The sequence below is a fragment of the Pyrus communis genome, chromosome 13, assembly GCF_041283825.1.
Source record: "Pyrus communis isolate YQ-2024b chromosome 13, ASM4128382v1, whole genome shotgun sequence".
Taxonomy (NCBI): Eukaryota; Viridiplantae; Streptophyta; class Magnoliopsida; order Rosales; family Rosaceae; genus Pyrus; species Pyrus communis.
Genome location: NC_142577.1, coordinates 11,278,070 through 11,339,017, shown reverse-complemented (window position 1 = coordinate 11,339,017; position 60,948 = coordinate 11,278,070). Strand labels below are relative to the sequence as shown.

The following is a 60,948-nucleotide window of genomic DNA, read 5'->3' as shown; positions in this document are numbered from 1 at the left end:
ACGAAATGAAAAACTACCAGAAGTCCACGCCATGGCTAGAATGATAATCCAAAAGGCGTCAAGATATATCGTTGTTGGAACCAAATTCATTCACATCTGCAAACGGAGGCAAACACCCAGTCGTACTAGCTCATGATCACTAATGAGGGGAATACGGTTGATTTGGAGGGTGTGGTTGAATTCGGGAAGGACTGCCTATATATCTCCAGGAAAGAGAATCAAATCAAGGGTGTAGTTCTATGAATAAATGGTGTGAACCATCCTTGATGAATAGCCTATGGTGGGGTGTAGGGAGATGAGTTTTCCATGGACATGTCTACACATAGACGGCAGTGTAAGGGCCTCTTCTAGGCGTCGAGAGAATATGTGTGTTTAAGCATGAGAGAGATAAGTTGATGGAAAGATGTATATGGTAGTCTTGTAGAGAATAGAGTGGTCATTTATGAGAGAGATCGATGTCCTGCTTAGAGAGAATTAGATGTCCTTCTGATAAATACCCATGCTGGTGTATTTATAGGGATCTTAAGAGTTCTTGTAGGGAAAGTAATCTTCATCAAATCGGGAGACTATCTAAGAGGAAATCTAGGATAAGATACCCAATCTTGCTAGATTATGATTATATTGCCTAATCCCTAAGATATCCTATTTTGACTTTAACTAGGGTTTCCTTTACTTGGGAGACAAGTAATATCTTTAATAGGCCAAATCTTATCCTATCATACTACAATCTATAGGCTTCGGGGATTCTGATCATTCTCTCCATATGTCATGAACCCAGAAAATCATGGTCCCACAATTACTCCTAACTATGCTCCTAAGAATGTGCTTTGCTTCGAAGATGGATAGTTACCAACAGACCATGAGTGAATAATCCTAAAATAACTTCTTAAGAATGGCTTTCAATGTTCTTGTTGATTTGAGGCCAGCTAAGACTAGCTAATCTTGCTTGCTTGTCTTTTTAAAGGCTTGATTTTTCAGACTTCTGAACCATATTGTAAACCCCTAGTCGAAGTTTCAGATGCATAGCTAGAAAGGTGAATGCGAGGCGGATTGCGCCTATATATTCCTGGAAGGACTTAGATGCCTTAGGAATATTCTTCTAAGTTTATTTTACTTAAGTCATTAAGCCTGGTAAAGTAAAATACTTGGACTTTTTATTTCTTTGCTTCCTAATCGTGGAATATAGTTTAATCCGTCAATCTTTCCAAAGTAAGCTAACTTCAAAGTATAGAGTACTAAGGTGAAACATAAGTAAGCTTATGGGCTCGGTATAGAGTTCATCAAAACCCCCTTGGTGACGTTGATTTGGAAAAACGTCACCTCCCAAACTTAGTGTTTATAAAGATTCCCATCGCGATATTCGAAGTACCATCTTACTCTGGTACCAGTAATTAAATATTAAACCCATGGAAAACATTTTGCCCTAGACTTGCGAGAATGCATTAATCGAATTAAGGATGAAAAAGTGTCAAAACATACCCGGAATGGCCTATAAAGTCTGAAATGTTGGAGTTGTCTTGTTTGTTGATTTCGTTTGTTCTTTCACCTTGGCCCCATTCAAGGCCAAATGATTTTAATAGTACAATGTGTAACCAAGAAGGGATTTTCTCCTTAGTCTGAATTGTTGATTCATCCCTAGTGAATCTTAGACAAAAGTTTGTTGGGGACTTGTTCGTCTACATGTGGGTCGGAAACACTGTTTGAATCTTTTTTTTAGACCCTATGCGTTGGACTTGAGCTTTTCTGATCGGACTACACTTAGCTAGCTTAGCTAAGGCACTTTCGTGTATCAAAGCTCTGTTAGAATAAAATTCCTCTTGAGGATTTCCTAGTCTGGATGCCTCATTCAAACTTGCTGACATACGATGTCGCATAACATAGTTGGCTTAGTACAGTGGTTTGGGATAGATGTAGTCGTACTCGGATCGAAGTTTAGAGCCACCCTTGGATGATTTTTGGACCGCCTTTTAAACTATTCCCTTGAATGGCATAGAGCCCAAGTTTGAATGTTATAACCCACAACCTTACTGGTTGCATAAACTTTCCGAATGTCATATGGTGCATTGGACTTCCAGGTCAGGGCGTCATATGCCCATGCCTAAAGCCTGCCAATTGTAACCGTGCTTATTACGGCTTAAGCCTCTCAAGCTGCTAACCGTTCTAGACGAGATAGGCTTAACAGATATTTTTTTTACCACTTTGAATTTTTATAGTTGCCTTCGTGCGAAGTTTCAAAGTTCTTTGTAGTTCTGGAATTTAGGGTATTCTATGTACCATAATGAATGGTGTAAGAAAGAACGAACAATAGCTTACGAGGATCTGAAAAGATCATTCCGAGCTTTGGGTCTTCTATCCTGGACATGCATTTATTCGTGTATATAATAAAAAAAAGTACTTATCTTTTGGAATGATACCATGGTTTAGGCCAAGGCTGTTCATTGGTTGGATGGGCCTTCAAGTTGTACTGCTCATTTGTCTTTGATGATGTCTTTGAGAATTCTAGAGGATATCTAGGGATAGATAGTGTCCTTTTGGAAATGTGATTACTTGCGCCGCACGCCAATTCCTAGATTGTAGAAACTCCAAGGCTTATAGGATTTGATTGAGTCTGTATCTAGATCAAAGTGCGTATCTTGCAGAACAAGCATGGTCATTCAGTAGAGTCACAAGGACTCTAACTATTACTCAAAGCTAGTGAGTCCATGACTGGACTATGAAGGTGTTTTTTACTTCGACCCGCTTTACTCTGAGTGGTTTCAGAGTGAGGCAGAGTCGTTTGCCGTTCAGAATTCTTTAAGTGTGGGAATTTGGATGAATCCTGCCATGTAGTGTAGGAGTCATTCGTATTCATGAAATTTTTCTTCTTACTTCGTATGGTATGCCCCTTGTCCTTTTCCATTACAAGCTAGTAGTGGAGGAGGACAAATGTGGAGTTGTCATGCAATGCTTTGTGGGTGACCTTCAGTTTTTGCTTGTTAAAGCAGACATGAATTGATTGGAACCTTTAGGTTAACTGCTGACTTGATCATGACTATGTGCATCCTGAACTCGTAGGGCATGCAGCACATTGTAAGTCATTTGATATGAATTTTGGAGGAAGAACTTGGGGAATCCCACATAAAATTCCAGCATGCGCTATGACTGGTAAAATGACAATAACGTCTTCTATGTAACTCGGAATTGAGTTCCGAAATTTTTTACAGAAAGCTGTCTTTCCTATCTTTGCAATGACATGTGGTAGGAGGCCCATTTTTCTTCTAGTAGGTACAGTTTAATTGGGAAGTTGTCTGTGCTGCTGCAACGTCCTTCTTGTGCTGGCTTGTTGTTCAGCTGATTTGTGTGCTAGATTTGAGATCATTTTTCTTCTAGAAAATTTTGGAAAAATAAGAATATTGTAGCTCAGCCTCTTATCTTTCTAGAATATGTGGCATGTCGAGGGAAAAATTGGGAAGGCCTTGAAATCTTCATTCTCCCATAGCTGCGCAATTTTAACTGGAATGCAACTTTGACTGCCTTCGTACGTAAAACTAGAAAGGTTGGCTTTGTAGACAATTCTAAAACTTTGACATAACAATATTGGGCGTCTTGGTTTTTGTTTCCAACTCACTTTATGTCGAGATTCATTTGGGAAGTCGGCTTTTCATTGAAAATCATTCAAGTGCATAAAATGGGTTTTAGGCACGATTACATTGCCCCTAGAGCTTTGCGCTAACACTTTCCCCCTGTCAGAGCATTGATGGACTCAAACTAAGTCTCATGTAGATGAGAGGTCCATAAGTCAAACCTACAATGATGTATTGGTCCACACGGAGCCAATTCTACCTTCGCTTCCTGGCTTGAAATCTCTTCTTTCTAAGTCTTTTTGTAATTCTTTGTGTTGTAGCAGGATCGCTATGTTGTGTTTTCGAACCATCATGATTCATATTCAAGTTTGGAACTCTGACGAAACTCGAGATCTAGTTCCAGAGTTGAACTTTTACGCCATTTCTAAGGGTGACTTGCCCCCAATTTACTTTTCCTCATCTTGAGACTTTACCATGTTCGTCAGAGAGCTTGTGTTGTTGTCGGAGTTACTGGCTCAACCAGAATAGAGTAAGACTAAGTTTGTCAAACACCATAAGATGTGACAGGAAGAAGGGATAGGTAATTAGCACATACCCCATTTGAAAAAATGGTAAAAAATAGTTAGGTTGAGCTTTTTGTTTCATGGTAAAGTGATTTAAACTTTTTGAAGTAATAGGATATTAGAACAAAATAAATAAAGGTATTAGAAACCCTCATTTTTTGTGTTTTTTTCTCAGAAAAGCCAGGCCTTGTGACAAACTCTTCTTCACATCATATGGAGTTGGCGCTCGTGATTATTCAATCAATCATGAAGTAATTGTGATTGTCATCCTTGTTTCTGTTGTCGTTCGTGGATAGGAACTTTACCATCAAATCAGTATCCATGCGATCCCCACGGGTCTCCTTTTAAAGCTTAAGATGTTCTTAACATATCTTCAGAATGAGCCTTCCCCTAAATATGCCATCTTGACCTTCAAAATACCCAAAACGTCTAGAAATGTCAACCTCGGAAAGTTGCACACTAGGCGTTCTTTTCTTTGCCCTAGTTAAATGGCTTGGAATTAAATTCTAAAATTTTGGCACAATTATCTTGAAAGACTTCCGAATCTACTTTAATTGAAATTACTCCAAAATTCCTTTGTTTGATCCTTCTTTTCCCAAAGTAGATTTGCAAGTTGATAGAGTGATTTGGAAGAGGGAATATAAGTTTTCTCTCAATGAAAGCACCAATTATTGGAACCAAATTCACTCACACATCTATTGACGAAGGCAAGAACACAGTTGCACTAACCCATGATCACCGATGAGGCAAGAATAGGAATGATTTTTGTTTGGGGGAGGGGGTGGGGTGTGGTTGAATCCGAGAAATATTGCCTACATATCTCTGGGAAAGAGAATCAAACCACAAGTGTAGTTCTACAAAAGAATGATGTGAACCATCCTTCACGAATAGCCTATGGTGGGGCATTAGGAGATGAGTTCTCCATGACGTGTCTACGCATAGACGACGGGTAAGGGCCTCTTCTATGCATCAAGAAAATATGTGTGTTTAAGTCTGAGAGAGAGATAGGTTGATGGAGAGATGTATATAGTAGTCTTGTAGAGAATAAAGTGGTCGTTTTTTAGAGAGATTGGTGTCATACCTAGAAAGAATTAGATGTCTTCTAGATAAATACCCAAGCTAGTGTAGTTATTGGGATCTTAAGAGTTCTTGTAGGGCAAATAATCTTCATCAAATTGGGAGACTATCTAGGAGAAAATCTAGGATAAGATACCCAATCTTGCTCGGCTTATGATTATATTGCCTAATCCTTAAGATATCTTATTTTGACTTTAACTAGGGTTTTCTTTACTTAGGAGACAAGTAATATCTTTAATAAGCCTAAGCCTATGGGCTTTGGGGATTCCGATCATTCTCTCAACATGTCACGGGCTTAGAAAATCATGGTCTCATAACTGTCATCTGCGAAAAGCTCTATAAACGTTCCTACTCTGGACCTCATACCTTGTGTGTCCCACTGGAGATTGGCTTGCAAATTCTAAGTGACATCTATTCCAGGGTCTGCAACAATCATGCCGGATGAAGATCATTGACCCAAAAAGCAACAACTGCAGGTTACTATTGGCCCACCATACGACAAGATGCAATTAGTTGCGCCCAAAGTTGCGACAAATATCAAAGGTATGCTCATATGAACCATCAACATGTGAAAGAACTCAATACTCTGACAAATTTATGGCCTTTCATGCAATGGGGGATCGATTTAGTAGAACCCCTTTAAGAACGCCCGAAGAAACAGACAATACCTGATAGTGGCAACAGACAATTTTTCAAAAAGGATAAAAGCAGAGCCCTTAGCAAGAATCACAGCTGTGGTCGTCAAGTCTTTCATTTGGAAGAACATCATCTGCCGATTCTAAATTTCCCACACCATACTAACCGATAATGGGTTATAGTTCATCAGCTTCAAAGTCACAGATTGGTACAAAGAACTTGGGATCTGTCACCTTACCTTTACTCTAAGATATCTACAAGGTAATGGACAGGCAGAAGCTTCAAATAAAAATGTTTGAAGAAAAGACTAGAAGAAAAGAAAAACAAGTGGTCAAAAGAGCTGTTTGGAGTCCAATAAGATACTGCACGACAATCTGAAAAGCCATGGGAGAAATACCACTTTCTATGGCTTACAGAACAAGGGTCATCATCCCAGTTCAAGTCACAGCTATGCCAAATTTGCATACCAAAAGGCGAACCATCCTGGAAAAAATATTGGGATTTTGAAAAGTGATCTCGACTTCACGGATGAGCATCAAGAATGCACTCAAGTCTGACTAGCAACCTACCAGCAATAAATCTGGTCGTATTACAACAAAAGCGTCAAATCCAGGATATTGCAAGCCGGGGAATTGGTCCTAAGAGAAGTTTTTGAGAATACTAATATCCCAGGGGAAGGCAAACTTGGAGCGAACTAGGAAGGACCATACAAGATCGCCAGAGTAGGGGCACCAGAATCTATCACCTAGAGCATATGGACGGAACCCCGATCACCAAGAAATGGGACATCGTCAAGCTCAGAAAATATTTCCGTAAGCGCACCACATGAACTGTGGTTTGATTCCCTCCAAGGGATATGTCTACAGTCATCTCCAGACTTAATCGCAACGCCACCATCTGTGTGAAGACAAGTCTATGGAGAACTCATCTCCTCACACCACACCATAGGCTTATTGTCTAAATTGATCCCTGGTGTAATTTTTACATCATATAATCTTTTTCTTAAAACTACACCAGTGATTTGATTCACCATCCCGAAGATATATACGCAATACTTTTCAAATTCAATCACACCTTTTTATCAATCTAATTCTACTTTGAATCATGAATAAAGAAAAGTTATTCGTCATAAATATTTGTTCTTTCTTTTCCTTGTGATGCAGGAGAGTACCCTACTCATTCAAACAGGGCACCAACTTTGAAAAACTTCTCATGAATGCAAATCTAAAAAGTTCAAAGTAAAACTATCAAAGCAGTTTTCCTTAGCCCAATCCATCTTGAATGGTTAGTAGCTTAGGTGACTCAAACCATAATAAGCGTGGTAACGATTGGCAGGCTACAGGCACGGGCACATGACGCCCTGACCTGGAAGTCCAATGCACCATCCAGCCTCTGGAAAGTTTATGTAACCAGCAAGGTTGTCTGTTATAATATTCAAACCCAGGCTTTACGCCATTCAAGGGAATAGTCGAAAGGGCGATCTAGAAATCATCTAAGGGTGGCTCTGAACTCTGACCCCGAGTACGACTACTTCTTTCTTGGACCAACATACTAAGTCAAATATGCTCTACACAAGGTTCTAAAAGACGCTAGGTACTAGGCGAGCGACGAGCTGGGGCCTAGCGCCTAGGCAGCTAGGCATGGGGCCTAGGTGGGTTCAAGTAAATTTATTATATATTGTATAAATAAGTGTTCATTTATACTTAAAAAAAACATAATTTTATAGATAAATTACAAAATAAAATGACATATAGATTATAAAGTATTAAAACATATTAAAAACACGAGAACATGCATATAATAAGTATTCATCCAAGTATTCAACAAGTCTCTTACATTTTATTGAAAAAATAAAATGCAAAATGATAGTTATCGATTTTCTATCTAAGTGAGAGTCGCTACCTAGGCGGGCTAGGCAGATTCCTAAACAGGTTTGGCGCACAATCTTAATTTTCAAACATCTAAGGACAAATCGGGGCAGTGGCCAGCCACCTAGTGCCTAGGTAGGGCCTAGGTGGTGCTAGACAGGGATTTTTAGAACAATGGCTCAGCAGCACCATGTGTTGGTAGGTTTGACGAGGATATCCAAACTAGACAATCCCCAAGAGGAATTTATTCCAACGGAGCTTTAATACGTAGAATGCTTTGGGTTAGTTAATCCGAGTAGTCTAATTGGAAACACTCAAGTCCGACGCATAGGGTTTGACAAAAAGATTCAAAAAGTATTTCCGACGAACATGCCGACGACCATGTTTCCAAAGAACTTTCATATAAGATTCACTAGAAACGAACGTGCAATCCAGTCTAGGAAGAAAAATCCCTTACTACATTGCCATTGTCGAAACCCTTAGCCTAAAAACATGGGAATGATATAAAAGGTTTTGCTAACTTATCTCCGGCAATTACCAAGGGGGTTTAGGAGGGAATGTTTTTTCGAGCCTACATTACCAAGGGGGTTTCTTAAAACTTTGTCCCAGGCCCACAAATTTATTTACATTTTGCTCTGTTACTTATTTTATTTCTTGAAGTTCGTTTTCTTTGGAAACATTTATCGAATTGGAAATTCATTATGCTGAGCTGAAAGATACACAAGACAGGAAGATTCTCACACAAAGGATTGATTATTTTCAAAGTTATAAAGAAGATCATACTAGTACAATAGTTTGGGGAGAAGAGCTATCACCCTTAGCAAAAAAGAAATTTTAAAGGTAGAACAACATATCGGATTGGAATCATTGGTCTTAGAGAGAATACCACCATCATCACGCTGCGCCAACATTGAGGACGAGTATTCAGATAGAGATCTGCCACCGTCATCGTCTTAGAATGCCAAAGCATCCCATCATCCTCGAGTGAATCGAACACCGGTGTAAATTCTGCATAAGGTGTCCAATGAAGGAGAAGGTTATAGGGAACTCTAGTGCAATTCCAAACACTCAAGCCACATGATGCCACATGGGTGAGTGTTTGAACGAAGGGTTGTCACTATCACCGTCAGCAAACATCAAATGTGGAAGAAAGCGGTGACAAAGACCCTTTAGTGGATCTTCACACTTCGTGCAGATCCTACCCTTCCACGAAGCCCATATGGAGAGCCTTACGAAGGGATAAATGTCATAGAACGAGTTGTAAGAAGTGTGGAATATAATAGGGCGAGTTACAGGAAATAGGTAAACATTTTTAAGAACACGTAGGGGTTTATTGTGTGCAGCATAATTTTCTGGGATTGAAGTTTTCTTCATCAAAGAACCAAGAAGAAGACTATGGTTAAGAAAGAAAAAAAAAAAGAGAAGTCATGGCACAAAAGAGGAAGAAATAAAGAAAACTATGATTTGAGAGGGCTATATAAAGGAAAACCAGGAAAAGATCTCACCATTGAAGATAAAGAGATGTCATCCTACACCCACGTGGACAAGAATCAAGACCGATCAATGAGATGCAAAACGGAGGCGTGCATTATCATGATGGTTAATTTTAGATGAATGCATGAAGGAAATCAAGAACAATTCAACTGGCTCGATTTAATGAGCCAGACAAAATTTCAAGAATTTGAAAACCAAACGGTACGTATTCCAGCTTACTTCGAAAGGCATGGTCTTTGGATAACAATCCATCCTCAAAGGGAACAAGTTGCCTCTTAGACGAATAGTTAGGAATAATTATGAGGCCATGATTTTTCAAGGCCGAAGTAAGGCTAATCCGAATATAGTTAGCTCAGAAGGTCGGTCATTGACTCACCAGCTCTGGGCGAAGCTATATCAGACAGAGTATCAGTGACACCATAACTCTACTCTGGGCTTGTTCCATAAGACATGCGATCTGATTTGGATATGCACACAACCAGATCCTATAAGTCTTGGAGTTCCCACAATCTAGGAATTGACATGTTGCGCAAGTAATCACAACTCCGAAGAGTAAGCAATATCTACTTCTAGATATCCTCCTGGATTCTCCTAGCATAGAATGAAGATTTTATCCTAAAAAGGCCTTTCTACCCCACGGTATAATTAAATATACCCATCTAGGGTTCATTTATGGTAACACAATCTAAACGCTTGTATTTTCTTACCCACTGCTTGAGTCTAAAATTATTCACTAACTTGACCGTCAGAGAGCCTTTGGCTGACACCAACCCCCCTAAGCTTGATCACGATTGTTTCACTATTTTGCAAATTACTTGAATTTGTGCTCAACCACCATTCACGGAGGTGCGCAAATTTGGTTCCAACAGGGAGCTTTCTGAATCTTTTGAGTGTTCGAGAGTACGGGAGTTTGAGCGTATGGGTGTGAGGATGTGTCACTCTTGATTACTTGTCCAATTTTGATGAGTCACTTTTCATGTGTACGATTTGTTAGACACACAATGCATGCCATATAAGCCCTTGCATATCGAGATTTTAACATGTTGGTAAACATTTACTTCACCGAAAATTTGATGTCCACTAACCAATTTGTCTTTGGTCAAGCGGTATTTGTCTTTAGTTGATTGGGGAATTCTCAACTCCAACTCACATGAATGATAATAACGATAAATATTTCATGAAGTTAAAACCTAGTTATGAACTTATGGTTAGCTCGGTTGCAGTGACGTAGCTTTGTTATTACTGACCCATACTTGTAATCCATTTGTACATCAAATATATAAGGATTAATCACTCGTGTTACTTGTTAAACTTCAAAGTATGTTACTAATAGCTTAGTCGAGTTAAAGCAAATTATAGCCAAAGACCGAGAGATGATTTGGATCCTTAATGCAACTCCCCATAATATCTAATGGGTAATTAATGTTTACATGCCAAGAGCTAGTGTTCTAAAACGCAGCCTAGGCAACCGCCTAGGCGCTGGGCTTTGGTTCACCGCCATGATTAAACCAAAATCGTTGAAGAAATCGGAAAGGGTATTAGGCGGTGCCTAGACGAGAGCTAGGCAGGCGAGGCGGCCTCGGCAACCGCCTAGACGGCTTTGATGGTAAGTCAATTATAGCGTTGTTCTTCCGCTGTGGTAATGAGGTTGGACGACTGAGCGACCATCCCAACATTTCGATCTGCAATTGCAGAGAAAACGAAGTGAGACAATTTTGCTGGGATGAGAGCGATAAACATCGATCTGCAATTAAAGAGTAAAGATGTAAGACGAGATAGTGGATTTGCAATTGCAAGGTAAAGAAGAGGGACGACTTGGTTGGGAAGAGAGAGAGAGAGAGAAAGGTATCTGAAATTGCAAAGAACCAAATGGGGCGGCTGAGCTTGGATAATTAGAGTTAGGTTTTTTTTTTTTTTTTTTTTTTTTTCTTTTTTAAAGGGAGAGGAAGGTGAAGGAGCGACCCCAAGGTTGGGAGCCCAAAGTAAGCTGAAGGTCCAGCAGCACCTCATTGGCTCCAGCAGCCCATATCCTATCCCCCTTAGGGCTTAGCTACTAAGGGGTTTGCGGTTTGGCCCTCCCCACTGAGTTTCTTTAAAAACTAGGGAATAAAATTTATTTTTTATTAATAAGAAAACAAGGCCCAATTCATTTTTAATGAAAAACAAAAGCCCAACAATGATTAAAATAAATGAGCTGACTAAATGTTACAAAATCAACATAAAAAATTCTAAAATTTTACACATATACTTAAATCTGCCTTAGCCGCCTAGACACCCGTTTAGGCCCTGCCTAACCGCCTAGGCACTAGGCCCCAGCCGGCCGTCCAACTAACGCCTAGCGTTTTATAGAACCTTGCCTAGAGCTATAAAACCCCACAAGTTATAGGGTTTAAGGATATCAATGGAGTAAATATTAAAAACCGGTCCTCTGATTTGACTCCTTTCCCCCTTCCCCATGATTGATTGCCATGAAGATAACAACTATACCTAAAACGACAGGCCCTGCATTGCATGCGTATACCAAGAACTGGAAAAAGCAGTTAAGACTCGCACCCTCCCATGTCCATAGGTACAAATAATTTTGGGGACCAGCGATCCATATTGGAGCTGTTGCTATTCACCAGCTCCAAATGTACATAGCCGTATACAGTCAAATTTTTTTTTTGACATTTCAAAGATTCTACTGCTCCCCAACAGTCTCGTTTCAGATTTTCTATCTCCTTTCAAAACTCGGTTAATTTGATTAAAGAAATGATCTTATTTTAACCCCACACACACGCACTATTTGCTTACTGCAACTTGTGAACAGTAAAGCATGCATCACTTTATTTGTTTATTAAAAAACTGCACATGCAGAGATAATTTGGTGGAAAAGGTACAAGCATTTTTATAGTTCTTGGTTGGCGGGAAAACATCCCTTTCTGAAGATAATCCTTTATTTTAAAAAAGTTTTTTCCTGCTGGGCCCAAAACTGTTGGGGAACTGCCTCTTTGATGATTTTTTTTTTTTTTTTTTTTAACTTAAAAATATATGGATATTGAGCATCCAGTCAAAATATAGGCTGACCAAACAAATATTAGCGTAACCCGGTGGCCTTACTCCACCTTTGATTATTCCCTTTGGGCTTTGGCTAGTAAAAGCTAGGGTTTCCCAACAAATCTTGACCAAACAATTTGTCATGATTTTATGAGCAGGATAAGATGAACTTTTCACTAAACCAAGTAATTTTTTTTTTCTTTTTAAAAAGGAATCAACTAGTGGATTCATCATGGTAGTCCACTCTTTCAGGGATAGAAAAGACTAACAGAGGTATTTCAGCCTCTCTTGGCCCACCATTGTGTGATTATCAGCACTAATAATCAAACTCAGGACGTGCCGTATGAAATACGGGCCTGAAATTTATTCCCAACGCTAGGCCACCCCCTGTTGGTTACTAAACCAAGTAATTCATACGCACAACTATAATGAAAATGAACCTAGTGTAAATAAGATATTATTGTTTGAAGGACTACAATGTAATTGTATAAATATATTTATTTATTTGTTCAATATGAAGCACCAAAGGATCGATATATACGACTATAATCCACCAAGCTTATGTAACCAACATCTTGTCTGCTAACTATACAAGTGACAGTAGCTTATGAACATGATTTATTTCTCTCTTTACAAACCGATATTAAGAAAGGACCACAAGTTTACATATACATATAAATATATATGCATGCTAAAATATTCTATATTTTCAATGTGGAAACATGTGGGATGTGACACAATTTGTGATCCTAATATTCATGTATAGACATTTCAACATGCGTTAGTTCAACTGATATACTATAACCGATGTATAACTTGCACTTATTTTCTATTACTTCTTGCTAGGGCAAATCCTTTTCTTTATTAACAAGCGTGAGCAATTTGATTCATTCATATGGTGATTTCATAAGGCCTCCGGCCGATTGACGCTAAAAACATATAAATATAAATCCATAGTTATTCAAGATTGACTCCTAATTAGTGTGTGACTGGGTTCCATATATATCCTATTCGGCTAAACCTAAGATGACATTATCTAATAAGTAAAGTCTTAATTATTCAATAATCTCTAAGCAATATGATAAAAGGCTACCTAATACTAATGGCCGCCTAATCATCAATATGCTACTAAACAATTTGTCCATTTCTAACTGCTTGTTATGTTGGATCTAACTGCTTGTTATGTTGGATCATCAATATGCTACTAAACGATTTGTCCATTTCTAAAGCTTTTGTAAATCAACTCATATGTACTAACAGTATCATGCCTTCTGCTCCAAATTCACTCGTGTCCAGTTACTTATGCTCATTGATTATTGTTTGATACAAGAATATGAATTATGAGAAGTAATTAAACAGTTTCATGTTAATTGTTTCCCGGAACATGTTTAAAACATGTAATTTATATCGATTAAACTTCGTGTATATATGCAATCATAGAACCAAATAATAAAACAGTAGCAGCAGATCGATTGTAGGTTTCAACTCTCATTTTTCAGAAGTGTAATTACCTACGGTAGTCACTTATAAGTATCAAATTATCAACTAATTAAATAACTACTACGTTTACTTGTGTTTCCCCATAGGTTTCCCACTTATCATTAATGTATGTTCACTGTACAAATATCATAATAAGAACCGTACATTTTTTATTTATTATTATCTAAAGATCACCTCTGTGAAAAATTTAAAAAAAAATAAAAATCATTTAATTTCAAGTTCGTTTAACTATCATATGGGAAAACAATAAGTATTATCTTTTTCATTTTACTTTGGGAGGCATATGCTGAAGAATAACATGTAATTCATTATTTAATGATTTTCCCTTTAATTCATTTGGATTTATTTATATATAAAGGAGTTTCCAATTTATTTTTATCGATTGATTTTGGCGTGTACTAAATAACACAAATGATGATCTATTTATTATCAATTGAATAATTATTTTTGAAACTTAATCAAAGCATGTCTATATCCTTCATCTTGACTAATATTGTATGGTTTATTGTTGTCACAAGGCCTAACATTTTACTTTACAATATTACGCATGCAATATTGTCTCTATTAAATGCTGCAAGTCTTGAAAACAACATTATATTGCAGAAGATGTCATCCGGTTTCTATATTTAATATATTCAAAATTGAGACACTTATTACAGGTCAAGCATCAACATATTTAATAACTTCTTTTGAGCAATGCCCAACATTTAGGTTGCCATAACTTACAAAGTTCCAATTGAGTCCACACTTAAAACCAAAGTTAATTTTATTTTACAGATGCCAAAATTGCTACATAAACATATAACAGTAAAAAATTGGTAATAAATTCTTTCCAACTGAGCCTTCAATTTCTTATGTGGAGTAGAGACAATTGAAGGTAAAGCCATCTGGCGTCAAAGTTGACAAGTGTTGTCCAATTAATTTCATAATTTTTTAATAGGTGTAATGCATTTAATCATAATAAATGTTTGTTGTGTGTTTCAAGTATTTGATTGGTTGCCTCAATAATTAGACATCACAAAGAGATGAAAAAAAAAAAAAAAAAAAATTCTAGAATGACATTATTATTTAATGACACACCCCGACCCGAATTGTCCACTAGGACTTCGAATCAAGTTGTGCTGGCCGACACCTGGAAGGTGATGAAGCCATAAAGTATAGTGATGTGGAATATGTGAATAAATTTAAACCTAAAAGCCTAAATACGAGAGTGCGTTGTGAGCGGAAATGAACCCATTTCACACGTAATGTCAGAGTATAAGTAAAGTACAATAGAGTGGATTGAAAATCATACCTTCGAAGGTAATCTCCAATACCAAGATTTGCCATGAATCCTCGTTGATACGAAAACTCTGCTACTGGAACTTGGAGAGATAAAAAACAAGAGTGAGTGGGCCTGAAAATAACGCTTTAATAAAGACCTTCTAAACATTATAATCCCTCATTGTAATACCTGTATAGTTTTCAGGAAATCATACTTCGTATAAGTATGAAATCAAATGTAAATCAACAGTAAATCCAGGAATATTCTAAATCACTACATATCAGCAGCAGTATATAAAAATCAGGTGCTCATCAATCTATGATAACACACGAGTCGAAGTTGCCTAACGCAACATGTATGACTCATAAATCAATTTATGATAACACATGAGTCGGAGATGTCTAATGCAACCTGTACGACAGTGTCGGAGTTGCCTATCGCAACTTGTACAACAATTTCGGAGTTGTCTATTATTGCAACATGTACGACAGTGTCGGAGTTGCCTATTATTGCAACCTGTACGACAGTGTCGGAGTTGCCTATTATTGCATAAAGCATAAATATAGTCAAGCCATAACTCAATCATTTCAAATAACACCATAAACTCCCCTGAACTTACCTACGCATCTCGTGTTCACCTTAACACCTCTAAGCATTCATAACAATTATATGCAGGTAATATGCATATGGATATGTCATGATGCAATCTAAAACTCAACCATATCATAGTATTTTAAAATATATATTAACATGGCATAAAACGCATAAATCAATTTTAAAAGCATTTGTGGAACTATCAATCATATATATACATATATATACTATAAAAAGGAAAAAACCCACTCACCTGAGGTATACGCCACGACTACCTAGCATGAATATCAAGATGTCACGAACGATCATCATCGGCCACGAAGTCCAAAAGTGGACGGAAGATGGTCAATTTTGCCCATAAAACCGGTAGGTGCCTAAAGCTTCTCGGCGTCGATTCGTCGTCTACGGTGGTCCAACGCGGTCAAGGTTGGTTTGGATTTTCTCCTAGGATGATGAACTACAAAGCCCAAGTGGTGGCATCGCCCATCGCCTTGCTGATTCACCGAGAAATTGAAAAGAGTGGCCGAAGCACTGTTGATTTTCGTCAACTTTCGTGGCCTCAAACTGCCACATACTGTGGTTAATCAAGGTGATTCTTGAGTGGGTTTTGTAGAGGGGAATGAGAACTTCAAGATAGTGGTGGTGCCATTGAAAAACTCTACCGGAGTTGGCCGGAATCGGCCAATGGGAGGTCGAACTGGGTTGTGTGGTGTGCACGGGTTGAAAGGGAAGGGGATGAGGTTCTTCTCTCTCCTTCCTGATTGGCTGATCCCTCTCTCTCTAATTTCTGATTGGTCCTCCTTCTAACATATCTAATTGGTCACTTAAACAAAACAGCTGATTGGTCCCCTTATTCTTGCTTAAAATCTGATTGGTTTCTTTCCCACAAGGTGGGAGTTCAATTTATTTATAGCTAAACTTTAAATAACCAATTTCAAACGTCCGTAACTATACCATTATAATCCGGACTCACAAACAGTTTTCGCCTATGCATTCGTGACAATGATTACTACGCAAATACTCCAAAAGAATGACTTGTACATCTCTCTAAAAAAATGGCCAATGGAAGTCAAAATCCTTGCCTCTAGGGCATTTTCGTCAATTCACGCTTTTAAAATTTATAAAATGTAAAATTAGGCACTGGTTGTCACATTTAAGATATCGGGTGGAGCATAAAATTGTAGAAAATGACAAATTGCCACATACATCAAATATCAGTATGATGTTTACATTTGACGTCTCTTTTAGAGATGCTCTTAAATTTTTCAAGGAGAAGTCCCTTTGTAACAAAAAGAAAATAAATTGACCTTTTTAATATGTAAAATGCTTTAGGATTGGTACCAAATTATTTTCCAAACTGTTTTCCAAAAAAAAAAAAAAAAATTATTTTCCTAACTGTTCCTATAGAGTAAGAAAGCTTTGTTTGAATTAGAATATAAACTTGAAATTTGTATGACAGTCATAATTTTAAACTGAATTTGGTGGCTATGTATTCTCTGGTTTAGATTTACAAACATAAAAATTGGAAATTTTTTGTAAAAAAAAACATAAAATCATAAATTCAACCTCAAACAGAGTCAGCTTAGAAGGCAAAAGAGGCATGTATTTTAGGCCTCACTTTAAACGAGGTCCAATAATTTTTCATATCCATACCGATAATTTTTCATATTTGGTTTCTCGATTGGAAAACATTATTACCTTCTTTTCTTACCATTATTGTTGATTTGGACATTTTGACATCTCATTTATAGATGCTCTTATTCTACATGCAACTTAAAACTTTCCTCATTTATTGTATTCTCGACAAAAGAGAAGGAAAAATAAAAATTTTCTCTTGTTCTCCTAAATCTAATTTGGTGTGCCTGAGTTTCATATATATTGTTATGGAGATGATTGGTACATTGGATTAGAATGTTTTTTAATTTCACTAGTTAATTTAAATAAAATTACATTGAAGCACTAAATTAGAAATGCTTGATTGCATTCTTAGGCCTCAGTTTGTATATATTGGGACAACTCTACTTCAAATTTCATCTAAGCAATTTTTATTTTTCAATCCCATATAAGTAGGAGTTTAAAACAACCACCATATTTGCCACCACCATCAACACCACCACCACCACCACTACCACTCTTGCCCCTCCCCCCCCCCCAACCCCCCAGCATCGCCACACCACCACCTTGCCATCACCGCAACCATCCCCCACCACCATCGTCGTTGCTGGCAACACCACCACCATCGTCATTGCTAGCACCACCACCATCTTGACATGACCTTGACCATGACCACCACCATTGTTAAATATTAGTTTTACTGTTTGGCTTCCCTTATCAAATCTTGTATCTGGTAGTACACATGCTCATAGTTTAGAATTAGGGTGCAATGATAATTTGGAATTACTACTGGGGATTGAACTTGTCAAAGCACTAGCCATCTTCACTACAAAATGTTTGAATCATACGCCTGCATATGTATGCCAGGCTTATTTTTCGAGAATTTCTTTTGTCTAGTGTAGGTGTCTAGTCAGAAGTTTCGTCTGTTTTCCAGCTGTCTAGGCACGCAAAATGAGACAGCCCAAATGGGCCATCTAACACCTTTTTCCGTGCGTGGAACTTTCACCCTTGATCTGGGAAGGTTTCTTTGGCTTGTGACACATGTCTCCTTGTTCCCATTGTCTGAAACATTCATCTCTTCCATTATAAAGGTTTTCAAGGTTTCATTTGTTCCTTGGTTAGGATTTTCAGATTTTCACAAAAAGAGTGCATTTTGCTTAGAGCTACCTTTTAAGCTTCTAAATCGAAACCCTAGCCATAAAACCAACTCATGCATAAACACCCAATCACTGCATATTAGGGTTACATTGTTTTAATGGTTTTGCATTAACATTTTGGTCTAAACCTAAGTTTTCATATCCTTCATAGACCAATCTCTTGGATTCATGTTAGGTTCTTCTTCAACTGTTTGACTGAAAAACCTGACTGGTCAGTTGAATCCAAATCCCTTGTACAAATCATAAAATCATATCACATCATTGATCATGTTGATCTCGGTGCCACAAGGTAATGAACTCAGGAGGAGTTGCCACTTCGTGAAGACCGACGAAGTTCATCTCGTGTAAAGCAAGGTTGTACAAAGGTAAAGCTGCTCCATAGACAGGGATCTAGAAATTGAGCTTGTGTTGTATGAACCTTTGTTTACACTAGTGAGTTGGACTCAGTGAAGAGTCCCTGGTTTTTTAACCTAAAGATGGGTTTTTCCAGCCAAAAACTTCCTTGTGTTCAATAATTTACAAAGCCTTATTTATAACCTTGTTGGAACTAAACATTGTAGGGTTTCCTAGTATTGATACTTTATTAATCAAGTGAACTTAACTAAGACTAAAACTTAATCGAAGTTTTTGTTAAGTTTTAACCTTCTAAGTTTGTTTGATTTATATGCTTGTGGGATTCTAACAATTTGTCCTCAGTTGACTAGTACATTGGCTAGTCAATATAGTGGTTCCCCACAAGAGTGCAACCAAATGATCTGTTGCCGCTCCAAATTGTCTTTAATCTCATGCCTCTTACCAAAAGCTAAAGGCCAAAACTCTAATCAAGTTTTTTTTACTCATGTCCGTTGTTTTCGTTTAATTTATTTAATAATTTGAAAAATAAAAATAAAAATGAATGTGTGAAAGTCACCTCCATTTGTACAAAATATTTCAAGCAACCAAACGAAAATGCTTCTTGAATATTTACATCTAAATAAAAATATATAATAAAGTAACCCATGTAAGGACATAAAAGTAGAAAAATTAACGCTTTCAGGATAAAATTTGATAACTTTTTGAGCCCGGCATGGTTAACTACCCACATCACACATACTATTTTAACTTAACCATTTATTATTAGGTGTTGAGTTTTATCACAAAAGTTATCACTGATAATTAGTAATGAAACTTCCACGTATAAGGTATGTATTATTTTGTTATATTTTCAATATGGGACTCTATTCTCCAATAGAACTTTACTTGCTGCTACTGTATTAGCCTCGTTTTATGATTCTCTCGGGGAAGCTTATATGAGGGGTTTTAATTCGTAAGGTGTTGTACCCTTTTGTTTTCCCTTTCCTTTTTATGATATCCACAAAAAAAAAAAGAGACTTACCCAATTGTTATTGTATGTAAATTACAGTTTGATACGTGCACACTAAAAAACTTCTTTTTTAATATCAACAACGTTTTACTAGATATGTGTTGTATTATAATTCGTAAGTAAGAAAGAATAACTTCTTAACCACTGTTCTAAAACTAAACACATGTGAATCGATCATTTATTTAATAGAACTAATGAATCGTTACACGAAGGAGGCAAAATTATTTTTCCAAAAGACCCTTATCAACCTTCTATAAAAGCAAATTATCCCATGCATGGATAACCATCATTTCTACCGAGTCCCACAACACCCGCGCCCACACCCACACCCACACCCGCAAAAACTGGACAACACTTCCTTGAAGTTTGAACCAACCCATAAGAAACAGACATCCCTTGGCTCTGCCCCTCCTCTTCCTCTTTCTCCTTAAATTGAGAGAGGACTTCGGTCCCCTTTGTTTCTGCTTCTCACTTGAGAGCAGGCTCTGGCTGGAGATTTGTTGCTCAATTGCTCATTTGCTCTGCATATGAAAAAGTGCTTTTCACAGTTCAGAAATTTGCAGCAATGAAATACATTAGAACAAACAGTCTGAAAAGGCTGTTCTCCCTCAAATGGAGAAGTCTAGAGGAACCCACAAGCCCCAATGTCTCCAAAGGCGAAGAAAACAATGAAATCCTGAAGAATGTTGAAGCAAAAGAGCCTTCTCCAAGACCCACTTGGAAATGCTTCTCCTATGAAGAGATTTCTGATGCCACAAATGCTTTCAGCTCAGGTAGGTTTTTGCTTGTTTTCCTTCAAAAACTGTTTGATCCTCTCTGGGTTTTGTCTGGGTGATTGAAATTTGATATTTTTTCACATTTTGTGATGTGGGTTTTGGCAGACAATCTGGTTGGGAAAGGAGGGTATGCACAAGTGTACAGAGGAATTCTAGAAAATGGTGCGGAGATTGCAGTGAAGAGGCTCACAAAAGCTGTGACAGATGAGAGGAAAGAGAAGGAGTTCTTGAATGAGATTGGGACCATTGGACATGTCTGCCACCCAAATGTTCTGTCTCTTGTGGGTTGTTGTATTGACAATGGCCTTTATCTCATCTTCCATTTCTCCTCCAAAGGCTCTGTTGCTTCTCTTCTCCATGGTAAACATTCCACAATAATTTGTTTAGGGGAGCGATTTCTGCACACCCGCTTTCTTCTGGCCCTTGATTATTCTTTAAAAAGGCGTGCAGAAATCGTTTTCCGCCAAAGTAACAATCTAGCAATCTTGTTTTGCTTATTGGGTTTTAATTTCTGGGTTATTTTCTTGAAACCTTGTTGTAGATGAGGATTTGCCGCCTATGGATTGGAAAACAAGGTACAAGATAGCTATTGGGACAGCAAGAGGCCTCCATTACTTGCACAAGGGCTGCCAGAGAAGGATAATTCACAGGGACATTAAGTCTACAAATATTCTATTGACTCTGGATTTGGAACCACAGGTACACATAGAACCATAGTCTCTTGCTCCTTTTCTTAATCAAGATTTGAGAATAATTTATTGAATTTGATGTTTTTATTGTTTGAAATTTTACAGATATCAGATTTTGGTCTGGCAAAATGGCTTCCATCTCAGTGGACTCATCATTCAATTGCTCCAATTGAAGGGACATTTGGGTACTCAATCTTAATAATTACAAGCTTTTATCCATCAAATCCAATGACTTATTAACAACTTTAATCCAGATTTCAAAATGGTTAATTGTTTTTCTTTTTTTGCCAGAACAAATGATTAATTGTTGATATTCTATATATTTTGCAGGCATTTAGCACCAGAGTACTACATGCATGGGATTGTGGATGAGAAAACCGATGTGTTTGCTTTTGGAGTAATTTTGTTAGAGCTCATCTCAGGGAGGAAACCAGTGGATGGGTCTCACCAAAGCTTACATAGCTGGGTAAGTAAATGGAAACCCTTTCAAATCTTATTATATGATTTAGTCTATTAATTACAAGTTAACATATTCCGCGGCTGGGAAGGACTTACATATACTCCTCGACATTTTAAGCTAACAATATATTATCATTTGTTTTAACATTACCGCGACCACATATAATTATACTGGTCTTAGACGCTGTCTCGAGAAATGCATGCAAGTCTTTGTCCTATTATTTCTTAACGACTAATTGAAAATATATGTATTATATTTTGCAAATTGTTGTGGTTCGACTGGAATTTTAAATGTGTTTTCAACAGGCAAAACCAATTTTGAATATTGGGGAGATTGAAAGGCTAGTAGATCCAAGGCTGAGAGGGGCCTATGATGTTACACAGTTGAAAAGACTTGCCTTTGCGGGATCTATGTGCATTAGAGCATCTCCAACATGGCGCCCTTCTATGACCGAGGTACCTATTTATTTTACTTAAAATAAGCTCATGCGGTGCCTTAATATAACAACGTATTACATATTAATAAACTTATCATATATGAGTCTGACGTTTTCAACAAATGACAATGTCACACGATGGTAATTATATTAAAAATTGAAATGTGGGGTTTGTTGAAAGCACTTGTGTTACATTCACAAAAAGATGCTTATAATTTAAAAGCACTTTTAATAATCAAAAGTTTACACAAGTGCTTTGGTTATCTACATGAGCTAGCTACTTGGTTACAGTAGCCATACTTAATGGTTTAAAAATGGTATGTGGTTGTTTGTCTGTAATGACTTTCTGCATCATTTTTCACCAGTTATAACCAGAAACAAGAAACTAATTGTATTTAGCTCTCTCTTTGGGAGTTGGTATATGGCAGGCCATTTGGTTTTTTTTTTTTTGTTTTTTTTGTTTTTTCACGCAATGGCTATTGTCCAACAAATGGTTCCTTCCCACCTAACCTTAATATTTATGCTAAAATAAAGATGTGATCACTCAATCATGCACCATGTTTAGGAAAAAAGATTAAGAACTGATCACCAAAATGATTGTGAGAGTGGGTCCTAATTTGTCTGTTTTTTTTTAACCCATGTCAGCTTCGGTGATCCTTTTCATATAGCTATTGAATACATAGGCAAAAATGCACAATGTAAATCACAAATTCTTCATCTCATATCATTTCCCCTTGCATAAGTTCATGAGTTTAACATAGAACTATATTAAAATAATTGTACCATAATATACTCTTTCGGGTCTGTACACCCTTGTCTTTCTTCTGCACACGTCTTTTAATTCAGGGCATTTAAAATGAATAAATCAAAGGAGACATAATATACGGAAGTTAAAAAAGATAGACATAGAAAAAAGAGTGCAGAAATTATTTTCCAATCTAATTAGCGAGCTTTGTGAGTTTAGTATACTTGTTATGGCTTGCATATGTAAAATATATCATGTAGTAACTTAATGTGCCACTATATTTGCAGGTATTGGAGGTGATGGAATCAGAAGGGGAAATAGACGAAGAGAGGTGGAAGATGGCAGAAGAAGAAGAAGTAGATGAGTTTTGGGGTTTTGAGGATTTAGAAAATGAATGCAACACTTCCTTCTCAATTTCACCACACGATTCCCTTTCAACAGGAAGTTTTAATTACATGTAATAATTATGGTTTAAGAGCTAAAAAGAAAAGGGGTTGGGGACGAACTTTATGCCAATTATTATTATTATATGTGACTTCCTAACCTCAATTTTTATCAACGTGTACATATAAATAGGTTTACACATGTTTGGTACATATAGACCACTTTCCATATATACCTTGTGAGAAACAATAAAATCTCATTGTCATAATTAACATGGTAAATGGTTTCAGATTGAATTGAATTTTTGAAAGGATGATCTATGAATTAGGACTTACAAAATAAACGATTCAGAATTGTTGAAGTACAATATGAAGTAAATCTTACAACTAAACCCTATTTAAAAAAAAAAAAAAATAGGAATCCTTTTGTATGAAGGACAGTGTGCCTATATTTATTTATAAAGCAAAGGTTGTTGCAAATTTGCAGTGCCACTTCACGTGAAGTGTTAATAGTGATTTGACTGCTGAGCGCTGGACATCTATTACTTTTGTAAGATTGTGAAATTGAGACCATAAAAGGAGGCTGAAATGGTGGAATACGTTTAATTGCATACTATCAATTCACTCAGCCACCACTACATTTTGGAAAAATTTGTATAAAAACCCCTGAAAAACTAAAAACAATTAAGAAAGAACCATACAAATGCTTCTTTTTTATACATTTATTTTAGGCCCTAAATAGTTATTTATTTATTACAAGCTATATTCTACACTAAGAGAAGCATAAAGGATTTGAACTTGGAAAAGAGTTTAAACTTTAAAGTTTATGTTTTTGTGACGAAAAATCGGTGAGATAATAAGTGAGAAATTCAAAATTCAATTTACTCTGATATAACAAAATTAAAGAACCTTAATTTTTTTAGGTTTAGTAGTCACCGTTGATTGTTCAAAAAAATAGTCACCGTTGATTTGATTTTGATAGTTTTATATAAATTAAAGTTGCAGACTTAGGAGACTAGCACGCATGCATGCAATACAGAGATGGCATCTGGCATGCAGAAAAGCAATAAAAAAGAAAAAAAGAGCTAAAAAAATATGTAAAAGAAAACGAAAGACTAACTAATGGCATATAACCATATCATAAGAATATATCATGCATGAAAGCATGACAGTTCAAAAAGATTTATAATAACAATAGACAATTAACAAGTATTTAAAAGCTTATAAAAATTAAAAAAATAAAAAAAATAACTCGTTAAACAAGATGAAGTACTTAATAATTTTGCAGGATAAGATGTGCTTGTATCATAATATGTAGTCTCAAATATTAGTAGTGGACTATTGACCATATAAGAAATGGCTCCAAGATTCTTACGTCATCCCACATGTAACACTATTTTTATTTCTATCAATAACATGTTGTGCTTCTAGTGGATAAGATTGATAGAGTTGTAACAATTGTAGGGGTGGTCATGAGGTTGTGTTATTTTTATTTGAGGAATGCTTAACTTACTATTTAGTTGTATCATCATCTGTGTCATCTTTCTAATAGAGATAAGGTCTGCCAACTCATATGGGTCACGTCTCTATTAGAAAAATAGTACAAATGATGATACAACTAGATAATGCTAAATTTGTTATGGATTTCTTGATTGTTTGTGGGGATTTTATCTGTTTTAGTTTAGCCTTTCCGTGTTGCTTCTTGTGCAATCCTTTCGAAGTTTGTTTGTCTTGTACACATTCTTAATTAATATGTTTTTTTTTTATATAAATAAATACCAGTAAATTTATAAAAAAAAAAAAATTATGATGATATTTATATTAAATTAGTTGGTTAACACTTGAAAGTCAAACTTCAGAGTTGTCGAGCCTATTGCGTAACTTTCATATTGCAAAAGATGGTTTCATATCTCAATTACACACTTTTTTAAATTTTCAATAATCAGATCAAATAAAATGAAGAAAATTAAAGAATATAAATTATCAGATGTATGTGAAATTTAAAAAGGAACATATAGATAGCACGACTCAATACAATATCAAAGTATTAGTAACACGTATAATACAAGATGAGACAATGACACGTTTCATGAAAGCAAATGGAAACGAGTTTTTTTACAGGAAGACTTTGGATGTGGTCCCTCGATATCAATATTTTTTTATTGAAGCCTTATTGGTTTTCAATTTTTTATCGAAGTCCCTGAAATTAATATGATAATTTATTTCTATGTACGTTATTATATTTTTTAAATTAAAAATTGAAATTTATAGTTGTTTATATTAATAAGATTTTAAATAAAAACCCATAATTTGTGGGATTAAAAATATTAAAATCTCTACTAATTAATGAAACCCTCTTTGTCAACCAAAAGAGGGTGAAAAGAAAAATTAGTCTTCTATCACAAAAAGAAAATGATGGGCAATAATGTAATTTCACAGGTCCAAATTTTACTATTTTTTACGCCTCACCTACATGTGATGACACACCCTGACCAAAATCAGGGCATGCTGGCCGTCACGTGAGGGTGACGTAGCCATGTGCACAGTGTGGAAGCAAAAGATAGTAATAAAAGTACGAAAAAAAATAAAAACCAAACTACAAAACAATGTAGTAAACGTACAAGTGTAAGTGTAAGTGTGATAAACAATATTCAGAGCATAGAAAGCCTATTGTAGTCCAGAGGAACAAACATTAATTACACAACACCCAAAGATGATCCTACATTTGTGATGTTCTGTCAGAACTACTAACAAGTCCTCGTGAACCACCAAAGCTGCTTTTAACTAGAACCTGAAAGGACGCAAAACAGAAAGTGTGAATGGGCAAAAACAAACCTTTTCAAAATCATTTCATTATCAAAAGTTGTAACCCCTCACCGTAAAACCTGTATAGTTTCCCAAAAAATAGAATATACACATATATCGAAAACATGTTCAGAAATATGCCATGTCAAATGCCTTCACATAAAATCTAAGTAACCCAAGTAATGTCAATCAATGCAAATGACATGTCAACCGGAGTCACCTAACGTGACCTGTACGGCTGAATCTAGAGCTCAAATCCCCAACTCACTAACTATACCTGCACACGAGTTGGAACCACCTAAAGTGGTCTGTACGACAGGACTGGGTGTAAATAAATACGCTCAAGTGCTACGATCACGTGAAGATTGGGTGAATAATCGTGGGTTACTTACGAGTCGGAACCACCTATAGCGGTTTGTACGATAGGACTGTGCACTTAACTTGGATCCAAGATGAACGTGTGGTGCGGGAGGTGAACATCACGTGAAGGGCTGTGCCCTACTCTGGGCGGGAGCACTAACACCGGGGGTGCAGGTTATGAGCTCTCTATGCATCTCACATAACCACTAATTCACAATCATAATCTATAAACTTACCTGACACTTACCTGTGCGTTCACAGTACTAATCATAAATATATGTAACTACTAATGCATAAATAAATAGGCAAACGCAATGCATGGCATTTAAAACATAATAAACATTCCATTTCATTTTCTGAGAAAAACCACAAATATATAGGTATATACGGAAAACCAAAAACCCACTCACTAGTATGTGGAAGGGTCGTAACTCCCGAGCCTTGAGTGACTGCGCTCGTCCTCAGGATAGGTCTCACCTATATGCGAAACAACTATAAAAACGTCAATTTAAAGCACATAACCAAAACTAGGTAATAACTTCTCATACAATGCTCAAATGGGGTGTTTAAATACACCAACGTGATCTACTCAACCTCACGAACATCACCATATTTTTAAAATAATTTTTCAAGGCTACACGCGCCACCATGGGCCGGCGAGGGCACGGCCCTATGGGCCCCCACACGCGGCCACGTGCCAGGCACACTGACGGCGTCGGTTAACGTCGTCAGGAATATTTCGTTAAACCTTAACAGATTTCGTTAAAACTGACTAACAACGTCAACATATTCTGTCCAAAACTGACGGAATATACTGTCGTCTTCTCCGGCGAAACGCCGATCGCCGGAAATTTGGGAAAACTTTAAACCTTTCGTTCTCACTCGTTTCTTCACCAATTTCTATGAAATTTGCACCAATGGAAAGCTGAAGATGAGTAGACCAACGTTATACCTGTTTGAAACCTCAAAGATCACGAGATGTCACCGGAGAAATTCAAGACAAATCGGCCAAACTTGCAACTCATGATCCCGACGTCCAATTCCACTCAACGAACCACCTTAAACTTCTTAAGGACCTCACTAAGCTTCCTATAAGCTTCAAATTCCTTGAAAAACAACATTTCACGTGTGCATGAACAGTGACCAAATCGGAGATTCTTGGTTCGACGTGAAATCGAAGGATTCCTTACCTGAAATTGGTATGGTTGGACTCGTATGGTCCTCACGAACACAAAGGTATTAATTTCCACTTCGATCTGCAACGTTTGCAAGGGGTTTAGGTCTCGTCCGTACAAAGGGAGTTGAAGAGAAAGAGAGAGAATGTTCGAGATAGAGAGGGATAGGAGGACGGAGATGATGAGGATGAAGGTGTGCGGTCCAAATGCAACCAACGACACCATAAAACAATCACCCAAAATGACAAATAACCACTAGGGGCAAAATCGTCATTTCACACCTACGGTACAATTAATTCCGGACGGGCTGTCACAACCAACCCACCTTATGAAATTTCGTCTCAAAATTCAAAACAACTCAACTACCCACTAGTAACCATAGAACAACCGAGGATACAAATCTCTCATCCGATCTTCTGTCTCCCAAGTAACCTTCTCCACTGAGTGATTCCTCCACAAAACTTTCATTAAACTCACAGTCTTGTTTCTCAGAACCTTTTCCTTCCAATCCAGAATCGCTACTGGTTCCTCGTCATATGTCAAATCCGGGTTAATTTCCAATGGTTGAGGAGGTATCACATGTGATGGATCCACAACATAATGACGAATCATGGACACATGAAAAACATTATGTACTTTAGCCAGCTCAGAAGGCAACTGAAGCCTGTAAGCCACTTCACCAACTCGCTCGGTGATCATATATGGTTTGATATACTTGGGACTTAACTTACCTTTCTTTCCAAACCGTACTACATCTCTCCACAGTGACAACTTCAGAAACACCCAATCACCAACTTTATACACCCTGTCAGTGGCATGCCTGTCCGCTAAGCTCTTTTGTCAATCCTGGGCCACTTTCAGGTTAGACTTAATTACCTGAACATTCTGAGTAGTCTCATCTACAAACTCGGGGCCCACCAAAACTCTTTCTCCGACCTCTGACCAACACAAGGGTGTTTGACAAGATTTACCATACAGTGCCTCAAATGGTGACATGCCGATACTCGAATGAAAGCTGTTGTTGTAGGCAAATTCCATTAAATCCAACCGTTTATGCCAAGCATCGCCAAACTGCAACACCGAAGATCTCAACATATCCTCCAACGTCTGAATGGTCCTCTCTGATTGTTTGTCTGTCTGAGGATGATATGTCGTACTATAAAGTAATCTCATACCCAAAACTTCCTGAAAAGCCACCCAAAATTTAAAAGTGAATCTTGGGTCACGATCCAAAACAATACTCACTGGAACACCATGGTGCTTCACAATCTTCAATATGAATAACTTAGCTAATCGGCCCAAATAATACTTTTCCCTCATTGGAATAAAATGCGCTGACTTAATAAGCCGATCAACTATCACCCAAATGTCATCAAAACCATTATGTGTATGCGGAAGCTTGTACACAAAATCCATAGTAATATCTTCCCATTTCCACTCTGGAACGGGAAGTGGCTGTAACAACCCAAACGGCTTCTTCCTTTCAGCTTTAACTTGTTGGCAAATGGCACACCTACTCACATACTCAGCTATGTCTCTTTTCATAACTGGCCAATAATAAAATGGTCGAATTTAGTACATCCAGGATGCATCACATAAGCTGAGATATGCCTTCATCAAGAATTGCTTTCGTTAATTCCAAATTATTTGGCACAAACATTCTACTCTCCTCCATAAGCATGCCATCCAATTCTCAAACTCTGAAGTCTTTCCTTTTCCCCCAATTCCTTGCTTGCATTATTTCTTGGGTCTCTTCATCAACCATCTGGGCTTCAAGTACACGATCAATTAAAATCGGCCTAACTTGAAAATTAGCAAGTAAGGCTACCTCCTGATCTTCTACCTCTAACCGTACTCCAGTTGATCTCAAGTCTACTAGAAGAGATTGACTAGCATACAACGCATTACTACGGCCTTGAGATTTTCTGCTAAGTGCATCAACTACCACATTTGCACGACTAGGGTGATAATCAATCGTGCAATCATAATCACTAAGCAGTTCCAACCATCTCCGCTGACGAAGATTAAGATCTCTCTGAGTGAAAGGATATTGAAGACTCTTATGATCCGTAAAGAGCTTACATTTTGTCCATAAAGATAATGTCTCTACATCTTGAAAGTAAATAACATGTCCGCCTGAGTCACCTAACGTGACCTGTACGGCTGAATCTAGAGCTCAAATCCCCAACTCACTAACTATACCTGCACACGAGTCGGAACCACCTAAAGTGGTCTGTACGACAGGACTTGGTGTAAATAAATACGCTCAAGTGCTACGATCACGTGAAGATTGGGTGAATAATCGCGAGTCACCTACGAGTCGGAACCACCTATAATAGTCTGTGCGACAAAACTGTGCATTTAACTTGGATCCAAGAGGAGCATGTGGTGCGGGAGGTGAACATCACCTAAAGGACTGTGCCCTACTCTGGGCAGGAGCACTTACACCGGGAGTGCAGGTTATAAGCTCTATATGCATCTCACATAACCACTAATTCACAATCATAATCTATAAACTTACCTGGCACTTATCTATGCGTCCGCAGCACCAATCATAAATATATGTAACTACTAATGCATAAATAAATAGGCAAACACAATGCATGACATTTAAAACATATAAACATTCTATTTCATTTTTTGGGAAAAACCACAAATATATAGGTATATATGGAAAACCAAAAGCCCACTCACTGGTATGTGGAAGGGTCGTAACCCCCGAGCCTTGAGTGACTATGCTCGTCCTCAGGATAGGTCTGACCTATATGCGAAATAACTATAAAAACATCAATTTAAAGCACATAACCAAAACTAGGTAATAACTTCTCATACAATGCTCAAATGGGGTGTTTGGATACACCAACGTGATCTACTAAATCTCACGAACATCCCCGTATTTTTAAAATAATTTTCCGAGGCTCCATGCTAGCGAGGGCACGGCCCTAAGCGCCCACACACGCGGCCACGTGCCAGGTACACTGACGGTGTCAGTTAACGCCGTCAGGAATATTTCGTTAAACCCTAACAGATTCCGTTAAAACTGACTGACGGCATCAGCATATTCCGTCCAAAACTGACGGAATATACTGTCATCTTCTTCGGCGAAACGCCGGTCGCCGGAAATCTAGAAAAACTTTAAACCTTTTGTTCTCACTCGTTTCTTTACCAATTTCTATGAAATTTGCACCAATGGAAACCTGGAGATGAGTATAGCAATGTTATACCTGTTTGAAACCTCAAAGATCACGAGATGTCGCCGGAGAAATTCAAGAAAAATCAGCCAAACTTGCAACTCACGATCCCGACGTCCAATTCCACTCAACGAACCACCCTAAGCTTCCTAAGGACCTCATTAAGCTTCCTATAAGCTTCAAATTCCCTGAAAAACAACATTTCACGTGTGCATGAACAGTGACCAAATCGAAGATTCCTGGTTCGACGTGAAATCGAAGAATTCCTTAACTGAAATTAGTATGGTTGGACTCGTATGTTCCTCACAAACACAAAGGTATTAATTTCCACTTCGATTTGCAACGTTTACAAGGGATTTAGGTCTCGTTCGTACAAAGGGAGAAGAAGAGAGAGAGAGAGAGAGTGTTCGAGATAGAGAAGGATGCGAGGAAGGAGATGATGAAGATGAAGGTGTGTGGTCCAGATGCAACCAACAAAACCACAAAACAATCACCCAAAATGACAAATAACCACTAGCAGAAAAATCGTCATTTCACACCTACAGTACAATTAATTCAGGACGGGCTGTCACAGGTGATGTTAAAATACCTCTAATATAAAAAATAAAAAAAATAAAAAAACAAACCAAAAACAAAAACCTCGCACTCCCCACGCTCTCTCTCTCTCTCTCTCTCTCTCTCTCCATCTCATTTTCTAAAAAAATGTGTTCAAACACACAAAGTATGTAGGCAAAAATGCTAGTATAAATTATACTATTGTGTGTGCGTGTATATGTATATATTTGTGTGTGTGTGTGTGTGTGTGTGTGTAAACATGGGTACATTCATCAAAATTAACAAAAAAATTATTGTACCAAGTACATTCTTCAAAATCACACAAAAAAAAGTAATAGATATTAGGCTTAATAACATTAGTAAATATCTTCGGTTAAACTTGACATGGATACATTCTCAAATTAAAAGAAAAGAATGTACCCATATAAGTTTAAAAATGGATTAGAAACAAAATTGAATAGATTTTATATATAAAAAAAATGGTACATTTTATATATAACAAAGTGGTATATTTAAGTATGGGTACACATTTTAAGATTAAAAATTTTAACAAAAAAATTACATGCGTGAATGGGTGCATATAAGATTAAAAGAATGAAAACATTTTATAAAAAGCTAATGGGTACAAACTTATTCTAATTTTTTATTTATTTTGGAAATGTTTTGAATTGAAAATTAGTTAGGAGTTTAATAAAGGTGTGAGTATTAAAATTCTAAGTCAATTATTAACTTTTATTTTAAAAAAGTATGTAACTGACATTTAAATTCATGATTACATTAATACTTGGGTTTTGAATCAAAATCTGAAAACTAATAAGATTTTTCAATCAACGAACATTAGTAACTAGGGACCGGATATTAATTTTTCCTTCTTTATAATTGTCATATAAAATATAGATATCCGTCATGACTTGATAATTAAAAAAACAATTGTAATTTTTATTAACACCGATAGCACTTTTTACTTAGGAACTGTTTTGTAATGTCCAAAAGTATATAGCGGAAGGAATTAGTTTATCGTAAGCAGTGGATTTCCATAGCCTCTATAATATACTATGTCTTGTTTCATTCTTCTAAATGTAAGTTAATACAGTAATATTTGAAGGGGTGTGCTATCCACACAACCGTTTTTACTTGTCATACACTTTTTGTTAATTTCTGTCATTTGATTTTATTCAATTCATTCAAACCGAGAGTAAAAAATTATTAAAAATGTGTGTGAGAAGTAAAAATGGATGTGTCATGTCAATATCACACTCTTATATAAAAACACTTAACATACTTTTTGTTTTTTGTTTTTCCGGTTTTGTGATTATTGAGTAATGATTTATATTGGATATATCCTACTACCTCATCAGTTAATCTGCTTGCTGTCATGACAGTAGGCGAGCCCTACCCGAAGGGCAGCAAAGCTGTCATCGATGGAACCCGAGGAACTATGTTTTGTACTTAGGTATATATGTGCCACCAGCTGATCATCTGTTAAATAATTCTGTTGCTACATTATTTCATGCAGCTCCATTGCCCACGTCAATCATTCAATCACATTTTCAAAATTAAATTAATTAATTGATGCTTCAATTCTAATTTTGGTCAACTTAATTTGCCCCTAAAATGTAACATCCCACATCGTTCAGGAGAGTAGATCATGTAAGCCTTATATGCATATTCCCATCCCTACCTAGCACGAAGTCTTTTGAGAGCTCATTGGCTTCGGGTTCCATCGGAACTCCGAAGTGCGGAACCCGAAGTTAAGTGAGTTTGCACGAGAGCAACCCCAAGATTGGTGACCCACTGGAAAGTTCTCATGTGAGTTCCTAGAAACAAAATCATAAGGGCATGGTTGGGGCCCAAAGCGGACAATATCGTGCTACGGTGGAGTCAAGCCCGGGATGTGGTGGGGGCCCGGGCCGGGATGTGACAATTTGGTATCAGAGCCAATCCCTAGCCGGAAGTGTGTCGACGAGGACGTCGAGACCCTAAGGGGGGGTGGATTGTAACATCCCACATCGCCCAGGGAAGTGGATCCTATAAGCTTTATATGTATATTTTCATCTCTACCTAACACGAGGCCTTTTGGGAGCTCATTGGCTTCGGGTTCCGTAGGAACTCCGAAGTTAAGCGAGTTCGCTCGAGAGCAATCCCAGGATGGATGATCCATTAGGAAGTTTTCATCTGAGTTCCCAGAAATAAAACCGTGAGGACGTGGTCAGAGCCCAAAGCGGACAATATTGTGCTACGGTGGAGTCGAGCCTAGGATGTAGTGGGGGCCCAGACAGGGATGTGACATAAAAACCCTAAATTGTTTGAAATAACAATGTAGTTTAATAGAAGGGAATTATTATTGGCACTCAAAAAATCTCATTCCAAACTCTAAACTTTCTATATTTAAAAAGAAAAATACAATTGTGAGGAATTTAGAACGAGATTTTTAGAGTACCAATAACACTTCCCTAATAGAATCCTCGTTATTAACTAATAGTAATATGATTGAACGATCTTTATTTGGTGTAATATATACATGTCAACTGCTTTCAACTATTATTTTCCTTTTCAAGGTAAGCAGGCTATGAATTCATGCTAATTTAGGGGATGTATGTGTCAATGTAATCAAATCCCTGCGAACCAGGTGGCAAAGTATATTTACCAAAATAGAATTAAGAGCTAATATATAAAACAAGTAGCCTAGGAACTACTTGTATATGTTCTGGACCACATATATTATTAGAATACATCGCTGAGTCACAAGAGACGCAGATTTTATATATACTAGATTTATACATGACCATCCACTGCATACATAAATATCTTCATATGTTTGGTACCACAATAACAATGTTTGTATGTATGTATGTATGTATGTATGTATACATTTAATATATATATATATATATATATATATTCCAGGAAACTTTTTTGATACACAAATTGACACACATTTCCATGGGATTCATTCTGTAATATTTTTTAATAATCTGAACCAATCCTTTAAATTTTCCCTTAAAGATCATGTCTACCAAAAATAACCTAGATTTGAAATCATATGACCCTTTGATTAAAGTTAGTGTTTCTTTATAGAACCTATTCTTTATTTTCTTGAATACAAACAAATGTGTTCATGATTTTGAATTTGTATAATTTTTTGTTTGGATGATATATGAATGGCGTACTAAACTATATGTTCATATCATTGTTACAAAATGGAACCTATAAAATTAGTGTAAAAAACGTGTGTCCCCAGTACCAACCCCCACACACACACACACGCATATATACGCGTTGGAATTAACGACGTATGCCTCTTTGCATGCAAACACATGTAAGTGGGCAGTTGAGACTTTTTATTCTTCTCTTTCTTTTTTTTGGACGGCACATATATACAAATTGTAATGCTCGAAATATACCAATATTTTTCTGATGCCACTTATTATGGTAGTGTTTTAGTTGAACGAGAACGCGAGAGAGAGAGAGAGAGAGAGAGAGAGAGAGAGAGAGAGAGAGAGAGAGAGAAAAGGGGGGGGGGTGTGGGGAAGGGTGGGGAGGTGTTGAAGGTAGGTTAACTTAAAAGAGACTTGGGATTCCATCTGGGAATAATAGCTAGGTGGTGCAACGACAATAACGATAATTGCACTAAACATTGGTGCCCTGGAGCTTTTGGCATTTTTTAACTTTCAGGGGAAAAACAATATGAATTAGAGTTGTTGGTCAGTGCTAATTTAATTAAACTATTATAATGGTATTTCTCTTTATTAATATGTGAAAGATATTAAATTCGTTCTCAATAAAAGCAAATTTGAATCATATTATTGATTGCTCATTGTGAGGCTTGGTCCACTCTCTCACCCCTTAGTATATATAATATCGTTTGTTAAAAAAAAAAAAAAAAACTATTACAACGACAATAGTTTCAGTGGTTAGGTTTTTTTCTCAACTCACAGGGTTTAAATCTTCTCTATGTAGTATAAATTAATGTAAAATATCGCTTGTATGAAATAAAAGCTATTATATATGAGAGAGACGAGAATTTTGGTGGCTTAACAAAAATATGCTATAATAATGCTAATGACGTTTAATTAATTGTATTATATGATTAATTATATCCTCTGCCATTAGCTTAATTAGTTTAAACAACTTAAATGGTTTCACTTAACTAACCAGCTATTAGGGTTTGCTAGTCAATGCTGTTCATTACCAACTTCTATGTTCATTGCATTTTGGCTGGAAACATAGATGCATGGTAGTAAATATATATAGGAAAGTGTTAGGGAGATAATTTATTTGAATTATATTTTGTAGACCAAATAATGTGATGGTTGATGATTTGATAGTTTTTTTAATGATTTAAATAAGGAATTCAATTATCAACAATCACAACATCATGTAATCTACAAAATAAGATTCAGGTAGATGGTCTCTCTAGCATCATCCATATATATGTGAAAAATACTACGAAAATCATCTTTTTAGGCCAGATTTTGTAGACCACGTAATATGTCAATTAACTTTGGTTTCCCCTTCAATGATTTGAAGAAAAAAAAAACAACCATCAACCACCACATTATGTGGTTTATAGTATATGGTGTGTGTGTGTGTGTGTAGTGTAAGGATCTAGGGACACACTTTTAACACACGTTTTTGTGGGGCCCTCTGCGTAATGTATTGTAACGATCTAATCGTCTATCTATTATGTCTTACCTTAAATATCATGCCTACCAAAAATCATCCGAATTCGAAACCATATGATCGCTGTTTAAATTTAATGTTTCTTTATAGAACCATTCGTCCATTTTCTTCACCGCAAATGGATGTTTTAATGGTTTTGAATTTATCTAATTTTTTTGCAAGGAACTATGAATCATGCACTACAACATAGGGTTCAAATCGTTGAAGTACATTATGAAATGGGCCTTACAAAATAGGTGTGAAAACGTGTAGTATACTAGATATGAATATAGGAAAAATGCTAAGGACATTTGTGTTGATTAGAGTTTTCTTTCTGTAGGGCTTATATGAAATACCCTTGTATTTAAGAATATTCAACCTAGTTAGTGAGTCCGGTTCTTAAGTATATAAGGGTGCATTTGTTGCATTGGACTACTTCGGTTTGGACGCAAAGGACTAAATTGGATTGGCTTAGCATGAACCAAGCAGGATAAGAATAGTGAAACATTTGGTGCAATGTCGAACTAAGTTACATACTAAATTATTTTTAGATTCTAAATATTTTTTTACTACTTTTTAATTATTTTATTACTTTTGATTCAAATATTTTCACTGACTCAATCTAGAGAATTCCATAAACTGCATGATCTCTAGATTTCCCAAAAAAAAATCCCCAGACCACCGATTTCCCAAAAAAAAAAAAAAATCCAAAATTTTTTTGTCCGTCAATGGCCTACAACAAATTCAAGCCTTTTCGTTTTGTTTCTTCTTCCTCTGCAATTCTACCAAAAATTGCCAAGGATGCTTTCTTTCCTTGGATCTCGATAGAAACCAATTTCTCAGCTTTCCTACCAACCAAACAAAATTAACAACCCCCTCCCCCCCCCAAAAAAAAAAAAAAACAGAAACTGGGAGGAATTGAATCAAGGAGTGCTAGAGCGAGATATTCCTCAGAGGTGAATCGGAGGACTGCTAGAGCAGGACAAACGACGGAGAAAACGGGATTTTCCTCATTCGAAATTCTGGGTTCAAGGCGAGAGGGAAAGAATGGTGTTGGGCTAGCGGCGTCTCTCGCTGAAGTTGGGAGTGGTGGTGTGATGGTGGTTGTTGATGCTCAAGAAAACAGAGAGCAAATAGTGGATAAAAGGAGATGAGGACAGACCAGACGAAGGGCTTAGCAGTCCCATGCTCTTGGGGGGTTCTCGCTAAGACCTCCTAGTGAGGAAGATAGTTGGAGCGAATCCCCTTTAGTCTCAGTAACTTTAGTTTGCGCACGCAACAAACATGGGATTTCACTAATAACTAATCCAATCTAGTCTAGTAAAAGTTAGTAAGGGCAAACAAACACACCCTGAAATTAGTAGAAATTATTAGTAATAAGATTCTGAATGTAATATAAAAAATAGATAGTGGGTTACTAATTAGAATACTGTGGATTAATGCACTTAAGCATAGCAGTCTACTAATTTAAAATTACTCAGTAAGACAAACCACTATTAATACTTGGACTATTTTTTGAGACGATTAATACTTTGACTGTTGGTCTCTAGTACTGTCACATCTCGACCTAGGGGGACCACTTCCCAGGCCCACTCCACCACCGTAGCACGATATTGTCCGCTTTGGGCCCCGACCACGCCCTCACGGTTTTGTTTATAGGAACTCACACAAGAACTTCCCAATGGATCACCCATCCTGGGAATGCTCTCGCGCGCTACTCGCTTAACTTCGGAGTTCCAACGGAACCCGAAGCCAGTGAGCTCCCAAAAGGCCTCGTCCTACGTAGGGATGGGAATATACATATAAAGATCACTCCCCTGGGTGATGTGGGATGTCACAATCCACCCCCTTAGGGGCCCGACGTCCTCGTCAGCACACCATGACTAAGGTTAGGCTCTGATACCAAATTGTCACATCCCAACCTGAGGGGGACCACTTCCTGGGTCCGCTCCACTATCGTAGCACGATATTGTCCGCTTTGGGCCCCGACCACACCCTCACGGTTTTGTTTCTGGGAACTCACACGAGAACTTCCCGATGGATCACCCATCCTGTGAATGCTCTCGCGCGCTATTCGCTTAACTTCGAAGTTCCAATGGAACCCAAAGCCAGTGAGCTCCCAAAAGGCCTCGTGCTAGGTAGGGATGGGAATATACATATAAGGATCACTCCCCTAGGTGATGTAGGACGTCACAAGTACAACAAAAAAAATCACAAGAACCATCAATGAGTGCTTAGCTACTTAATCAACTAATTAAGGTGAATCTACAAATGTTAAACATGAATTAATGCTAGAGATACCAAATTTTTTAAATCAAATTTGCAAGTGTAATACTAGGGAGATTAAATTTGTAGACAGAATTTGCAAACTAAATAATGTGTCACCAATACACATGAGCACGTTTATCGACACTTAAGAGATAATCCAATCATCAACTTCTATGTCATTTAATTTAGTATATTTCATCTACAAATTTAGGGCTAGTTTGGTATTACTGTGTTTAAAAAAAAAAAATTGTTTTTGCTATCCTGTGAGAATAAACAGTTATAAAATAAAGTTGTTTAGTGTTTGGTAAACTTTTTTTTTTTTTTTTTTTTTTTGAAAAAGTGCTTTTAATAAAAAAGCAGTGTTTGAGTGTTTTGTCAACTTTCATATAAATTGCTATGAATATGTTAAATGACTAAAAATGATATAGTATTTAATGTGATGTAATAATTGTCAAAGACAATAATATAGGAGCTAAGATTGTAATTTTGTAAAATATGTTGGGGTATACTTTGTCATTTGAAAATTTTATTAAATGAGCATTGATTACTATTAGGTCTGGCAATTCCTGACACGACCCGATAACCCGACACGACACGACACGAAATTAACAGGTATTCGGGTCGACACAACAACGAATCAGATCGTTATCGGGTAACCCGATAAGCACATGTTAAGATAATAGGTTGGTTCGGATATACACATGGGTAACACGATACGCAATAAGCAAAATATTAATTTTATAATTTTATAACCCTAAAAAATATTATAATATATATATATTAATTTGACAATTTTATACCCCTAAAAATAATAATTATATATATTAAATTAAATATTAAAAATTGGTAACCATTGGATCGGCTTAAATATACATACCATTCAATTTCTTAAGTGTTATAGGTACAAAATAAATAAATAAATTTAAATCTACTTAATATATATATATATATACCATTGAACTTGATGGGATACGAATTCTACAAAACTAATTTCAACGATCCAACCGTCAAAGTTGTTTGTATATGCTTCAAGATCGCTTCAGCAAAAAATCTCAAAGAGAAAAAAAACATTCAGAGATCAAGTAACGGGACAAAATTTTTCGATGGTTATCAACCAAAAATCACGATTTAACGGTTATTTTAACTTTGATTTTGATGATTTTTTACAGCTACACTCATTGACCCTATAGGAATACAATGAATGAACTCGATCTTCAATTTAAAATATATACACTAGTGGATACCACAAAATCCTATGTTATACTTAATGAAAGTATGAATAAACTCACCAGTGTTAGTGAATCTATTGTTTTGATAGGATACGCATTCTACAAAACTAATTTCAACGATCAAACCGTCAAACTTGTTTGTATATGCTTCGAGATCGCATACGCTAAAAATCTCAAAAAAAAAAAAAAAAACATTTCGAGATCAAGTAATGGGACAAAACTTTTCGACGGTTATCAACCAAAAATTACGATTTAACGGTTATTGTAACTCCGATTTTGATGATTTTTTACGGGTACACTCCTGGACCCTATATGAATATAATGAATGAACTCGAATCTTCAATTTAAAATATTTACACTAGTGGATACCACAAAATCTTATGTTATACTTAATGAAAGTATGAATAAACTCTTAAGTGTTAGTGAATCTATCATTTTGATGGGATACGCATTCTACGAAACTAATTTCAATGATCCAACCGTCAAACGTGTTTGTATATTCTTCAAGATCATATACGCTAAAAATCGCAAAAAACAAACATTCAGAGATCAAGTGAAGGGACAAAACTTTTCGACGGTTATCAACGAAAAATCACAATTTAACTGTTATGCAGATAAGAGTTCCTAAAACTGATTCTATATAATGAAACCCAAGTTAGGAAGCAACACCTCAAAGTTTGAGTTCCAAGCTATGCAGTGTTCACATTTCCAACCTTAATAGCTTTAATCAAAAGTAATTAAGAAGATACACGAAATAGCATTTCTGTTAACAAAATACAGTAAAAATATTTTTGATTTTACACTAAGTCAACCACGTATGATGAGTGCATATTCTCATATATTTTTATAATATACTCTCATTTAACTTTGTTTTTTTATCTTGAATTTAAACTAACCTAAAACATTTATCTCTGAATTATTGGAGAAAGGCTCTCTAGGTTTTCACATAAACCCTAGGAGAGCAATGTGAGGAACATTAGGGTTCAGTTTCAAGCTGCCGTTTCGACGTGGAGGCAGGCGGAAAGATAAGAGATGGTTTGCATATCTGATGGTGTGGGAAAGTATTCGATAATTTTTAACAACGTGCATTCAAGTCTGTACATGGGGTTGGGATTGGTTTACAAGCGGTATGATGGCTATGGAGGAAATTGTTTCCAAGTTTTCAGGGAAAATCGCAATCATTGAGGTGAGGATGAGCAGCGGGTTATAGTGGTAAATAAGCATGAAGATGAGTCCTTCAAATCCTCGAAGGTTTTTCTGGTGGGCAAAGTTCTTTCCTATAAACCAGTTAATAAGGAGATTTTCGAAAGACAGATGAGAAACCTATGGCGCCCTAAGGCGAATGTGTTGATTTTTGACCTAGAAGATGACCTTTTTGTGTTTGGCTTCAATAATCTGTATGAGTGAACATCTATTCTGCGGGGAGGGCCATGGTTGTTCAATAAACAATATTTATTAATCCTTGCGGAAGCAGAATGTATGGCTTAACCAACTAGGGTTCCTTTGTATCATCAAGAATTATGGGTTCGAGTGAAAGGGCTGCCATTTAATTACATGACAAGGCAGATGGGTGAACTGTTGGGTAACCATTTAGGGGAATACGTACTTACTGATCGAAGTCGAAAGGAGGAACAATTTGGTAGTATTCTTAGAATTAGGGTTCGGCTGGATGTTCATAACCCATTAAGGCATTTGGTGGCTTTGGATTTAGAAGGTTGAACTTTGAATGTTGATATCCGGTACGAGAAACTACCCCTAACTTGTTTCCTTCATGGCATGATGGATCATGTGGAGGATCAATGCGCCAGGTTCAAAGGAAGACAGGATGATGACTATGCCAAACCTTATGAGAGATGGTTTCAAGACGATGTATTGAGAAAGACTACATGAAACCTGTTTGCAAAAGGTTTGGTCTACAACTAGAGACTGGATGTGTTATGAGGGTATCGACGGAGGAGGATTTGGATGAGGTCATGGCTGAAAATATGGAGGCGGAAGAAGAAGTAGGAAGAGGTGTCAATTCCCAAGAGTCGGATACAGATAGGCAAGCGACTGAAGTGGGGAAGAATGTGCAAGACTATATATGAACTCATGGGAGACCTTTGCATGTGGGTATTCCTAACCTTAATGAAGTTGTTGTGCATGAAGCAGTTATGCATGATCACTGGGCTGTTAGTTCAAAATTAATCATCCCATCTGATGAACCGGTGGCGGAAGGATCCCCAACGGGTGTCGAGTTTCAACATCAGCCTCTAACGTTGTTTGGTTCTGAGATCCTACCACACTGTAATCTGCAGATAGGGGAATTTCATAATTTAAACAAGCAAACTGTAGCAAGTGGGATAGGTGAACGTTCATGTGTTCATGATAATCTAGTCTCGAGGAAAACAATCTCCTGGGTTTCGGGTTGTTCATATGAAACCAACTTTGTCGGATCATATACCGATTTTGTTAGAATAGGAAGTCAAGAAAAGAGCAAAATTCAAGAAGAGCTTTCGTTATGAAGATGGGTGGTCCATGAAAGAAGGTTGTGAGGCTGCGGTCCAAGTAGGTTAGTCTTCTATGTGTACTAGCTCACCGATGTATCAAGTCACGGAAAAAATTAAGGCGACGAGAGTGCAATTGTTGAAATGGGTAAGGAGTTCGGAGCAGATTGTACCAGGTGAAATAATGGAAACGGAAGATAAGTTACAAGCTTTGTTTGGAAGACTTTTTACTGAAACCACTATTGCACAAAGACATGAATTGTATACTAGATTACAATCACTACTTCCATAGGAGGAGGCGTTCTGGCATCAACGATCTAAAGAAAATTGGTTGCGTCTTGGGGATCAAAACACAAGATACTTCCATCAAAAGGCAACTCGACGGCAAAGACGGAATGAGCTTGGTTATTGTCGGGACAATGGCAGGAGAGCAAAGTTGGTATGGAGTTGGTTATTGTCTCCTATTTCATGAAACTGTTTGACTCCACCGGGGTGCTTCAGGGATTTTAAGTAAGATGGTACCGAAGGTCACAGATGAGATGAATCAAAGGCTTCTGTTGCCTTTTTCTGACGAAGAGTTTAAGAATGCGTTGTTCCAAATGCACCCTACCAAGGCGCTAGGACCTGATAGAATGACACATGGGTTTTATCAGAAGCATTGGGCAATTGTTGGTAAAGATGTCTGTGAAGGGGTTCGACACCTTCTTGAGTCCGGGGAATTATTGGGAAAAGTTAACAACACACATGTAACTCTAATACCCAAGAAATTTGATCCTACATCTATGACCGAATTAAGGCCAATCAGTTTATGCAATGTGATATACAAGATATGCTCAAAGGTGCTTACGAATAGATTTAAGAGTATCTTACCAGATATAATTTTCCCTTCACAAAGTGCGTTTATTTCTGGTAGATTAATTTCTGATAATTGTCTGGTGGCATCGAAAGTTGCTCATTTTATGAGGAGGAAAACTAGTGGCTAGAATGGTGTGATGGCACTGAAGTTAGATATCAATAAAGCTTACGGCCGTATTGAATGGTCTTTTTTAGAACAAATAATGCAAAGATTGGGTTTTGCGGAAAAATGGATTACTTGGATATGAGATGTGTCACTTCTGTCTCTTACTCATTTAAGCTTAATGGGAAACCAGTGGGATTAGTACAGCCTAAGAAGGGTATCAGGTAAGGTGATCCGTTGTCTCCTTTCTTATTTTTGCTTTGTGCCGAAGGCTTATCGGCATTATTGGATGCATGGGAGGCCCAAGGCACAATACAAGGGGTAAAGGTTTGTAATGATGCAGCTAGCATAAATCATCTACTCTTTGCAGATGATAGTTTTATCTTTGCTAGGAGTACTTTACAAAAGTGTTGCGAGTTGAAGACCTTGCTGCAGACTTATGAAGAAGCATCGAGGCAATCAGTTAATCTATCGAAAAGTAGGGTGGCATTTAATGCTAATGTAAATGAGGTGGACGCTCAGCTGCTTGCGGATTATTTAGGTATGACTCATGTGCATTACCACGAGAGGTATATTGGCTTGTCGGTATACATGGGTAAGTCAAAGAAACAAACATTTGCATATATAAAAGATAGGTTATGGAAAAAACTTAATGGTTGGTGTGGGAGTCTCCTAAGTAGTGCGGGGAAGGAGATCTTAATTAAAACTGTGGCCTAGGATATTCCATTATATACCATGCAAACTTTTTTGCTCCCAAAAACGTTCTGTGAAGAATTGAATCAGATGGTTGCTCGATTTTGGTGGGCAGGGAAGTCGACAAAGGAAGCATTCATTGGGTGAGTTGGAAATGTATGTGCAAGCCAAAAAGTGAGGGTGGTTTAGGCTTCAAAGATTTGTATGCTTTTAATCTTGCTTTGCTTGATAAGCAAGGTTGGCGCATTCTAAAACAACCGCAGTCTCTGGTGGCCCAAGTTTTTACGGCTCGATATTTCCAGCAATCGAACTTTCTCAATGCCCTAGTGAAATCCAAATCCTCTTATTGTTGGAAGAGTATTGCAACAGCTAGGGTTTTGATTCACAAAGGTGCTAGATGGCGTGTAGGTTGCAAATAAAAATCTGGGGGGGATTCTTGGTTGCCGAGAGAGACTTATGCCAAGGTGTTGAGTCTGGTACCCCTCGGAGTTCACCCTAATCTTACTGTCTGTCCCTTGATGTTGGAGGCGGATCGTATGAGATGGAATATATAGGTGGTTTCTCGAATGTTTTTTTCCCGAGGAGGTCAATCTTATTCTAAGTATTCCTTTGAGTTTCTTTAATCCGCCTGATGAGTTGATTTGGACCAAGGAGCCTAAAGGAGTATTCACGACTAAGAGTGCATATTTTGTAGCTCAGTCTTGTGGTGACATATATGGGGATATTCCTGTGGGTTCTGAGACGCCGGCAGAGATCAAATTCCTATGGAAGGCACTTTGGCGTGCTAACATTCCGAGGAATGTTAAAATTTGCATCTGGCGAGGTTGTTTAAATGCTCTGCCAACTAGAGTTAATTTGAAGGTAAAGAAGGTTGTAATGGATGACTGTTACGTTATCTGTGGGACGGTACCTGAAACGATCGAGCATATTATGTTGCAGTGCCCCCATGCTAGTGCAACATGGTTTGCTAGTCCGTTTGGTTTACATCCTATGCAACAAGAAGATGTGGGATTGCAAAATTGGGTGGCAAGAATGGCTTCGATGTTGTCCACAAAAAGCTTTGAGTTATTCTTTATATTGATGTGGAATATTTGGAAAGCTCGTAATGAATTATTATGGCGAGGTTCTTTTTTTACCACACAAGAACTCCAAATTCAAGCACATACTTGGTTGTTGGAGTTTAAGAAATGGAATGTGGTACAGTCGAAATCTCATGTTGTAGAAGTTCATAAATGGAAGAAGCCAAAGGAAGGGTGGATAAAGTGCAATTTTGATGGGGCATTAGATGAGCCAAATAGCAGAGAATGAGCTGGACTGATTATCTGAGACACTGTTAGGGAGTTTATCGCTGCTCTGGCGATGCAAATGGAGGGGATTATGTCAGCTCTTATGGTGGAAGTTGCAGTAGCTCGGGTGGCTGCTCTATTTCTTAATAGATGGCATCACCAGAAATTAGTGTTGAAGGAAGACACCCTGTCGGTAATAGCTGCTATACACAATAACATGGAGGTTAATTATGGTCCCCTTGGCCATATATTAGCTGACACACGGCAGCTACTATAACCTGCTTAACAATGGAAGGCTATTTTCGTGCGTCGTGGTGCCAATGAAGTGGCACATAGATTGGCTCGCCGTGGCCTTAATCTGCCACAATTGCTTTCGTGGTTTGAAGAACTGCCCGATGTAATTTATGATCTTATTTTGGAGGATATTTCTAATGCTTAAGTTTGTTTGGTGCAGGACACTCTTTTTCCCTTTATTCGGGTTTACCCGGGAAGGTTTTTATCGAGGCCCATTGTTAGCACCTTTTCCATTGATTGTACGTTGTTCCCCTATGAAATGAATATCTTACTTGTTTTCAAAAAAAAAAAAGCACTAATTTATATTGTTTTAATTTATAGGCATTCAATACTGGAGTTATGCAAAATGAAGTAAAAAAATAAGCTTTTCGGGTGTGTAGAGTAATTTCAGTGGAGCAAGAGGCTAATTAACTATACCAAGGCATATGCGTTACAACAAGAAGATGAGATTGCAACGGTTTTGGAAATCAAATGAAGATGGGAGTGCTATTCAATGAATTTAAGGAGAGAAATAATTATTTGTTTTTATTATTTCAGTTTATTTTCTTTTTATTTAATAAGAACTTAAAGTGTATTAGTTAGGATTTTAGTGGGGTTTAATTAGTTTTTTTTTCTTGTCTTTGCCGTGGGTCTTTATATGGAGATTGATTCTCCATTATGAGTTACTAAGCCACCAATCCACCAAATAACATCATTTTTCATAGGGGGCTGTGGCAAGGAAGAGAAGAGGGGAGAACTTTTCTAGTTTCTTTTCTTTGCTAGGGCTACTATGTAGCCAGATCATGAATACTTAATTGCCTTGTGGCATTGTTAGAGCAACTCCACCCCTATCCACTTTGCGCCAGCACCCAGCCCATTTATCCACTTAATTGAACAGTAACAGACTCAATGAACAGTAATAGGCCAAAGCATCTCCACCCCAAAAAAAAATGTGCTGGCACCTAGTCTAAAAATGCGCTGGCACAAACGATCTCCACCCCTACAAAATGCGCTGGCGCCTAGTCCATTTAAAATATTAAATAATTTTTTTATAAAATAATAAAAAAAAAATAGTTTTAATTTCGGATAGGATTTTTAACCAATCTCGTCACGCCACGTGTCATTATCGGAACGTACTATTTTTTGAATAGATTTCCGCTAAGATTTTCAACCAATCCCGACAACCCACGTGTCACTTCCTGTTTACAATAATTTAGAAAGTGTAGAAAATATTGAAATGTGGTGTAAGGTGGAAGATGAGGGTTAGGTATTTATAGAAAAAAAAAATGTATTTTTTAAAATTTTTCTGTATTTTTTAAAAAATTTTTGACATTTTTTAATTAATTTTTAATAAATTTTAATGTTGTAATTAATCGGGACCGTTGGATTTGAAAAATAATCAAATCCAACAGCACTCATTACGCCACGTGGCCAACGGTCAAATTTCTGACCGTTGGGCCTTTTTTTTTTTTTTTTTTTAAATTTTTGGTGAAATAAACGTGGACCGTTGATCTGTGATCGGACGGTCCAATTTAAAATTTAAATTTAAATTTTTTTTACCGTTGGAAATCCAACGGCCTAAAAAACTAGCCGTTGGAAATCCAACGGCTCTGAGGAGGCCACGTTTCCTTCACCCGGGCGACTGCAAGTGGGTCTGCACGCGGGCCCCAGCGCCTGGTCTTCTTGTCGGCTACTCGCCTGGGCAGCCGCGTGTGTTGCACGCGCCATCAAACAGGCCGGCTTCTGGGTCTGTCCATTTTGGGCTGGGCAACAGACTGGCACGGGCTGGGTGCCAGTCAAATGTGCGGGCTGGAGCAGAAAAATGTGGTGCCAGTCCATTTTCTTCACTTGGTGCCAGTCCATTTAGCATGGGCTGGAGTTGCTCTTATTATTAAGTTTTTCATCTTTATTATATTTTCCTATTTGTAATGCGCTTGATTTTTATTTAGATGCTTGATCACCATCTAAGTTTTAGTTAAGTTGATTTGATGCAAGTTAGAGTAGATGCCATACTTAACTTAGGTTTAGTTTCTTGCAATTGATACCATAAACACCTATTTGTAGATGCCATGCAATTAGGATTTATGTGATTTGTCCAACTATTTCCATAGAGCTTAATGGGTTCTTACTTGTTTAAATCCATCTAGATGCCATGGAGGGTTAACATGTAAGGATACTTTTGATGCAACCAGATGCCATGGCCGTTGAATAATTTAGGGAAAATCAATCATCAATATTGGGGAACTACTTGAGCATAACATATTAAGGGAATTAAGTAGAATTGGTTACGGTGAATTCGGATGCCCTAGGTTTTATTTTCTCATGTTTTTAATTTTATTATTTCATTCATTTTATTTTAAAGTCATATTTCATCTTTATTTTAATTCAAATCTTCTATGTTATCCGTTAAAGCTTCTCAATTATAATTTGTTTCAATTTAGTTAGTAAGACTTTTAGAATCAATTCGATCTCTGTGGGACGATATCTGTGCTTATATGATATAAAATCATCTGATTCGTATTCTTGCAAGCACTAAAATTTGACTTAATGAGTTTAATTTTTGTTATCTAATTTACACAACAACGTACAAAAGCCGCTTGTCCCTGAAGGGACGATAAGAACATATTCTAGCTACACCAAATACTCATTTTTGGTTAGTACATAAAAAATGAGTATTTAAGTCATGCAATTTAGGGATGAGAATGCATGCCAACCATTTAGCATTGCAAAACATTTAATGGCTTTGTACTCAAAAGCTACATGGCTTGCTCCCCACATGAGAATGCAGGCGATGTTGTTGAGTACGAACCGGCCCATAACTTAGGACAAAAAACCATGGCAGTTAGGTCATTAGTCACTGGATTCTGGGGCAGTGGATGCCGGTCCATTCCTTTCAGAAAATGCAGCATAGTAAGATGGAAAAGTTCTTTCAGAACACACAATAATAAAACCTCTCTATGGTACTATTCTATTATTCTATATAGGAATAACCCACTTGTGGTCGCAATTTGGCTAGTTATGTACAAAAATAAACTACACATTGTAATTATTGTTGGTCTCGTATGGAGAAAACTTGCCTCTAGGTAGTAATAATTGTTGATAAGTATAAAAATATTCGATGTCACAAAAAAAAATTATAATGAACTAAAATATTTCGCTATAATTATTTGGAACAATGTTTTATTTTCAAAGTTAATACCAAGCCTTTGAGCTTGCGAGTACGTAATATCTCGTCAACATTGTTGACCTATATTGAATTAGAAATGCCACATAATCTGCCATGTCATCAATAATGCAGTTGGAATTAGTTAGGGTGGTTATATGTAGCTTACAAGGAAAGGAAGTTAGTTAGGCTACAAGATGCATAAAAGGCTTATTGTAGTTTATTGTGTGTATGAAGAATCCCTTCAATTAATACAATCTTTCTACCTTCTCTCTGCTTTCTCTGTCTAGTTTTTCAATAGCATTCTTACTGTGTTTTTTTCTTCATTTCTGCAATTCAATTTCTTCTGTTAAGATGGTATCAATCGCCCGAACGATCCTTGGTGTTATCTCTTTCGCTGACGAGTTCGTTGAAGTTCTTGGATGTTTGCTGCAGTTCTAATCGGTTTTCTTTGGTTCTTGGATTGCTGAATTGAGTATCAGGTCGATTAATTTCCTCCTTTTATCTTTTGCACACCAAGTGTTTGTGTTTTTGCATCAGTGAAGAATTATGGCGATTTTGGGTGTTTTCTCTGGTTGTTTGTCTCTGGGTTCTTTGATGTATATTATTAAGGCAGATGCCAAGAATTGTTGATGGTAAAAGAAATATATGTGTGTTGTCAAAAATTATGTCAATTGTTGAAGTTTATGAGTTTTATGAATTGAAAATTGTTGAGGCCGATGCCAAGAATGTTTGACAATAGTGAAGTTTGTGAATTGTGAAAAAGGCCAATGCCAAGAATGTTCGTGTATATGAATTTCATTGAAGTTGATAATTGAAGGAGGTCGAAACCACAAAGATGGTGAATTTGTGAAGTATATTGAGTTGGATTCGTTGATTTCTTGAATTTGTGAAGTATATTGTTCTTTCTTGAAAGTGTTTAGCTATCAATATGTCTGATAAATCAGTGAGAATTGAGAACCTGCTAGGAATGCTAACAGTTAAATTGCAAGATGGTAACTTTGTGAAGTGGGATTATCAGTTTCGGTCAGTTTTAAGGGGGTATGATTTCTTGGATTTCTTTACTGGTGAGTCACCTTGTCCACCAAAATTTGTGATTGATACTGACGCTGGGGTAACTAACGAGATTACTGAGGCTTATAAATCTTGGTTCAGAAAGATATGGCGCTGTTGAGTTTGGTAATTGACACTCTTTCAGATGATGCAATGGAGTATGTCATTGCTTGCAAAACTTCTTATGAAGCCTAGACAAACTTACAAGAAAGATATGCTTTTGTATCCTGGGCTAGAATAAATCAACTTAAGACTAAGTTTTGTACGATTCAAAAGGATGGTGATTCTATAAACATATATTTGGTTAAGTTGAAAGCAATTCGAGATCAGCTTATTGTTGTAGGGGAGAGAGTGACAGATAATGATTTGGTGATTGTTGCATTGTCTAGTTTGCCACCTAAGTTTGATGTTGTCAAAACAGTGATTTTAGCAAGGGAAACATCGATTCCGTTGAAGGATTCCAGGGCTCAGTTGATTGGTGTTGAACTAACTATAGAAGCAAGAGTCAACACGTTGACAAGTGGAATGGCTGCAATGTATGTTCAAGGGAATTAGTCTAAAAATGGGAATCAAACTTATGGTTACTCACAAGGAGAGAGTTCAAGTTCAAGCGCTGTTTCCAGAGTAGCTGATGGTCAAGGGTATCAAGGAAATAACATGTCCTACAATAACAGAAATGGTTATAGCTCTTCACAGAATTATAACAGGAATAGTTATTGGGGATATGGTTCATTCAATAACTCAAGGCCTTATCAAGGTAATCGACAAAGAGGGGAAAACAATTATAATGGTTCAAGGAACTCCTGGAATGGAAATTCTTGGAATGGCAATACTAGTTTCAGATCTGATGTTGTGGTTGAATGTCAAATAGGTTCTCGAATGGGGCATACTGCTCCAAATTGCTTGAACAGAAGTGATAATGGTTCATATTCCAATGGATATCAGATTACTATATATCAAATTTGTGGGAAGAAAGGGCACAAAGCTCTTGAGTGTAGGCACAAAAACAATTATGCCTATCAAGGTGCACCTCCACCTCCCTCTCTCACTGCATTTTCTACTCAAACTCCATCTCACATGTCTGCAGCAGAATTTGGTCAGAATGCTCAAGGTTTCAATGTTGCTGATACATGGGTCTTAGATACTGGTGCATCACACCATATGACACCTAATCTTGGAAATCTGAATCAACATGTGCAATACAATGGTGATGAGAAAATCATCATTGGTAATGGGGAAGGTTTGATTGTTAAACACATTGGTTCTACAACACTTTCAACTTCACATCATTCACTGTTTCTCAAAAACATACTACATGTTCCAACAATTATTGTTAACCTTTTATCTGTCAAAAAGCTTTGTAAAGATAATGGTTGTTGGTTCATATGTGATGAGAGTGTGTTTTTTATAGAGGACAAGGTAACAGGAATGATATTGTACCAAGACAAAAATAGAGGAGAGCTATACGAGATCTCTGTGAATGTGTTTCTAGGAAGATTTGGTGTTGGTTCGAATAAAGTCGTTGCATTGCTCAGGAAGGCTAGGAAAGTTTCGACTTGGCATAAGAGACTAGGACACCCATCTGAAGAAGTACTTGCTGTTATGCTCAGAAATGCAGGACAGTTACCTAGTAAGGATTCATCACCTTCAGTTTGTTCTTCCTATTTCTCTGGGAAAATGCATAGGCAACCCTTTTCTATAAAAGACATTAGGATTAACTCTATTTTTGAAAAAGTACATTTTGATATATGGGGACTTGCTCCAACTAAGTCTTTAGAAGGATTTAGGTACTATGTGAGTTTTATTGATGAATTTTCAAGATTTGTAGGGATCTTCCCACTTATCAATAAATCAGATATTTTTCAAATATTCATCAATTTTTCAGCATTTGTTACAAATCAGTTTAATACTACAATTAAGTGCCTACAAATAGATGGTGGTTCTGAGTATATGAGTAATAAGTTTCAGTCCTTCTTGGCAACTAAAGGGATTGTACATTCCATATCATGTCCATATACCCCTCAGTAAAATGGTCTTGCTAAGAGGAAACATAGACACCTAGTAGAAACTGCAATTACACTTCTCAATGAAGCTGGGATTCCATTACAGTTTTGGAATTATGCTTGCAATCATGCTGCATTTCTGATAAACAGAATGCCATGTAAGATTTTGGGAATGAAGTCTCCATATTAGTTACTGTTTCATCAAGAACCAATGTTGAATACTTCGAAAATATTTAGTTCTGCAGTCTATCCATTCTTAAGGCCATACATTCAGAACAAACTGCAATCTAGATCTAAACAGTGTGTTTTTCTCGGTTTTACTGCTGGATACAAGGGGGTAGTGTGTTTTGATATATCTAGCAATAAACTAGTGTTGTCCAGACATGTCATTCATGATGAGAATACATTTCCATTCAAAAGTAAAATGCAATTGTCTTCAGTGAGTTCAAACAAGCCACAGGGTACACAAATGTCTCCAATTATTATTCAATTGCCTTTGTCTAGTACAAGGATAGATCCTACAACTCCTCATATTCATGAAGATTCACATGCAAACCCTGAAATTGTTGAAGACAGGTCAAGAGACAGTTTGCAGGATCTCAGTTCATCTACTCAAGACCCACAGGATCTCAGTAATCATGATAATAACTCTTCTCCCTCTACTCTAGCAGCTTCAAATCAAAGTACAATGTCACTGTTGCCTATCCACAGTCCTTCACAATTAGAGGTAATACTACCAATCTCTTCTCCTTTGGTTGAACCTAATGAACAACCAGTTCATTCTATGGTCACAAGATTGAAGTCAAGTACAATTCCAAGGAAATCATACATTGGATTCATTGCTTCATTTCTAGTGTTACAAACGTTATAGATAGATGATGAGTATGACTTTACTGGTGGATTTTCTTTTATTGCTGCAATTAAGGATATGGATGAACCCTCTACATTCAGGAAAGCCTCTACAATTCCTCAATGGAAAAATGCAATGCAAAAAGAGTTTAATGCACTAAAAGCTTAGGGGACATGGGAATTGGTTTCTCCTCCACAAAACAGAACAGTTATTGGAAGCAAGTGGGTTTACAAGATTAAGAAAAAACCTGATGAGAGTGTAGCTAGATATAAAGCAAGACTTATGGCTCAGGGATTCTCACAAGAACAAGGTCTGGACTATTCAAAAACTTTTAGTCCAGTAGTAAGACACATTATTGTGAGGTTGATTTTGTCTTTAGCAGCAATACACAAATGGGAATTAAGGCAGTTAAACATCAAAAATGCATTTGTACATGGTGAGTTATAAGAAGAGGTGTATATGAAACATCCTCACAGGTTTGTTGATCAAACCAAACCCAATTATGTTTGTAAGTTGGTTAAATCATTGTATTGGTTGAAACATGCTCCTTGAGCATGGAACTCAAAGTTCACAAGCTATTTACCAACTTTGGGATTTGTTGCTTCTGCATCTGATACTAGTCTTTTGTGAAAAATGATGACAAGGATGTGATGGTTCTCTTACTATACGTGGATGACATTATTTTAACAGGATCAAATGCTACTAAAGTCCAACAAGTTATTGAAGATTTGGCAGGTGTGTTTGACTTGAAAGATATGGGCAGACTTACATGTTTCTTAGGTCTCCAAATTCAGTACAAAGAGAATAGGGACATCTTTGTGAATCAATCGAAGTATGTTAAAGATTTGATTCACAAAGCTAGAATGGAGTCATGCAAACCAGCAAATACTCCATGCAAACCACATAGTCAGATGCTACTAAATGAAGGTAAACCATTGCAGATGTTAGATCCCACATCACCCAGGGGAGAGGATCCTCTATGCCTTATATGTACATGCCCACCTCCATATAGCACGAGGCCTTTTGGGAGCTTACTGGCTTCGGATTCCATAGGAACTCCGAAGTTAAGCGAGATCACACGAGAGCAAACCCAGGATGGGTGACCTACTAGAAAGTTCTCGTGTGAGTTCCCAGACACAAAACCGTAAAGGCGTGGTCAAGGCCCAAAGTGGACAATATCATGTTATGGCAGAGGCGAGGCCGTGATGTGACAATTTGGTATCAGAGCCAATCCCTGGCCAGAAGTGTGCCAACAAGAGCGTCGGGCCCCTAAGGGGGTGGATTGTTAAATCCCACATCGTCCAGGGGAGAGGATCCTCTATGCCTTAGATGTACATGCCCACCTCCATATAGCACGAGACCTTTTGAGAGCTCATTGGCTTCAGATTCCATAAGAACTCCAAAGTTAAGTGAGATCATGCAAAAGCAATCCCAAGATGGGTGACCCACTGGGAAGTTCTCGTGTGAGTTCCCAAAAACAAAACAGTGAGGGCATGGTCGGGGCCCAAAGCGGATATTGTGCTACGGCTGAGGCGAGGCTGGGATGTGACAGCAGGATTCTACATTATATCAAAGTTTGGTTGGCTCACTGCAGTATCTCACATTCACACGTCCAGACATAATTTATGTTGTGAATTCAGTATGTCAATTCATGGCTGCTCCAACAAATATACATCTAATCTCTATAAAAAGGATCATTAGGTATCTTCAAGGTACTATAAAGTGTGGAATCACATATTCAGCTGACACTGCCATGCATTTAACAGCATTTTCAAATGCTAGTTGGGCTGCTGATCTGAATACAAGAAGGTCCGTGACGGGATATGTGGTTTATCTTGGAGGGAATCCGATCTCTTGGCAATCAAAGAAGCAAACATCAGTTTCCAGAAGCTCTACAGAAGCAGAATACAAGGCACTAGCTCATATTGCAGCCGATGTAGCATGGATTTGACTAATCTTGAAAGACTTGGGAGTGGTCTTATCTATTCAACATACCATCTATTGTGATAATATGTCAGCAATCGCACTTTGTGCAAATCCTCTATATCATTCAAGGATAAAACATCTTGATACGAATTACCATTTTGTCAGAAAGAGGGTGCATCAAGGTGATCTGTTGGTCGAATATCTCTGCACTGATGAAAAGACAGTTGATATTCTTACTAAAGGTCTACATAGTCCAACATTCACTCGACATTGTTTCAATCTCAAACTAGGTTACCCTAGTTGAGATTAAGGGGGGATGTTGAACTACATTGACTTAGAAATGCCACATAATCTGCCATGTCATCAATAATGCAGTTGAGAATTAGTTAGGGTGGTTATATGAAGATTACAAGGAAAGGAAGTTAGTTAGGCTACAAGATGTATAAAAGGCTGATTGCAGCTTATTGTGTGTATGAAGAATCCTTTCGATTAATACAATCTCTCTACTTTCTCTCTGCCTTCTCTCTCTAGTTTTTTGATAGCTTTCTTACTGTGTTTTCTTCTTCATTTCTACAATTCAATTGCTTCTGTTAAGAAACATAGTCATTTTTTTGTTTTAGCCATAATGTTTCTAGCTTCTCAAGCATGTTTACGTGAAAGCATTAAAGAGAGCACTACCTACATACATGCACTAGATTTTAAAAATTGGGTGTCTTTCTTTTTTCAACGTTACACCTAGAAAATTGACGTACTCCACTAGTAATTCTTTGATCGCCTAAGTCCCAATTACCCCCTCCAATTGCATATGTATAAAAATAACGAACATTGTAAAACAAGCTCCAAAAAGCAAGGAAGCTAAGCCATAATACAATCTAGACAAAGGCCAAAATCGCATTCCACTTAAAAGTAGCTTACAATAGAGTTTAAAATCCAATACAAACTCATGAAATGTACAAAATCTTCTTCAGAAAAATAAGAATACAAAATTTTGCAGTAACCGTGCACTCCGAATTACAAACTTTCCCATGCTACTGGAACTTCCTTCAGTTGGCCGTTTTGGTTCCCCTACGGGCTAGAATTTTGTCTAGCGAGATTCAAGAGATAAAGATCATCATAACGCGAGCCACAACTACTATATTCGCAAATTTAAAGACATTGTTCATTTAATCTAACTTGGCGTTGACCTCATTTACATCACATCCACAAAATGCGTGATGCAGAGCATATCAACGCATCTAGTTTTCTTCATTCCTTCACCTGATCAAGAATGGCAGTGGAAGCCACCGAAACAAGTTATTCTACCATTGCAGTCCTCCTTTCTAGCAGTGATTCCATAAAATCTGAACACAGTTTGGTTAGCGGTGGAAGTTCATGAGATGACCCACTAAATATGGTCTCCCAAGGCCTCTGTGATGGAGCAGATGGGGCCACGGTCTGGTCTCTCTTTATATCAAACTTCGGTAGCTCCCCGTAGATAGATGAATATCCAAATTGCCCTGGTATATGAAAAATAAATTAATAACAAGATACAATACTGTAATACAGGTAATTCATACACACATCATGTAGAAACCCAAATATCATCATTCTTCGGCTCTCAACAAATTAAATAACGACATCAACGTGGTTTTGCTGGAAAGGATATATCTGTATATGGTTTAATTGATAAAAAGCTTACATACCAACATATAAATCAACTTTTCGTCATCAGTTCTCCTAAACAATTATCTAATGTACTTACATATATATGTATGCTTGCATGCATATATGCATGAGGATAAAATATGCTAATTCTAAACTGAGCTTGAAACCGATGGTGACTAAGGGCATCCATATGGGGGAGTCTCATTTTCCATTAGAAAGTCTGTCTGAATAAGAGGGCTTCTACTCAAAGTTCAAACAGAGCATTTGAGTTTCCTAACCTTGCATATTTTCCTTTCCCAAATATTATACGACAAATTTACAATGAGTAGATTAAGGATTTATAAATATAATAGCATATTATATCATGTGTATGTTATTTTAAAATTAACAATATAATATATGGGCCCCTTGTTCACACATCATGCTAATCTTTTGTTGCTACAGACAATAAGCAACACAACTAATGCACAAGGAAACTCTACCTGTTTCATCAGGGGCAACACGACTCCCCAGCCTGGTTAGACTGAGTTCTTTTGCTTCAATGTTATATGGGTCAAAGATGATGTATTCATGGTCACCATTTATATAGACAAGCAAAGCTTGTGGACGGTTCCTATCTAAAATATTTTGTTGGTTAGAAAGTCGGTCGCTGTTGAGAAAAGCAAGCCCGCCTCCCTGAGCCTGCAATAAAAGCATAAAGGAATAAAATACAATTCATTCTTTTGTAATACTATGAAGCAACAGCAGTTGCAACACGAATTCGTGCTTCAACTGTATAAGCTTTAGAGTTATAATGTACATCACAAAATGGTTTAGATTTTTCCTTGTTTCTTTATCTTGCCATTTTTCTGTGGCTTGAGAAAGTTGGAACTTCTTAAACAAAGTGAGGTCTTCTTCATTTTCTTCGGGGAAAATGTGATTAATAAATAAATACATAAGGAACACAAATGTGAATGTAACCTGAAAGCAAGCTACTATTTATGGATTCATACGTCTTAAAACACATCCAAATTCCAGCCCTCAGATTTTTACGGCAGTGCTGTCCCCACCAAATTATACAGTTTATATCTTTGTTCATAGAAAAATAAATCAATCAATTGAGTCCTAATGCAAATGAAAGTTAAAGGCGAAATTAACACTTACAAATTTCTTATATTTTATTATAAGAGTAACAAGAAAATGGGGATGGATATACCAGAAAGACTTTCAACAAAAAGCACTAAAGCAGAGATTTTAAGTATATACCTTCCTTACAGACCACATAGCCAATGGAACAGGATCTGTTGCATTGAATAATAAGATTACCCCATCTTTTCCTAGTAAAGATAGAACTGCAAATGATGACGAATCTACCGCACAGGTAACAGCTGAAAATTTTAGAAATAGCAGATGTTAAATCGATGTACAACACTAGTGACCTGACTGTCACAATTAGTAAATATACAGGAACGTTCAGCGTGATGTCACTAAACTATAAATGGGACAGTGTTCAATGTTATCAGTGCCGCTCTGAGCCCTTCGAAAGTTATAAACGTGAATGGGTGGTTTAAATTATTGAGGGGCTTCCTTAGCCCTTAGCGTATGCATTAAACTGAGTTGTACACCAGGATAAAGATAAAACCACAAGTCACTTCAATTGCATTTATTACACAAACAATATTGATGTGATTAGGAAAACCTTAAGCAGAGAAAAAGTACACACAACACAATTTACAAGGTGTTTTGCACAGTGGGTGAGGAGAGGGAGAGAGAAAGGTTCAAACCTTCTACGTGTAGCTTATATGACCAAGATTCAGATAGTTCTGACATGCTCCACACCGATAGTTGCGGTTTTGAACCTTTAGTGACAGACACGAGATACTCTGATTTCCCAGCAAAAGATAGGGTCGCGATTGGCTGAGGAAAAACAAAATTATATAAGAGCAGCGTTTGAGTTACATTTCAATATATGCCAGCAACTCTATTGAGTGTACCAGCCTCAAAATGATGCGGTAAGCATAATGAAAAAAGGTGTAAATTCTTAAGATGTTCCCAACTTCAGGCATTTGAAGATCACCCATACCATACCCCAAAAAACTTACAACCGCCCATACCCAGAAAAACTTAAGACCACCACGCTCAACTGGAAGCAGCAGAGACGTCTGAAGTTCTTAATAAATCTTTTATACTAGGTAATCTAGTATCCTTATGCATGAAGATAATCAATGAAAGATCAGAACCCAGTGTAAAGATTTTAGAAGTAGAAAGGCCCCGAGTCGTATTTTTTCACACATTTGAAGACCACCCGTACCCTAGAAAATTTAAGACTACCCATAACCAGAAAAACTTAAGATCACCATGCTCAACCAGGCGGAGACATCCCTGATTTAGAACCCAGTGTAAAGACTAGACGTAGAAAGGGCATGACTCGCATTTTTCCAAGCACTGATATGATGATTCACATGAATAACATATGTTTCTGAAGAAAGATTAGTCCAAAGATGATTGGGATCTGAAAAAATCACCATCTGCATCTCTCCAATGACAGCTACAAGTGCATTGTTGTCGGGGTCCCATAGAGTGATTACGTTTTCAGCTGCAACCGCCAGAACAGAACCATCACCAGAAAATGCAGCAGCTGTCATTGGCTTATTCCTGAGAAGGAAATGATTTTCCATAAGACAAGAGTTATCAAAGCAGTTCATATGTGTTACGAAGACAGCCAAAAACCAAAAGTTTCAAACACCAGGTTATGTATATGTGCAAAAACATCTAATGTGTACACTCCTTTTTCCTTTTTACCCTGGTACTCTATCCCCCACCCATTTTTTCATGAGCTATATCTGCAACTGAGGTGTCCACTTTTAGATAGAAAACAAATTTTTATAGAAGAAAAATGAAGGACTGCAAAACAGATGACAAGGTTTCTTCTTGCCTATTAGACCTGACACGCAATCTGTAAGAAATAATAAACAGATACCAAGAACAGTACTTTAAAACACTACAACATCAAAAGCTTTACGGAACGACACATGGACAAGAAATTCACACAGCAGAGTTAGCTACTACAACTAACCAATATTCAGTTACAAATATCATGATTAAGATCTGACTTGAATCCAAAATAAATTGGGTTCGTAATTCACTCCCCAAAAATTTTGGCTATTCATGACTTAACCATCTCTTTATACTTAGATTTAATCACTCTTAGTTAGTAAATTCTTTTTCAACAGATGTTGGGTATTCAACTCTCAGCAAGAACAGTGACGATATCTACATGAAAGTTTTTCCTTACTAAAAAGGGAAGGAACATACTTGTATGAACCTATTGCGTGACACATCCACCCAGAATGTTGCAGCGCCTCATGCTTCTGCTGAATCTCATCACTGCAAACCCAAATCTGAGACAGTGCAACAAAACTGTAAAGTTCACAGGAAACAGAATCCTCAACAGTAATTATCGAAATCATTCAAATTACCTTGAAATCCCCACCATATGATGAGCTAGCAACCATTTGACGAGTAGGATGGAACGCGAGGGAAGAAATTCTAGCATCCCTATACAACACAAAATATTAACAGTTACCACGAGTGTATATCATTTATACAAACGACAATGCAACCTAACTAATAAATATACTTATCATCACGACTTTGAAGCACATAAGAGACTGTAAATTAACAAGATACCAGTTTTTCCTTGTCTTTAACAAGTTCAATAGTAGTCACTACTTTATAACAGGACTACCAACAAGTATTATAACAACAGATAGACATCAGATTCCATCCACAATAGATCAGTCAGGCCCATACCTGTGAGGTTCATAAACAACAGTGGACAGGCTGAAATTTTTGTTCTGTGGCCCTGATGCCCAAAATTTAAGACAAACAAGACTACCTAACCCCTCCTCGGGAAGCTTAACTTCAACAGTGCTCATCATAGAGCCATCTTCAGATAGAGACACCAAAGTCACTATTACCTGTGACCGAAATAACCCAAGACATGGTCAAATTAGTGATCATGTGTTTTAAAAGAATGAAAACCAAATATAATTTCAAGCTAGAAACTAAAACAAGCAACTTACTCTGACTTCATCCCCTGGTTGATGATTTCTTTCACATATTTGAACCTGCAAATTTCAAGTGAGAAAAATTTCACTTACACATCATCACTTATATGACCCTAAAAAAAAAGCCTCGCCCTAGAAAAATCAACAATTAATTATCTAACCATAGATCACAGCAAAAAAAAAAAAAAAAAAAGGCTTGCCCTAGAAAATTCAACAATTAATTATCCATTGAAATATCAATTAAACAAGAAACATAATCACCTCAGACATTTCACGGTCATCAAACAAGCTGTAGAACTGGATGCGATAATTCACGGTACGCAAGGCAACCAATCCATCAGTGTGATCAAAGGCAAACTTGCTGCATATTCCATCATATATCTCTGGACATGAATAAGGAAGCTGAAAAGTAAAGAAAGCTATTTAGAAGCTGAAACTATTTTACTCCTCACAGAAAGCTGCTGAAACCAATTTCAAAGAATGTGTACAAAAAGGTGAAGGAATCCATCAAGCAGGTATCCAGGCACATTCATGAGAGGAAAGGAAAAAATAGCTTAAGAACCAGCTCACTTTTATCTCACAGATGCACAAATTTTTTTTTCTCTGCATCAGGGTGAAAGAAATTTAAGGCCAATCACAAGGCAATTATAGGCAGAAATTTCATCAGCATATTCACTCCCAGCCGGGGTTGCACAGGTCGTGGATTGCTTCAGTACATGAAACAGGAAAGGGGCACAGGGTGCACAGTTTCATGGGTGCCCAGGACATTAGGGGTATACTTAGTCAGTACGATATTCCTGGTCGCAGTTCATTGTGAATTTTGTTTGGACCTTTTTCATAATAACACATGAAAAAATAGACAAAATGTATTTATTAACCTGGCCAAGTCAACCTTTATCTCAGGTTAACCTAAAACACTTAACGGTTTTATAACTTTAATAAATTTAGAAAATCTTAATAGATAATAGATATATATTATACTCTGTTTTTAATTAATAAAGCAAAACCAAAATGGTGTAATATACTAAAGATATACACTTTCCCCGTAAGCCGTCGCAGAGGCACAGAGAAGACATGGAACTGAACTGCTCAAGATCACAA

General features: G+C 37.1%; 2 protein-coding genes across 2 annotated transcripts in view; one reads left to right on the top strand and one right to left on the bottom strand.

The window, feature by feature from the left end:
• Window positions 1-20,010: 20,010 nt before the first annotated feature.
• Window positions 20,011-23,384, top strand: LOC137738326 (Protein kinase superfamily protein). The gene is made up of 7 exons (XM_068477963.2): window positions 20,011-20,502; window positions 20,611-20,865; window positions 21,047-21,204; window positions 21,300-21,379; window positions 21,525-21,660; window positions 21,960-22,109; window positions 23,123-23,384. The coding sequence occupies exons 1-7, from the start codon at window positions 20,295-20,297 to the stop codon at window positions 23,294-23,296; spliced, it is 1,161 nt and encodes a 386-aa protein (XP_068334064.2). The 5' UTR covers window positions 20,011-20,294; the 3' UTR covers window positions 23,297-23,384.
• Window positions 23,385-55,027: 31,643 nt separating this feature from the next.
• Window positions 55,028-60,948, bottom strand: part of LOC137738054 (Transducin/WD40 repeat-like superfamily protein) — an 8,835-nt gene continuing 2,914 nt past the window's right edge. Inside the window, exons 7-16 of the mRNA XM_068477657.2 lie at window positions 60,109-60,249; window positions 59,863-59,907; window positions 59,591-59,757; window positions 59,257-59,335; window positions 59,093-59,178; window positions 58,303-58,432; window positions 57,562-57,694; window positions 57,044-57,165; window positions 56,281-56,479; window positions 55,028-55,650 (exon numbers count right to left, since the gene is read on the bottom strand). Coding sequence (XP_068333758.2) covers window positions 55,448-55,650; window positions 56,281-56,479; window positions 57,044-57,165; window positions 57,562-57,694; window positions 58,303-58,432; window positions 59,093-59,178; window positions 59,257-59,335; window positions 59,591-59,757; window positions 59,863-59,907; window positions 60,109-60,249 — 1,305 coding nt within the window. The 3' untranslated portion in view covers window positions 55,028-55,447. The remainder of the gene's footprint in view (window positions 55,651-56,280; window positions 56,480-57,043; window positions 57,166-57,561; window positions 57,695-58,302; window positions 58,433-59,092; window positions 59,179-59,256; window positions 59,336-59,590; window positions 59,758-59,862; window positions 59,908-60,108; window positions 60,250-60,948) is intronic.

Bases quoted from the DNA above. Each gene is read 5' to 3' on its own strand.
- LOC137738326 (XM_068477963.2), top strand. From the start codon at position 20,295: ATGAAATACATTAGAACAAACAGTCTGAAAAGGCTGTTCTCCCTCAAA. The intron at 20,503-20,610 runs GTAGGTTTTTGC...GGGTTTTGGCAG, and splicing joins CACAAATGCTTTCAGCTCAG to ACAATCTGGTTGGGAAAGGA. The intron at 22,110-23,122 runs GTACCTATTTAT...CTATATTTGCAG, and splicing joins GGCGCCCTTCTATGACCGAG to GTATTGGAGGTGATGGAATC.